Here is a 72,089-nt window from a genome sequence, read left to right as displayed (position 1 = left end):
GCCGACCATGATCCAAGTACCGAGCAACATTCAGGTGCTGAGTTATAAAGGGTGCCGAGTTATAAAGGGTGTCGAGTCATAAAGGATGCCGAGCAACACAGGAGTGTAACAAGTGCCGAGTAACACAGAAACATCATATGAGTTTGTAACTTCACAAACTCAGATGTAAACCATTTTCATGGCTGACATATGACGAATTTTGAAGGATTAAAATGATAAGATCAAATCTTTTGTATTTCCTATGCAATCTACATGCAGCCATTAAGAAAAATGGAGAAGGCATGCAACCAATAGCAAATGTGCAAGGAATGAGCAGGAAAGAAGAGATCCAATATGGATCGTTGATTGATATCTAACCCTAAGTCTTCAAATATCTTTATAAGGAAGACAAAATCACATTTTAAATATAGATGGATGAAGGAGATAACAAAATCATAAGCAGAGCTCTGAGTAAAGATTTGAAAGACTTAGAGAAAGAAATCAGCAATTAAATATCCAATTAATCAAGAAAAAAGCAGGTGACACAAACGAATATCAGATCTCAGAGGATCAAGATCAGAAGAGACCAGATCAAGTGCCTGTATTCAACAATCAAGGATTGTAAACTATCAGGTTTATCATACCTAATACTCTCTAGCAATTATATTAGAAAGGAAATCCTATTATGATAGGTTAGCTTAATAGCTATCTTGTAGATCTTTTAAATAGGTGATTAAATCCTTTGACAGGGTAACACTTCATGTAAAGTGTTTTCAAATCCTTTAACACTTCATGTAAAGTGTTTTGAAACTTTAGTTGCTAAAATATTTATTAAGTTAAATAAATATTATCACATTCAAACTTTAAAATTATAACTTTTATCTTCAAATTTAATTATTTTATTTAATTAATTTCCTAATTAATTAAATAAAATAAATATCATAATAATTTTCCATTGAATTAAATCATTAATTAAATCTTTTAATTAGGCTTAATTAATAGAAAATATACTAAAGACTCACAAGGTAAAAATATGAAAACCCATCATAGCCAAAATATATACAAAATCAAACCAAGGGTTAATATCACGAATTATGTCATCCGACATATTCGGAGGGTACTCAACTCAGATACTTGTCCTAATTTCCAATTAGGACAAATGGCTTAAAGGGTTGGGATTTGGACTTGAGAATTTATCTCCCCTCTCTTACCATTGAGATAATGTGATAGGGTATGCTCATCCTGGCAATTCAAGGAAGTCGATACCCAATACCTGTAACCTGCATAAAAACTATGCATGTACAAGCACAATATATACTAAGCTAAACAGGCAATGGCAGGAAGTGGTGTATCATGTAGATCCTGACTAGCAGGTGACTCTGACTCCCTTCCTTAACCACATCAGAAATGCCATACATAAGAGAAAACACACACACCATACACATGCAAGTATGGGGTAAGTATCCATAAGAAAACACATGTGATAATAAACCATCTAACTAATCAATAACTAAAAGCAATGTAATAATCATCATGCATACATGAAATGTAGAGTCTTAAGTAATCTCATCACATATCAATTGAATCCATAGCACAATATCTGATAGTCTTAAAACAATGCTGCTAACCATCAACATAAAACTAGTCTAACATAGTCTGACCATGATAGCAAAAATGTGACCTAGGGGCAGGCACTACATCCACCCCCCCTAGAATTAGGCTTACTCCTAGAAGCTTGCAAGAATGAAAAGCTAAGATACTCTCTATGCGGGCCCCATTGAACCCTTTCCCTCTGTAAGAGGATATGATTCCACTAAGAACACTACAACACACACTTAGAGCAATATGATTCTGGTTTAATGATAAATTGAAAATCATATTGATCCAACATTCATTCTTTTAACAACTACTAAAATAGATCCCTTAATACCTTCTAAACAAGAGCAACTTAATGCTTGCATAGACAATCAAAGGCATACTTCCTTACAACATAGATAAAAGATACATGTTTTGCAACTAGAATGAGTTTTCAATTTTTAATTTTGCCCTCGTTTAGGTTTAAGTAGAATTTTCAATTTTTAAAACTAAGTGTTGAAGTATGAAAAATATGCAAGTAACAATTTTAAGTTCTATTTTAGTTCACCTAGTTTCAAGTTTTCAGTTTGAAAGAGATACACATGATCATTCAAAGTTTTCGTTTTGTTCAACTAGTTGACAACTAGTGGCATTCCAATATACCCAGAGCTCCCAATGTTGAAACTCAGGCTCTAATACCAAATGTAATGCCCTACCAAGGGATCCAAAGAACTAACCTAAAATTTCACTAAGTTTACCTAACTTTTTTTTTTAAAAGCATGAAAGTAAATACCACTTATAACTTATACACAATAACGGAAGCAATAGCAATGTCCATCTAAAAGTAAATATAACATACATAACAGGTTACATTCTTTAAAGATCCCTTAACGTTGAATTACATCTAAATCAACTAACATTATTGAATCCATCTAATACAACAACCACATGAAATAATAATGATAAGTCCAATGTTTATACATTACATTTTTAAATGCTCAATCATCCACTATACATGTCACAGGGTATGAAAGGCTTGAAAGAATAAACATCCATACAAATAAAGTACATCATCATCCAATATTAATCCATGATGTAATTAAAGTAAATGAAACCACACATCAAACATGATACATCATCATAGAAGATATAAACATCCATCATAAAAGATAGCCATGATCATAAAACATGAATAACTAAGTGCACGGTTCCTCCCAACCGTAAATAGCATCATTAGACCATCATGGGTCCTAGCCATCCCTCTGTGCATGACATTCCAAATCACTGAAGAGATCATCAGTATTAACATAGTAGGAATGTCACTCCTAAATCATACTACATCATACGCAGAAAGTAATCTAACATGCAAAGTAAAGCATCATCTGACATATGCAAATCACTAATGTGAGGATACATGTCCACCATCATAATCCATGAAGATAGAATGATGATAGATACCAATAAAGAATGTTCCAGCCACGGTGTCTCAGACGGATCTGAAATGATAAGAGTGGAAATACACTACCACCCAACTGTGTGGAACCTAAGTGGTCCACTCCCACTGTGCTGAGGAGATAATCTCAAGTCTCAAATAGGCTATCAACAATCACATAGCAAAGATACTTTCTAAGTCCTAAAAGTATACTAACTCAAAGGTTCCAATCACAAAACCGATATCTAATCCTAGAGGCACACAATGACATGTAGGAACCTACTATGTAAGTGGGAAAGTGTCATCGCATATATCATATAGAAGTTACCTTGGTAGTTAGGTAAACTCCACAGGTCCCTACTGATCCTCATGCGGCCACTAGTATCCTCTCATACTGACGAGGCATACTGTGGAATGCAAGGTCGCAACCATGCGTTCTCTCTACTCCCATCCTAGTCTGTACTAGCACTCAAGGCATGAGCAAGAACAAAACAATTATGTTTTTAGGTTCATTTAATCCCCATTTAGTGTGTAAATGTTCACTTATTAACACAACTTACAATGAGTTACCTTGGCAACCACTTAGGGCCCCCCATTGCAAGCCACTTCCCGACACTAAAAGTAGATAACCTACCCTAAGCTCATGGAATCATAAAATCACCCCAATCCTATACAAGCGACTGGAAAAATACCGAAAGATAATCCACAATAAGAATCATCAAATATCCATAATAAAAGCATCAAATCTCCATGAGCATTTGAAAAGCATCCATAAAAAATCATGACCACAACAGTTCTCTATTGGAAACTAAAGGTATCACTGATAATCAAAAATATCCATTGGTTCTCAATAACCAAAATATATCTCAAAATCATACTGATCAAAGACTCCAAAATGGTTGTGTCAGACATGTCACAACATGACACCATAAATCAACGTTTTAGTCCCATCATGGAGACTAGAAAGCAATCCAAGGATAACTGGTCGATGACCCAAAAATGGTTAAGTCAAGTGTTTCAAATACATATGACTCAGCTTCACTCAATAAGACTGATGAGCAATAACAATTAGAGAATACAAACATCTCATAGAGCATATGATCACATAACCATGGTTGGGTTTATAAAGATCGAGACCAAATAAGATCAACATGCCATCACATCTCATAACCCCCGAGCCTCTGGTAACAACCTAAGACTGGTCAACACTAGTCAACCCAAAAACCCAAAACAAGAAGCATAGAGAAGACACAATGCAGACACATGTTTTGGTTTACTAAAATCACATAGTTGAATAATGTGTGGAGTTTTCAGTTTCTATTTACCAGTATACTTCAAGTGTATAGGATTTATCATTTGACCTACAAGTCAACCCATTTGTTCCCCGATAGCATTATCCTTCCATTATTTAAAATTACATTCTAAGAAAAACATAAGGATAAATATCTACTCATTAAACTAATCATCATTGACCTTTAATTAAATTGTTCTCTTTATTTAACTAAGATCCATATTCTAATTGATTAACTCTTCTTTAATTTTACTTCAACTTTTCAACATAACCTAAGAATCATTATTCGTTAAATTATAAGAGAGCCAATTATAAATCTTTAAATAAGAAGATAACAACAAGACTAACTAGCCTTACTTAAATACTTAACTTCGATGTAAATACTTAACAACTTCACTAAAAGAATCGATATTAGCATATCAATTAAAACTTTATTACATATCTTAATTATTAATTAAATTTAATTAACTCTAATTAATTAATTTAATTAATAATTATATAACCATACCAACATCCCAATGAAAATCAGTTGACTAATAACTAACAATAGTTTGTACGTAAAAAAAAGTCAACTACAATCCAATACACAAATATTCATATTCATAGTTCGATAATAATAATAACTTGTTAATATTTAATAACAAGCTATGTTGGGAATCTATTAATAAATCTACAATGACCACATTCGTCTTTCTTTAATGAATACTAATATTTCCTTAACAAATTTGTATTAATGATAATCATTACAATTAAGATTCTATCTCATAACTTAATCATCAAATAATTTGCAATTATTTAAAATTATCTAATAATTTCATTACTATATTATTAGCTCAATGAATATTTCAAGCGAGAAGACTCTATCGCATAACTTAATTACTGCATTAACAACTTAATGAATAACCGTCAATTAAAATCAACTCTATTCTGAGGCATTAATATTCCAAATGATCTAAGGATAGCCGTAGTTCAAATCACTCAATATCATTATCCAACAACCAAGATTGATTGATCCAATTAAAAATTATTACATTAAATAATTTGATATATCAACCCTTAATCTTCATCTATTAATTAACCTTAATTTTAATTAAGCTAATTATTAGATTCTAGATATAACACTATGTTAACGTCTCTCCTCCTTTTAATTATAATTAACAAATTGCTTTATTTTAGACATTCTTAATATAATAACATTATTATATAACAATTAATATTCAATACTTATTAATATTAACAAATATATATATATATATATATATATATATATATATATATATATATATATAATATGAAACTATTATTTAAACTTTTAACAATATTATATTGCTCCCAACATTCATTGTATGTGCCCTCGACTGCGAAGTCGCAGACTGTACCATATAACATCTTATAAAAATTTAACTGTGCATTATATAAAAAAGGACAGAAACGTTTTAAAAAGGTTTTAAAGTGATATTTTATCACGATCGTCCCCTTTGTTAAAAAGGTTGTGCGGTGGTTAAAAAGATCCGTCACGGGTACCCTACGGAACGCAAGTACCGTGCGACCAATGTACTTGTTGGCGCATGAAACAGAGTGGGGTACGAGGTGGGTAATTCCGCTCCTCCTCAATTTAAATGATTTTATTATTATTATTTTATAAACATTTTAACAAATGCGTTTTCGGATTTTATTAAAAGGATTCTCCACTGCGTTTTCTTAAACAATTATATCCATATATGTATATGTATATATATGTATTTATATATGTATATACATATATGTATATGTATATGTATATGTATATGTATATGTATATGTATATATATATATATATATATATATATATATATATATATATATATATATATATATATATATATATATATATATATATATATATATATATATATATATATATATATATACGCAGTTCGCTAACAAGAATCATAGTATTTAAATAAACACATATATATATGTATGCAAATATGTATATATAAAAAAGAACATATATAACTAATTTATACAACAAGGGATTTTTATTTAGACAAGTTAAGAATTTCTCCAAAAGGGTAATTAACCCATTAATTCATCTAATAGATTTGACTATAAATTTTGAAATCATTTTCAAATCTATTTCTCAATTCGATTCTAATTCAAACCCAAACCCAATTTGGATCTAATTTCTTCATAAATTGAAACTAGGGTTTTCTATTGTTTTCTTCTCAACCAAATAAAATATCTAGATTCCAATTTCAAAATTGAAGATTCATTCATGGAATATAATTAGACACATATAACAGACACGATGAAGACAGGAAGAGAAATAGTGCAAAGAGATTATGCGAAAATCATGAGTGTACCTGGACACTGATGCTAATTTTCCATCCCTCAGAAGTCCATAAAAAATTATTTCCTTCTCCAACATTCACAATTTCTCCAAGATCCAAGCCAACCGAGACCTCCAGGTGACTAGAAGTGCTAGAAGAAGCACAGAAGCATGTAGAAATATATGAGCATGTAGAAGCATATGAGCATGTAGAATCATATGAGCTTCTCAAATGCATGTAATCTTTGAAGCTTGATTCAAACACACTAGGAGAGCCTCTATTTAAAGGCCTTTAAGATGCATCTAGAATGTCCCTAGAACAACTAAAAGATAAGCATGACAACTAAGCATGAGTCTTCTCCAACCTTCTAGATGAGTCATAAGGTTGTAGACACCATGTGCTCAAATAATATGCTAACTCCTAAGTGTAGACAACTTGTGCATTCTTAGAGTGCAAACTCCTGTGTTGTCTACATGACAACTCTTGAGAATTTGCAGACTCCCATGTGAGCAAACATTAAAATAATGCACATTAATTAATATAATATTTACTTTATTCTTTCCAATTTAATTTATTTACTAACTTTAATAACTCCACTTCTTTAACCTTAATATATTTATATTTGATAATACTGTGATGGTTGCGATGGACGCTCTGGTTTGGTCTGCTACGGCCTGCGTGCCCTAGCCTGACCTGGTTCTCGTTGCCTCTCTTTGGCATTGAGCGTGTGTTCAGCTTGGGTGTAGCGGTTGAGGGGACGTGACTAGTGTATAGGGGGTTTGTGCTGTTCTTGACCACGAGATTAGGGTCTGCTGCGAGGCGTCGAGGTTTTTTGTGGCATCGTGAGTGGCTGCCCACGGCTGTGCGGGATTGAGGGGCCTTTGTTCCTTCTTCCCCTTGTTGATTTTCCAAGCCCAGGCTCAGGGTTTATGGGGGACATCGAGGTCACCTTTTCCTGGCCTTCTGGCGAGGATTTGGTAATGGGTGAGTTAGGTTCAAGGGTGCATGTCAATAGTAAGGGTTTGAAGTGCAATTCCCAATCAATGGAAGGAGAGCCCTCTTTGAATGGAAATTTTTGACTTCAAAAAATTAATGGATGTTTACAGAAAGCTAAGGTACGCCCTATTCTTGTCGTTCAACCTGAATAGGTTTTGGAGGATGTCGAGTATTGGAGCAATCATGCTCTTATATGCAAATTTTTGGGCCTTCAGCTTTCATTGCCGGTGGTGGACTCCTGGGCCCGTAGGATGTGGAATCCAGAAGGAGATATGGAGATTTTGATTGCAACCAATAATTATTTTGTGGTTATATTATCTTGCATGTCATATAGAAATAAGGTGTTTGAAGGTGGCCCTTATTTCTTTAACCAGGTGGGGTTATTTATCAAGCCCTAGCACACGGGCTTTAATTTTGCTGAGGAAATCCCCTCTCGTGTTCTTGTCTAGGTTCACTTGCCGAGACTGCCTCTGGAATTTTGGAGGGAGGATATTCTTCATTCAATTTTGATGCTTCTTGGAAAACCTGTGGGATCGGCTACTCAGACGCAAGATTGTAAGGTAATTTCTTTTGCTCATATTTGTGTTGAAGTTGATTTGAATAACCCATTGCCAGATTCTATGGAGATTTGTATGGGCTCAGTTTCTTGGATTCAGCAGTTGGATTATGAGACTTTCCCATTTAGGTGCAGAATCTTCCATGAGTATGGTCACCTACTGCGTCATTTTCCTAGATATAAGAATCCTTCTTGGGATACCCCAGCTCCCCCTAGGGAGGACAATGGAAAGGCTAGGGCTTCCAATGGACCTATTGACAGTGAGGGTTTTACCTAGGTTAAATATCAGAACAAGGGCAAAGGTAAGAAGAGAGCCTGGATGGACAGGCAGACGGATGACACCTTTAACAGGTTTGATGCTCTCAGTAGCATGGCCCAAGAGGAAGGTATCCCAATTGAGCCCTCTTCTGAGGCCAATATTCAGTAGGAGATTCATGAAGATGTAATGCAGAGAGAGGATTAGCATCATAATACAAGTGACCTACAGGCCGAGCAGGTAGATATGGATGTGCCTCATCCTGCTCAGATTATTGGGGATCTTTGTGGAGCACAGGGATCAGAGGGACCAGCAGGGGTTTCCAATGACTCTCATTGGCCTAAGGGGGCATCTGGCTCTGGTAAAGGCAATAAGGCTCCTCTTGTTTTAGGCATCCATCATAAGCTCTTCAAAAAGGGGCCTCTAGATAAGCCGATAAAAAGTGGTAGAAAGACTAATCAAGAGAAAGTGAAGATAATGGGTGAAAATTTGGTGGAGTCCGACCCATTGATTCACATTTCTCTCACCCCCATAAATGATTGTGATATGATGGAATGTAAGGGGATTGAACATCATCCCCAGGAAAAAGGTTGTTCATAGATTAATTGAATCTCAGTCTCCTAATATGGTTTTTATTCAAGAAACTAAACTTTCTTTGGATGGTTTGGCCAAGTGTGCAGTGTATATCTGACCTCATGGCACTTGGCAGGGGGTGGATGCTTTGAATAGTTCTAGAGGGGTGGCTTGCTTCTAGGACCCAAGGAAAGTCTCCCCATTATGGTGGTTATCCAGTCGGTCTTCCATTTCTTTGATTGGCACTAGCTTTGAGAATGGTGAAAGGTGTTTCTTATCCAACATTTATGCTCCAACGGACTTTGTAGGTAAAGTTCTGTTATGGACCCATATTAGATTCATTCACTCCCTGGAACCTTTTCTTCCATGGATTATGGCAGGAGATTTCAATGCGGTCATTAGCCTTGAGGAAAAAAGAGGCGGGCTTGCTAGGCTGGATCAATCATCTAATCTACTCAGAGAAATGATTGGCTCTTTATTTCTCATTGATGTGAAACCAAATAATGGAGTCTTTACATGGAATAACCGGAGATGTGGTGGTGACGCTATCTCAGAAAGGCTTGATAGATTTATGGTTTCTTGCTACTGGATGGACAACAAGTGGACTACCAGCTCTGAAATTCTTGACTGGAGGGGATTGGATCACTGGCTTGTTAAGCTTTCCATCACTTCATACTGGGTCACCAAGAATCCCTCTTTCAAATTCCAGTTGGTGTGGCTAAGAGACTTGTCTTTACCCGATCTAATGGTCAATTGGTGGTATGATGGGATGCCGGATCATGGTATGGCTATGTATACTTTTAGCAAGAGACTTCAGCATGTGAAGTACAAGCTTAAGGGATGGAACAAACAATGTTTCGGTTATCTACATGTTCAGAAGAAGGTTGCCCAAACCAAGCTAGATAACATCACCCGCTAGATTCGGGACCTTGGGTTGAGTTTTGAGAGGAGTGAAGCTGAGGTTCTTGCCCTTAAGGAGCTAGATGAATGGGAACTTCGTGAGGAGATTTTTTGGAATCAAAAATCTGGTATTAATTGGCTTCAGGAGGGGGATAGGAATACTATTTTTTTCCACAACTCCGTTAAGGCACGACGGCATGGGAATTCTCTATCCTCTCTTGTCTTATCAGATGGATCCCAGATCTTGTCCCGTGATGCTTTCTCTAGGGAGGCAGTCAAGTACTTCTCTGCTCTCTTTTCTAGGGAGGAGCCTAGAGCTAGGCCTGAGGAGCGGGACATCTTGGAGTGTATCCCTCATCTTGTTTCTGTAGATATGAATGAAACCCTTCTAAATCCTATCTTGCTTCCTGAATTGGAGAAAATTGTGTTTAATATGAAGAAAGGTAAGGCCCCTGGTCCAGATGGGTTTTCGATTGAATTTTTCCAAGAATTCTGGGAGATAATAAAGTATGATCTTCTAGATGTGGTCTAGGAATCATACAGGAATAAACAGATGTTGAAGTCTCTGAACTCCACCTTCTTGGCTCTCATACCTAAGAAGGAAGGAGCTGATAGGTTGGATCACTTCAGACCCATAGTATTATGTAATGTGGTATATAAGATCATCACCAAGCTAATTGCAAAAAGGCTCAAGCCATTCCTTGGCTCTTTGATTTCTGCGAAACAAGGTGGCTTTGTAGATAGAAGACAAATTTTGAATGGAGTTGTGATAGCAACAGAGGCAGTCCACTCTATGGCTAATTCTAGGAAGAAAGCTATGTTTATAAAACTTGACATGGCCAAGGCTTATGATCGGGTGAGTTGGGAATTCTTACAAAAAATTCTTTTGACTTTTGGGTTTGCGGCAGAATGGGTTGAATGGGTTCTTAGCTATGTGACCTCGGCCTCTTTCTATGTACTCATTAATGGAGAACCTTCTGAGTTGTTTGGGGCCTCTCGGGGACTTTGGCAAGGTGACCCTTTATCTCCCTACTTATTCATTATTATTGCAGAAGGGCTTGGAAGATTTTTAAAATCTCAGGTTCAACAGGGTACTATCCATGGATGGAGTTGGAGTAATAACCTTCCTTCTTTCTCTCATCTTCAATTTGTTGATGATACTGGTCTTATGGGCATGGCTACAATTAGTGAGGTAGTTAATTTTAGGAAAGCTTTGGATATCTATCTAAAAGCCTCAAGTTAGAAAATTAATGAGGATAAGTCTTCTATTTATTTCTTTAACACTCCTCAGAGTATTCAAAATAGGATTGCTAGAGTTCTTAGATTCCAGATTGGCTCACTCCCCCTGATGTATCTTGGTATCCCTTTGGTCTTGGGTGCTTAGCAAAAGGATTATTGGCAGGTGATTTTGGATAAATTTAGAAGTAAGGTGAGTCATTGGACATATAGATGGTTATCTTCTGCTGAAAGATTGGTTCTGCTTAAGACTGTGGTGTAGTCCCTTCCCATTTACAGGTGTTGTGTCCAGGTTCCTCCGTCTAGTTTTGTGAGCGAATTTGATGTTGTTTCTCGGAAATTCCTCTAGTCTGGTAATCTACTTTCCTCCAAGTGGAGTCTGGTTAAGTGGGAATCGGTGTGTAGGCCAAAGCATGCAGGTGGTCTCGGGCTTCAGTCGATGACTCTTGTTGTCACTGCGTTGGCTACCAAATTATACTGGCATTGGTGTATTAGCCAAGATCAAGAGTGGGCCAAGATTCTTTTCCATAAGTACCTTCCTGGTGTGAACTGCTCCGAGGTACCATGACTTCCTTTGATGAGGAAAGGCTCCTGCATTTGGAATACTCTTAAGAGGGGAGCTCAACTTGTTAAGGAGGGGCTTTTCTGGATTTGTAACAGTGGTTCAAATTATTTGTTTTGGCAGGACTCTTGGGATGGCCATCCTCCTATTCTTTCCAACTTTTCCCAACTTCTTCCTCTTTCCCAATCTTTTCTTGATGCTGGTTGGCTTAAGGTGGAGGATTTTAAGACTGTTAAATGCCTAGGAAATGTTGATATAACTTGTTGGAAGGATCCTTAGGAGTGGCCGATGGGTGGATCTATTGAAGATTGGGCTCTCCTTTCTCGTGTTTTGGAGGACAGGTTGTGTAGCTCACTCAGTGGGAGGGACAACCTAGCTTGGAGTCCAAGTCCAAGGGGTAAATTTACAGTGGCTCAAGGATATGCTATTCTGGATAGGAACCTTCATGGTTTGGCTGAAGTGTACTGGTGGAAGAAAGTTTGGAGCAGCTATTCGTGGTCCAAGTGTAACTTTTTCATATGGTTGTTAGCTCAGAGGAAATTCCTTACTTGGGAGAATTTGCGCAAATGAGGTTTTCAGGGTCCCTCGATTTGTGTTCTTTATTTGCAAGATGAGGAGTGTATCTCACACTTGTTTTTTCTCTGCCCCTTCTCGAGAGAGATATGGCATGGATGGTGGGAGGCTTGGGGTCATGGTTGTATTCATGCTAATTCCCTTATCGATTTATGGGAGAGCTTGGGCTGACCTCCAGCGAAGACTTCTTTCCTACAGGTGGCCTGGTTGGTCGACCCAGTCTTTATTCTATGGAATCTTTGGCTGGAAAGGAATCGTAGAGTTTTCTGTGATGTCAAAACTAGCAACTCCCAATTGTGGAAGTTGATTCTTAATAGGCTCCAGGAGATGATATATGAAAAGTGTGATATGGCAGTTAATATTGATTCTGGGGATCAAGGTATTGTGAGGAATTTGCATCTAAATGATAGCTGGTAGGGAGGCAGTCCAAGCAAAAGATCGAGCCATGGTAAGCAGTGGGTGTGTAGAGATGGGAGATGGTCCCCTCCCCCGATAGGTTTCTTGAAGATCAATACAGATGGGTCTTCTCGGGGGAATCCTGGGCATGCCTGTATTGGTACCATTGGTAGAGGTGATGATGGTGGTGTAGTGTTTCTTTTCTCTCCTTACAAGGGTCAACATTCTAATAATTTGATGGAGGCCCTGGCTATTAAGGTTGCTATTGAGTGTGGTCTCTTGTTAGGATGGCAGAAGATCATTTGTGAGTCTGACTCATAGATTGTTGTGGATATGTTGCACAACCAGAGAGTGGAAGATGTTAGTTGGCAACTTGCCTCTATAGCCAAACAAATTCTGGATCTCTGTCAATCGCTAGAATCTGTTGCCTTCCGTCATATCCCTCGGGAATGGAACAGAGTGGCAAATTTTTTGGCTAAGTGGGCATCTAAGAATGAGGGCAAATGGAATATTAATAGTAGGGAAGTGCTACCCACTGAGTACCGTGAGATCATTGATCAGTTGATCTTGGAGGATAGATGTTTATAGTGCTGTGCTGGGCCGTTTGGCCTTTGCCTTGTATCTTGATTGTGATTGAATAAATTTTTACCCCTCTTTTTCCAAAAAAAATATATTTATATTTTAATCACATGCACACATCATGCAATTTAGAATCTTTTAATAATTTTAATATCTTTTCCACTTTTACATTCATTTTTGAAACTTTAGTTGCTAAAATATTTATTAACTTAAATAAATATTATCACATTCAAACTTTAAAATTATAACTTTATCTTCAAATTTAATTATTTTATTTAATTAATTTCTTAATTAATTAAATAAAATAAATATCATAATAATTTTCCATTTAATTAAACCATTAATTAAATCTTTTAATTAGGCTTAATTAATAGAAAATATACTAAAGACTCACAAGGTAAAAATACGAAAACCCATCATAGCCAAAATACATACAAAATCAAACCAAGGGTTAATATCACGAATTACGTCATCCGACATATTCAGAGGGTACTCAACTCAGATACTTGTCCTAATTTCCAATTAGGACAAATGGCTTAAAGGGTTGGGATTTGGACTTGAGAATTTATCTCCCCTCTCTTACCATTGAGATAATGTGATAGGGTATGCTCATCCTGGCAATTCAGGGAAGTCGATACTCGATACCTGTAACCTGCATAAAAACCATGCATGTACAAGAACAATATATACTAAGCTAAATAGGAAATGGTAGGAAGTGGTGCATCGTGTAGATCTTGACTAGCAAGTGACTATGACTCGCTTCCTTAACCACATCAGAAATGCCATACATAAGAGCAAACACGCACACCATACACATGCAAGTATGGGGTAAGTATCCATAAGAAAACACATGTGATAGTAAACCATCTAACTAATCAATAACTAAAAGCAATGTAATAATCATCATGCATACATGAAATGTAGAGTCTTAAGTAATCTCATCACATATCAACTGAATCCATAGCACAATATCTGATAGTCTCAAAACAATGCTGCTAACCATCAACATAAAACTAGTCTAACATAGTCTGACCATGATAGCAAAAATGTGACCTAGGGGCAGGCACTACATGCTTATTTAAGTACAAGGATGAAATTCTTTAAAAAATTATGGCCTTCCTTAAATATGTGGAGAATGAGTTAGAACACTCCCTTCATAATATTTTCATAGATAATGGGGGGAGTATAACAATGAGGAATTCCAAGAATTCTATCATTCTCGATGTTATCTCCATTAGCACACAATGTCATGTAATCTTCAAAAAAATTGTATTTCCAAGAGGAATAATAGAATCTTATAAATATTTCCAATTTTATGTTTTATTATAGCTCCATGGCTCCAACATTTTGGATAGAGGTTGACAATCATGTTAACTACATTTATAACTATTTACTTCACAAGGAAATGTGTAATATAACTAGGCTCAATCATACCTCAACCCCAAGTTTTCATACTTTAGAGTATTTGGTAGTGATGCATGGGAAACCATTTGAGATGGTAGGTACAAGGAATTAGAGAAGAGTATTTGGGTCATTTTTGTTGGCTATTGTGAGGAGTTTAAGGGTTATTATTTGTTTGACCCTAATATTTGATAGTTACATTTTTATCTTGATTTTAAATTTTACAAAAATTTTACTCTGAAGGGTCCTCCATCATAGGCCTCTCCCTCCCTTCCTCCCAACTCTTCGTTAGAGGATGTTTTTAAGAAGGCCATGAGGATTTTATTAATTTTCATAATGATAATGGTATTGTTCTTGTTGTTAGCAACACTCCATCTTCTCCTACTCTTCCACTTACACCTAGTCATACTTTTTGGGATCATGCAATTCTTAAGGATGTTAGAGTTCTTGTAAGTGGTCCCACAACTAGATAAAATGCAGTTTTTCAAGTACTTTAGGTGTTAGCCTTTTGGTTCATGTTGTCTCTGATGATCCTCAAAAGTTCCTAGATGCTTCAAGTGTCTGATAGTGGAATAGTGTAATATTTAAGAAGTATTATTATTTGATTAAGAACCATATTTGGAAACTTGTTGATCTTCCTTAGGGAAATTATTTGGTTTAGTTCAAATGGTTGCACTATACCATGTTTTCAATTAATTCTTCTATTTATAAGTACAATGCTCATCCTGTGGTCAACATTCTTCTTAGCTTAAGTGCCTTGACTATGGAATACTTTATCTTGTGGACAAAATAAATTTAATTTATTTTTTACTACTTTGTATTGCTACATTTTAAGGTTGGTTAGTGGATTATATGTGTGTAAAGAGATTTTTTCTACATGGTGATATTCAAGAGGAGATATATGGATTAGTCATGGGACCACTTGTTAGAACCTTTGGCATTCATTATATGGTCTCATACGTGCACCTAGGGATTGGTATGAGAAGAGGGATAGTATTTTTCTTTCTTTTAGATTTATTCAATATCACATTGATACTATATTCTACATTCAAATTTAGGCTTGGGAGCCCAAAAAAAGAATGCTACCCCATTCTAGTTTTGTGCAACCTTGTTTCATAGGGCCATTTTTTCAAGAAAATGACTAGGTGTAAAATTTCTTCAATAAGTGGACTCAACTTCATGCATTTACCCATGCATGGAAGGATTTTCTCATTCTTGTAAATTATTTGAATAATCTAATTCTCATATGGAGTTCATATTTCATGATTAAGGATACCTAGAGATATTTGATGTAGCATTCGGATATGACAGATCATGGTTTGCTTCATTACTTCCTTAGTCTTGAGGTTCAACAATATACTACAAGTATTTTTGTCTTTCAATAGAAGTATACTATTTATTTGCTTCAAAGTTTTGAGATAGATAATTGTAACCCTTGTCCTGCTCCATTTCAGTCAATTGGTGTATTGTCTACTAATCATTCTACTTCATTTGTTGATGCTAGTTTGTATCCATGATTTGCTAGCAAGATTTTATACTTGGCACATCTAGTAATCCTAATCTTGTTAATACTTGTTCTTGTTCCTCTTATCTCTTAAGATACTCATGAGAGTCATTGGAAGGAAGTCACACATATATTGTGGTACATTCACACCACTCCATTGTTACTAATGTTGATGATTGAAGATCTATTTCTAACTTTTCTTTCCATGGTTCTAGTCCAATGTCTTGGTCTTTCAAGAAGTTATAAACTACTATTGCATTATCCTCAACAAAGGATGAGCATTGAGGAAGAGTCTTGGATGGTCATGAGGCTCTTTGAATTTGACAGTTGATGGTTTAACAGTTTGGCTTTCTTGCTAATAATCCCAATACTATTTTGTGTGATGATCAAAGTGACATACATATTTCTCACAAGTTGGTGGAGCATTATTACACTAAGAATTTTGAGATAAAAATGCATTTTATTCCACAATTCATTCAAGTTAGTGTTCTCGCTTTGGAGTATTTGCCTATGGAGCAGCATGTTACGAAAATCTTTACTAAAGCTTTGACATCTCTTTGTTGTGTTCAAATTTGATCAGTTTTAGGGGTAAATGAAGTAGTTATTAGGAGCCCTTAAGGATTCCTCCATCCTATCACTTTGTTTTTCAAAATTTTATGTTTTCTTTTTTCAAGAGGAATTTTCTCACATGAGTTCTTCTAATTTTCTCTAATTTTTTAGAGATTTGTTTTCATTGCATTGTAGCTGTACATAGGCACCTATCATGCCGATGTTTCCAAGACCCACAGTGCATCTCATATTAAATTTTTCATTGACTAATTACATCTCTTACATATTTATCCCTATGTTACACTTAAGGGGGGAGTGTTGGTGTAGGAAAACCTGTACCATATGCATATTTAATTAAATTGGCTTAGGTTTAAAATATTTACTATTTAGTTGCATACAATTGTACATTATTTAATTTAATGTTTGTTGCATTTAATTTTCTTTTCGCAAGGTAGTTAGAGGTTGTTGTTCCTATACCTCATTGCCCAACTTTATATTCCATGATTTGTGCATATTATAATATCTCATACAAATTGAAATGCATTTGTTGATTGACTAGTGAATTAGCTTTTTGTTGTTGCTTCTCGTTGTTTTTGCAGAGGTTTGATTTTGGCTTGTAACTTAGGCTCCTCGACAAGTCAACGTTTTCTTCATATCTAAACATGTATACAAATATTTATATTTGAATTTGTCTTAAATGTCATTTTGAATTATTAATTTGTAATATGTATCTTTGGCTTCTAAATTTACATATGGAGATGAAATGACTTAATTTAATAAATATGACATGTGTGTCGTATTTAATTTTTATTTATTCATATCATTTATTTTTCAATGCTCAACCAATTGTAAATTTTTTTGTTATTCAGTTAATATGTATCATTTCTAGATTTGAAACAATCTAAATATATCTCTATGACACACATATAAACACATACATACCTATATGCATATGCATGCATACAAATATTTATATAGTTAAATTTGTGTCTCTATTTTTTTTGTGTTTATATATTTATATCCCCTTTTAGTAATTATCATTTTTATATTTATATAGTTAAATTTGTGTCTCTGTTTTTTTTATGTGTTTATATATATTTATATCGCCTTTTGGTAATTATCATTTTTTCCTTTGTGAAATTTTTCCTTTCTATTTTCCTTATCTTTATATATTATTTTATTTAATAATATTTCTCCATTCTTATTTTTTTCTATTCTTATTTTTTCTTTTAATTCCTATATTTTATATTAACTTGTTTATTATGAACAATTATTCTTTCTTTCTTTCTTATTATTTTCATTATTGTTAATAGACATGGAGATTGAAATATGAAACCAATTAGGGGTTTTCTATAATTCGATGTAATATTGACCTTGACGATTAACATCTTGCAATAAAAAAACCTTAAAGGTAGAAATTCATTTTAGATTAGTAATAAGAATTCTAAGACAACAAATATCTATAAGAGTTCTTAGGTGCTAAGACAAATCTTGTTCATTATTTTGTCTAGCTAGTGTGGTTATATCATAATGATGTGTTGAATCATTATGTTTGATGTAAAATTTATCTCTTGATCTTGTAGAAATTTCTTGGTGTGTATTTATGTTCGGAAACAACGTGGTTTAAAAGAAAGGAAAAATGGAAGCCTATTAAGAATATATGAAGATTAAATAGAGAGAGAGAGAGAGAGAGAGAGAGAGAGAGAGAGAGAGAGAGAGAGAGAGAGAGAGAGAGAGAGAGAGAGAGAGAGAGAGAGAGAGAGAGAGAGAGAGAGAGAGAGAGAGAGAGAGAGTTAATGTCTAATGCCAATTGAATAGAATTTAAGTTGAGTTCTATGTTTATGCTAGCTATGATCTAGAGACAAATTATAAGCAAGGTTCTAACAGTTGAATTGATTTATTTGATACTAATTGATATTGATGTGTGAGATGTAACTTAGAGTCTTCTATGATTTATTTTTATCAAGTTATTGTGTTTGATTATTAAAGTTTCTTAGGGTGATGTTTTGAAATACATCATCTAGATAAAGAAATTGAATCTTGTAGTATGCTTGTCAATGTTTAATGTTCATATTCCTGTCAATGTTTAATGTTCATATTCCTAGATTGTTGGCCTTCAAATTAGGATTTTCGAATTTTTCAAAAAGTATACACGAAAATATTTCACTCATGGTCTCAAATAAGAAGGTATGATGCTCAGAATAAAATTAGTTGTATTGACAAATATATGACACAATGTAAGAGGTTCAAATAAACTCAATAAAAACACCCAAAATGCAAAAACAAATATTAGAATTACAACATCAAGACAACTCCACAAAACAAATATAAGAACTTTAAAATAAAATTGAGAAATATTATATTAAAAGTATATTATCGTCATAAACATGCCTATATCCACAAGAACGATAAGATGAATGATTTCCTGTTTTTGAAACTGGGTTGCTAAAATCTTTTTCAAAGTATTTAATCCCATACATTTTTTTTTCAATATTATGCTCAAACAACGGACTTGGAAAACCATTTATTCACAAACCTGATTTGTTATACATCTACAAAGATGCCTTCACTGCAAACTGAAAAAAAATCTCCATACTTTTGATCCCAATGATGGAAGACATAAAGTAATATGAAACCTCATTCAAAACAAAAACAAAAAGTGTACCCCACAAATCTTTTGGAAGATTTTTATTTGGTTATCACGAATCATGGAAGCTGGACAACTATACTATTTTATAAGCAAGTTATCATTGAAAGGAGACAAACTACTTATATCATCCTTAGCAATATAAAGATCATTCTTTTTATATGTAACCTCCATGCCACCATGCTAGCTCACAACTCACTCATTCTTCTTTGTTTTTGCTTTTGTCTACTTCTGAGGTGGGGCTAATGTGTTATGATGAGGCCATACACTAAAGGAAAATGCCAACTAGTGATGTACCTTCAAGATCTAAAACTTTGACATTAATTGTAAACTAGATTCAACCTCCATAATGGCCTTTTTTATTGGGCCCTTGAGATATCTATTTGGCCAAAATTATGGTTATGTGTTGTAATTTGTGTATATTTATGGATAATAAGTTGTTAATCGCTTATCGTATTATTATATGTTAATAAAAGATAATTATTGAACTAATTTTTTAAAATTTTAAAATATTTTAATTTAAGTGATGGTGGTGATGGTATATTCTCGTGGTCTAAACTTTACAGAAGTATGAGTAACCAAATTCAATATTTTGATCATTTTGATAAATTGAATTCTTTCTTAAGATGCAACTTTATCAAAGGATGAAATTTGGTTTAGATATATGCTCTATTATATAACAACATAAGTGTGTGTGTGTGTGTGTGTGTGTGTGTGATGTTCCTTTTATATAACAATACTACTATATAGTACACATAAACACACAACAAATAATTTAAATGTTCAATGAAAAAATAATATAACCAATAAACAATTAGGTTTGAAGTAATATGAGTTGAGACTAATGCATGTTAAAGAAAGGGTATTTCTTAGCTATTCCAAAGTGACTATTGAAATTTCTCTTGAATCAACAAATGTATTATGAGGAGTGATATAATCTAAGGCTTGATGTTAAAATGATGTCAAATTATGGATTTATATTAAATTTTTTTAGCATCAAAGATGTATATGTATTCACATTCTATTTGCCCCAACATGATAGTGTCCTTCAAGTGTGTTCCTATTCTCAATACCTACCAAATTTGTAAAGTTGTTTGTGTTTTCTTCTATCTATATCAATAATGTAGTGATCTAAATGGATATTGAAAAATGACAATTCAAATACGTGATTTTGAGTTGATAGTCATTTGATAGTGTTGTACATAGAGAGAAAATCATAGAGAATGCACCATGATTCTACAAGTCTCTTAGAAAATATCATACCTACAAAAGTGTCTATTGATATCTATAATATGTCAAGATCTAAAAAAACTATTTATTGTTTCTATCTTATCAAAAAAATATTATTGGGCATAGGTGGTGCAAGAGCACCTAGGGGTTACATGTTTTCAACCCTCAAAATTTGGTTTGTAAGATCCAATGAGGATCATGATGTGAATAAGGGCTAGTCAAGAGTCCTCTAAGTGAAGTTTGAAGGCTTAGAAGTTGTTTATTTGTGTTTTCCAAGGTCAGGAAAATCTTGTCAATATGTTGGCAAAAAGTTGCAATGTAAGCCAAACTTGGCCTAGTGTAGGAAATGGCTCAAAATGGTCTAGAAAGCCATGATTTAGATATAGATAGGTTTGATAGGTGTTGAGACATCATTCTGTATCATTGGAGTGCAAATGTGTTGAAGGAGACAAAAATTTACATTGATAGCAAGAATTTGTCACGATAACTTTTACATTTTGCGATGTTTTCATGACACCATTTGAACAACATTATACATTTCAAAATAAATAGTAATGGGTTTGAACTAATAGTTGGGACATGATGGGATGACATATATAAGGCTTAAAAGGCATTGTATAGAGGTTGGATGACATTTTGAAGTTTGATAAATATAGTTGCAAGCATTCTTTTCTGGAAATTTGGTCATAGTCTCATTGCAATTGGTGTAATTTGTGCCAAATGGATTGAATCCTCAAGTTTTGCATTGTAAATAGCTAGAGTAGGTTGTTTTCTTTTATTGTGTGCTTCGATGTTGGATCTTGTACAATTTTTATTGACTAAATAAAAAATCAAACTCCTGATCATTGTTCATTGGTCAGTTGAGGGTTTGGTCTAGAATAATACCTTAAATCTCCACTGCGAGAATTTCATGGCTATCGGAGGTCTGAAAGTGGGGCCTATGTACATAATGCTCCTTTTTGTTGGAGTCCAAAAAACCATGTTGTCTATTTTTAAGCTCTAGTCTTAGGCGAGCTCTACCACAACCCGACTAGGGCAGAAGAGTAACGAAAGTTAAATACTTGCAAGAGTTGATTGGATTTATCAATCAAATGATGTTATTAGATGTAATAGGTCCTAATGAATCCTTGGTAAAGACTAGTAAGTTGTTTGAATCCATTTGAGGAATTTTTCAACTTCAAGATTGGTTGCTAGTCTATTTCCTTTGCAAATCACCCATATTAGGGTTTGGTGTTGTACAAATAGTCTAAAAATAAAAACTTCAAAAATATCAAAGAGAATAAAAAAAGGGTATCTTGAATGGTAGTTTTTATGTGGTTATTTGGCATGTTTTCAAGCTAGAGGCCAAAAATCTAAAATAGGGGCCTAATTGTTGTCCTAAAAGGGCTAGTTGACCTAAAGAGAAAAACCAAGAGATTGGTAAGGAAAAGGTTGTGGAAGAAAAAAAAAAATGGAGTGTTTCATGTTTGAATTGGTTAATTTGGAAGCCCTAGACTCTTGCAAGGTAGATGTGGAAGGGATAGTAAGTGAAGCTTTAATTTATTATAATGAACTTGAAGAATAAGGGATTGTGTTTTGAATTGATAGAGGAGCTTTGAGAGGGGAGGGAGAAAGTAGGTCAAGCCTCCTAATCTCTAAGGAAAAGTTTGAATTCCAGACAGAGCCATTCTGTATAGAAAGAGTAGTCAGCAGTTGGACAGAGGATCCTCCAGTAGATAAAGGAAAGTTAAAATCTATCATAGTGGTCAGTCACAAGGAGTATCCAAAATCGACAAATGATTTAGATTCCACTAAGAAACAAAAATCTAAAGGGAAAATAAAAACATCAAAAAAACGTAAGGGCTGGAGCAAGAATGGAGATAGAGGAGATCAAGGTCCATAGGAACATCAGATATATAAAGAGAAGGAAAAAGGAACTCTCAGCACTACTACAACCAAGCATAAGAAGGCAAAGGCTACACCTAATGATAAAGACACAGAGTTTAAGATATTTATGCTAGCAAAGATGTCAAACATAGAGAAAAAGTTTAGCAAGCAAAAGCTACATGGGATAATCAAGAGGGCAATATAGAGGAAATTGAGAATTCTTTGATATTTAATTCAATTGGGAAAAATGAAATGCAATTCAATATTTAGAAGGAAATGGGACAAATGAAGCACTATTAGCCTCAGAAGCCTAATAACAAAATGGAAACTCCAATCACAAAAAACAAGTTCTAGCAAACTCCTGGTGCCACAATAAGCTCTCCATTTACACCCATCAATATTCAGCAAAATAGAGGAATGAATACAAAGAGAGCAAATAAGGTGCTGATAAAGGAATTTTATGACTTCTTGAACAAGGATAGTACATTGGATACTATAGTGGAAAATTTGAGTGTTTCAAATCAGAAGAAGCTAGCCTGAACAATCTAACTAATGAATTGATCCAAGTGTTTTATTTTGAAAATATTGATAAAAGCACTAACGTTCAAAAGGAAGAATTAATGTAGAGAATCCTCAAGTTAGTTGGGAACAATTATACTTATGAAGATCTAAGAAAAGATTTATTAAACATTGCAAGTGAAGACAATAAATTGAGCCAACCCTAGATGATAGAGCTTGGTACAGCTACGGAGCAAGAGGGCAATGATATTGTTGGTCTGATTTTTCACAGTATAGAAAAATTCTAAAAATTTGGGTGAAAAATCATTTAAGTCTTTGAATTAAGCAGATTAGGGTTTTCATTCCTCATATTTTCAAATTTTTAAGTTACCCTAGTTGTGCTATATTTCATTTGTTGTCTTTTCCTTTTAAATTCTCAAGGTTTGTCTCTCAGCTTAGTCATTAAAATACCCTAAGTGTGAAAAACCCTAGGTCTCTTTTTAAATTTTTGAAAAGATTTGTAGAGCGCTTAAAATTTTCCTTTTACGGTCTTTTGGTGTAGGGTTGAGTAGGTGAGCACAAAGGGTTTGAAAAGGCATTCTTGGGCATATGCTTAAGGTGATTTGCGAGTAAGCGTAAGGGTTTTAAAGGAAGACGTTATATTGCTTTATGGGGATATGAGTAAACAGTTGAATGAAAGGGCAGAGAGGTATTGAGTTATGATTTATGCATATACATTTCAATGGATAGTGTAAGGGCGTAATACCCCGACATGGCGTAAAGCATGATCTAAAAGGGTGCATGAAAGGTTTTACGGTTCTACGAGTAAAAGGATTCCATAAGAACAAAAGTAAAGTTCAAATGTGATTACGTGCATACATTTTTTGAGCTCGTGGACAATCGTAAAGCCATGTTTTAGTAATAAAAGTGTCGAGTGGGACCTGTCGAATTGTTAGATGGGCCTTGGTGCAAGCGAATCAGATGAAGACACGACATCCATGTCAGATGGGTCCAGCCCGTGTGGCATACAACTTAAGGTCTAAATTTTGTATGTGCACAAAATCAACTGCGATGTTATTTTTTAATTTTTTGAGATCAAATCTAGGTCGTAGATACTTGAAAAGGGCAATTTTATCATTATGCCATTACGCTTGCAAGCTAAGTGTCTCCGTGGTTACGAGTTGAGTTTCAGCATATAAGTGTTGTATGCATGAATATTTGGCCTCTTCTAACACACACACTTCAACATGGTCATTGTATGCGGATTCATCCCGAAATGAACATTAGATTGTTCATCAAAAAATCAGCCTGCAAAGCGACCTATTGCCTTCTATCTAAAGAGATTTTGCCTATTAATATCCTCAGAATCAAGGTGCAGGCAACCAGACCCTGTAAGAATGAAGGATTTGAATGCAATTTAAGCTATATGAATATGCAAGTAATCTAGATGAAGTACAAGCAATTATTCTAAGAAATAAAAGACATTAAACTAAAAATGCATGCATTATTAGGCTAGATGAATCTAAACTAAGAATGCAAGATGTATGTAAAAATATGAGCAAATCTGAGTATGAATTCTAGCAGTAATTCAATGCAAATTCTCCAAATTCATCCTCCAAAATGAAGAGATGAGGGTCTCTTAAATAGACTTTCCTGAAATTCATCAACGGTTGAGATCAATTTGGATCAACGGTCAGGATTGAAGATGAGGTTCAATCATAAAGGGAGATTCCCAAATTAAAGGGAGTTAACAGATTTAATTTGAGTAAAATAAGGAGTTAACTGATTTAATTTGAACAGAAAAAAGAGTTAACTAATTTAACTCATTTTTAATCAATAGTGAACTGGAAATTTTCCTTTTTGAACTAAAGAGAGATTTTATTGAGATATTTAAATTAATAAAATGAGATATGCTCTCATAATTACTTTTTCTATTTAATTAAATAATCTTTAATTAATTAGAGACACTTTTCTTATTTAATTAAATAACTTCATTTACTTAATTAGGAATGGCTTCCCATTTAATTAAATAACTTTGTTTAATTAATTAGAAGTAAGTACTCCATTTAATTAAATAATTTTGTTTAATTAATTAGAAATACTTTTCCCATTTAATTAAATAATTACATTTAATTAATCAAGATAGATGTATTTATTAAATTAAATAAATTTAATTCCATAGTAAATTAGCCTTAGGATATAATTTAATTTAATTTAAGTATAAATACTTAATAATTAAATTATAATTAAATCAAGTAGGTTTAATGCAACTAATATGAGTATGTACTATAGGAATTAAATAAGAAATATGATGAATGTAGATTAGGGTTTTTCTGCATCTGACAATTAAGTCAAGTAGCGAATAGCAGAATGAGAATTGCCTATTAGAATAGGACTTAGAAATTATCAATTCAAATGGACCAGAATTGGTATAATGGCAATGAGCCAATTTTGGGGTATTACATTTTGCCCCTCTTTGAATGAATGTGCAAGCAACACGTTCAATTCAAAGATAATCAAAAAGTATGATGCGAACATGAGATTGGTTCCGAAGGTGATGATACAGAGACCAATTGATAAGCTTTTAAGGACTATCTCTAGAACAAAGTTTAATCCTAAGGAATCCAAGTAGAGCACTTAGATACCTAATATTGATAGTATTTTAAAGATTATCTCCAGAACGAAGCGTAATCTTTAAGGATCTAGACAAAACATCTAGATACCTAAAATTCATAAGGATTTAAAAGGTTTCTTTAGAAAAAAGTTTAACCTTTAAGGATCTAGATAGAACATCTAGATACCTGAAAATAATAGCATTTAGAAGACTATCTCCAGAATAGAGCATAATCTTCACGGATCTAGATAGAACACCTAGATACCTGAGATTGAAAGCATTTATAAGACTATCTCCAGAACGGAGCTTAACCTTCAAGGATCCAGATAGAACACCTAGATACCCAAGAGCTTGAAAAAAAGATAACAAGGTCCAATCATGAGTCATAGAATCATCCCCAGAACGAGGCTTGATCCTCAGGAGTCAAGGTTTAGACTATCCCAATATCCGTCTATCGAACTTTGAGAAGAGTTGCTATAAGGTTGATCAATTGATGAAAAGATAAGATACATGGCAAAGATGCCAGATAGAAGGGAACAAAATGCCCCGAGTGATGAGATGCCCCAAGTGATAAGGACATAAGATGGGAACCAGATGCCCCAAGCAATAGGTATTCAATGATGTAATCATCCTCCCTCCTCAGGAGCGAAATTGAAAGATGACACACCAAAAATAGATGTGAAGCAATATATCATGAGATATAGAAGAAATTTGAGATTCAACAAAATGTAGAAGAGATCAAAACGATCTGAAAAATAAAGAAGAGATCAGAACGATCAGAAGAAATATGAAGAGATCAGAATGATCTAAAGAAATATGAAGAGATCAGAATGATTTGAAGAAATATAAAGAGATCAGAATGATCTGAAGAAATATAAAGAGATCAGAATGATTTGAAGAAATATGAAGAGATCAGAAGTGATTTTGAGATCCAAAGGACCAAGTTTGAGTTGAAAAGATTCCAAGAATTGCAAAGTATCAGAAAGATTTGGATTGCACAAAAAAAAATTAAAATGCATTTTGAGCCACTTCAGTGTGTCATATTTTGAATTCGATCCCAAAAAATGGGTTCAGAGAAACCAAAGTAGCCGAGAGGGTGATTAATCAATCATTGTGTAGTTTGTGAAAGAATATGATACTTTGAAGAGATCAGCAATCCCTCATCAGAGAAGGTGAAAGTAGATTTGCAATTGAATCGCATGCTTATGCAAGTGAAGTATGTAATGCAAGACTATGTTAAATGCAACCCTAGGTCTGGTTACTGCGCCTCGATGATTTATCATCATTAGATATAAAAGAAAGCTTGTATGTTATACAATCCCCACTGACATTGCAATCATGAAAATATGAATATAACATAGGTTATTGGGGTGTCGGGATTAAATGTAAGCATTCGAGGCACAAGAAGCTAGAATGACCAGAACATTTGTCCCTTTTAATGTAGCAAGTTAACATAAGCATCAGAGCATAAACGATAGGATGACCTGAATGTTGCTTGCATGACAGGCACACCAAACACATGGGAGATTCCTCTTATGCTAAGTATTCAGTATTCATTCTGTTTGCAATGACCCTTGCATTCGTAACCTGAGACAGAAGTGTGCTAGATATACTTGCAGTGACCCGTACGTTCACTTAATAGGACGAGTATCAGTATGTACTATAGCATGAAGAGTTCACCCCAACGAACAAGAAGAAGAACCAATGTCATTGATGTATCTGTATAAAAAGAGTCGAGGTAAACATGACCATCTAATACAAGATGGAGTCTCTTATAGTGGACACCCCTCTTATAGGAATAGATCAACTTATTGGAACTAAATCGCAAACAGAAAGCAAAGAAAAAGATCATGCCACCAGTCATTAGTTGTCTAGTCAAAGATGACATCATCGAGTTGCTTGAGGAGATATGATAAAAAAAAACAAAGCAAACAAAGAAAATTCTCAGCATATCCAAACAAGTATATCATTTTTTTTGAGTTCAATGTTTTCGGGATTGATGTCAAGTGCTAATGTCCAGAACATGTAAGAAAGAAATCCCTTCAGTAGGGTGACAACAGTAGGCAGACGCAGTCAAAATGACTGGTGACTGAGGTCAAAGAGGAATCTTTACGATGAAGAACCTAAGAAGGACTAAGCGACAGTAGATAGACACAGCCAGGATGACTGGTGACTGACGCAAGAGATTTTCCATAAAGGAATCTGGAGACATGACTTAGAAACAGTAGATAGATACAGCTGAAACAACTAGTGACCGTTGTGAAAGAGATTATATGAGGAGAATCTCAAAAAGAGTGACACCTGTGACAATAGGCAGACGCAGTGAGAACCACTAGTGACTATCACGAAGGAGATTCTATGAGGAGAATCTCAAAAATAGTGACACTTGTGATAGTAGGCAGACGCAGTGAGGACCACTGGTGACTATCACGAAGGAGATTCTATGAGGAAAATCTTGAAAATAGTGACACTTGTGATAGTAGGCAGATGCAGTGAGGACCACTAGTGGCTGTCACGAAGGAGATTCTATGAGAATCTCAAAAATAGTGACACTAAGGGGGAATGCCCCCGAGCTGTGACAAGACTCAATCCATGGATACATGAGCAGGAAGCAGGAAAGAAAAAGCATGAAAGCGACTATATAGAATAGCCAAAAGATGTGCTGCAAGATGGAGCATTGGGAACAAGAGGTGCCTATTTACCAGGTTTTCACCTTCTTGGCAAAGTGTTTTTTTTTTTTTTTGTTTCCTAGGACTTTTTCTGATTTTTAGATTTTTTTCAGAGATTACTAGCTCTCAAGAAGGATTACCTTGATTTTTTTCCAGTGTCTAGCAAGGTGCAAGACAATATGTAGGATGAGATGTAGTAACAAGCTGGTGGATAAGTGGAGATGGATAGGCAAGGAGTATGAAGCAGTGAATGTTACCCTCAAGGAAAGCCTTCACAAGATTACCCAAGCTAGGGAAAAGGATATAACAATATAAGCTCATGGTGTAATGAAAGGTGTCACATAAGTAATCCAAGAAAATGACCATGTCAAGAGATTGCTAAGAACTGAGTTTTCTTCTTTCTTTCATTGATCAAGACCAAAGGGTTAACTGAATAGGACAACAAAGTTTGTTATGGAGTTTATGAGTGAATGACTTCAGGAATGAGGACATCTGAAGGATAAGAAAGATCATGATAGGATGTCATGGATGGAAGAATTACGCATGATGCTTGTTTACCAAGTTTTCATCATGGTACTTATCTAAGGTGCCACAAGAAGTGGTTTTCACCATGGGATGGATTTATTTTTCTTTACTTTTGCTACCAAGGTGCCTGTTTCCAGGTTTTCACCAAGGCACTTCTTTTTTTTTGTTTTTCTTTTTTTTTGGGATTTTCAAAGTTTTTGGAAAGAATTCAAGCCTTCTTCAATTTGAATAGTGCTCCTATAAGAAAGATAAGGTATGATAAGCCAAGGCCATAGCAAGGTACACTCAAAGATGTTGATAAGGTAATGGAAGGGAAATGAAAGGAAAATGAGAGGTAGATGGAGGATAAGGTTGTTGGTTTTGGAAGACTGAAACAAGCAAGGATGGCAAGCAGGCATAAGATTTAGAGAATCTCATGAGGGTGGATGAGATATTAGGCAAGATAAGCATTGACACACACCTTGAAGGGTAGTGGAATGATGGAGGAAATATGGATGAAATAGATTGAGGCTTAGATATATGAGGTAGCAAAGCCATTTTGGAGAGGGGTGGAATAGAAGGTTTTGAAACCTTTTTAGGAAGATGTTGGAAAGGAGATGGAGTGGAAGCCTTTGGAAGCTTAAATGTCAACTTTGATTTATTTTCAATATTCAAGTCCTTCAAAAGAGACTTGGGAATCCATATAGCTTTTTATTTTTCATTAGATGCTTTGGAACGCATTTCTTCAATAACAGATTTAAGAACCCATACTTTCTTTGGTTGAGCTCTTTGAATAGTGGACCCTTGTGGTCTCTTTTGTGTATTTTCCTTCTTAACATTCACATGTCTATTAGAGGAGAAATAGTAAAATTTTGAGGATGGATTAATGCACTTGTGTTTGAGTTGATCATCCAAATTGCTTCCAAAGGACTTGGGGCTTGTGGATGAGTGAGGCCAATATGACTGGTTTAGATGAAAAGGTGAATGTGAAGAGTTCAAGTATGTGTATCTTTGTTGATCTTGAGGAAGGGTAGGCCGAACATGTAATGAGCTAGTAGTGGCAATAGGAGATAGAGGAACATAAGGTCCCAATATGGATGGAAGACTTGAAGGTTTTAGCTTAGAAGGGTAGGGACCAAGGATAGATTTAGAAGATGTGAATGGACCATGAGTATGGATATCAACATCTTTAGAGTGAGCAATATGACCAAAGCCATCAATAGATTTATGAGTAACTGTTATAGGAACAATACCTTTGATAGGAGTATTTAAAGCTTGAGCATAGTTTGGAAGTGAATGTAGCGAGGTAGAATAAGAGAGAGAGGGAACACTTTTCTCTTCAAAAGGAATTTTAGGTAACATAGGAAAAGTATCCTTCTCTTGGTCTTTTATAATCTCCTTAAGGATGGTGGAAGGAATATCTTGATCTTGCTTAGTAGAGGTGCATGACATGGGAGATGGAGGACTATGTGGCTCTTGAGATGGAGGCACGAGATCTTGGAAGACTTTAAAGGGGATGAAGGAATCTTGGTCTTGATCAACACTTGTTTCTTCATCATTTAAGTGGTCCTCTTGACATGAAACCAAATCCAAGGATGAGGGAGTATCTGAATCTGTATTCAAATATATTTCTAGAGTCTCCATAATAGGCTCTTGAAGGGACAATGGAGGAATAGTTGGATTGGGGATAATAGGAGGAGCAACACATGGAGGTTTTGGATCTTTGCTTTGTGTAGTATGGGAGAGGTTTACAGCTAAGTCAAGATTAGCTTGAGTTTCCTTTAAAGGTAGTCCTTAAGGGTACACATAGTCAACTGGGAGAGTAGTGAATTCTTTTGGTGAATATGTGTTGGAAAGATTGGACAATTCAGAAGGTGGATGTATGTTGGAGGAAGTAGAAGTTGTGTTTGAACTATTACTAGACATGGTTTTATGAGTTTGATCCTTCTCGAGAGTAGAACTTAGATTTTTGAATTATGCCACTGTCAAAGAGATCTTGGATCTTATTTTTCAGCTCCTTACAATGGGAAGTTTTATGTAAATTATGTCTATGATAGGCACAATAGTTACTCATAAGGGAAACTCCCGCCAAAGTGAGCTTAGGTAAAGTAATGAGTTTTTCTTCAAGAAGTTCTTCCAAGGTTAATTCATAAGATTTTCCCAAAGGTGTGAAATCATGCTTTGGTTTAGGTTCCCAAGGTTTGTTTTCAAAGATATTCCTAGATTTCTTGGGCGTATGTGAGGTGTTCTCAGATATCTTGGATTCAAGATCACAAGAATGTGATTTTTGGTTGTCATAGGAGAAAGGGAAAATTTCTCTCAAGGAGAATTTGTTCGATGATGTGTTTTCCTCTTCTTTTAGTCTTTGAAGTTGAGCACTTATCGTTTCAATTTGTTTCTTCATGTTTGTAATTAGAATCCCTTCTTCCTCATTAGGAATATTGGATTTAGCACATTTCTTGTTAGCCATTTTGATGTACTATGTTTCAAGCAGTGATAGCCAAGTTTTAGAACATAAGTCAAGTTGCCACAGTCATAGACAATGATAAAAAGTAAAAGCTTAGACAAGGACCACACTAGAACTTAGTCTCAATGGGACAAGATAAGAGTGTTGTATACTAAGGCATGAATAGTCTGATTTGAAGGCTAGAACAGCCAAATATTATGACTATCATAACATGGAGTACAACAAGCACTAAAGGACAAGAGCAAGATAACTGAGAGAGAAGACTAGTTAAAGTATGGATCACAAGTCATTAGCTAAGTGGGATGCCACTATTTGAGACTATTTTTAGATAGAGAAGCAGTAAATTGATACAAGAAACAAACGTGGTATAGAGCACAGATAGCTCTAATAGACTAACTTGATAGTTTAGACTCAAGATCTCATGTGAAGATCCTCTAAAAGGCACATGAGAAAGTACACAGAGCCATGCAAAGACTTAGGATAGCATAAATATTTCACACGAGGATGTGTTGTAGGCCACGCAAAGTAGTGCAAGGTTAACTTGGATAGCATAAAGATCTCGCATGGAGATGTGCAACTGTTTGCATGAGAACTTGGACAAAATTGCGTGAAGAAGTGGTAGGACAACAAGTATTCGTGCAAAAGTTCACAAACTGTGTGTGAAAATGGAAACTAGACTGACAAATGAACTGTATTTTGAAAAGACTTTGAAGATTTCAGACAATTTTGGATAGATTGTTGATTCGTTTCAGTAACCAGGCAGATAAACAGGCACGTAGAATAGAAAGCAGGTGATTTCAAGCACATCTGAAAACAATGAGCAAGGGCAAAAGCAACCTTGCACATGAAAAATCAAGTGACTTAGTTTGTGCTAATCCCTAGGAGAGCTATTTGTGTATGTTTTCAAAGAGTTTTGCAATCATTACACACATCCTAGAAAATAAAAGTTGGCTTCTCTAAGGTTTTTAGTAATGGTTTGACTCTGCAACTTTTATGACTCACAGGGGTGACCTCCAATCCTGACACACTGAGGTTTTGACATAGTCTGAGAACTTAATCTTCAAGAGCTACTGGGGAGATCTAACAACCCACAATGAACCACACCCATGGAGATTTCTTCCACAAGGACATTTATATAGTGGTTGTCACTACCATGGCGAAAATGGCTATTATAGCTTGAGGTTCCATCAATGCAGTTCGCCTTGTAGAGGGATTGTCTGCTACGGTTAACCCTCTCTAAAGGTGACCGACTCACAATAGTGTATCACAAGGGGACTTAGCTTCCAAATTCAAGGTTTTGACACATTTTCACTTTTAGCCCAATCAAAGTAGACAGATTAATCCGACACGCTAAACTAAGAGTATCTCTTAAAGATCTATGATATCAACTCCCAGTGATCTATCAACCTCTCCAGAGAAAGGATACCTTAATCAACAAGTTGAAGATGCTCAAAGTATCCTCCCTGCCTACAAGGAATCCATCTTAGAGAGGAGTTTCACTAGGAACCCACTCCCTCAAGATCCACGAATAGTGTTCATGGGGGCTTAATTACTATGTGTGTACATATGTTAATTCCTAAAAACAAATCTATTCAAAAGCAATCAAAAAGCACAAGGTGGTACACTTAATGCTTTAACTAATGTGAGGTGAGTCTAAAGATGTGTAACATTTAACCTCTCACACAAGCCAAAACGAGTCCACAACTCAGAAATTAGTGAGTTCTAGAAAGCACAAAAGGGTTGCCTTGTGGAGCCTTTAACGCTTATGTCCTGTAGAACCCTCCCCTATTTAACGTGGTGCTGAGCTTGCAACCGTAGGGTGGAACGAGGGGCCAATGGATTGGCGAGTCCAATAACCCAAGATAGCTAATTAGATCTATCACTAAAGACTAAGCCTGCTAGATGAAACTAATAGAGATCACAATCGAGTATCAAATTATGCATGTGTTGTAAAATGAGAACATGAAAGAAAATACACACACAAACTTGACACAAGAGATGTTCATTTTAGCTCCAAATGAAGTGTCATCAATCAAAAATAATTTCTTGGTAATCCTCGCAATGTGCTTAGTAGATGTTTACCTATTTCTGGCAACTTTAGCATGCTTTTCCCATTGTCCCGCAAACCGTTGTTATGCTATTCCAAAAAAAATCAGAAAACACAGAAACACGAGAAACTGCGAACAGTCAGCAGAAAAACCAGAAAACACAAAAAATAATGCAAAAAATTGTCTCTGTCAGTAGAGTTTCGCACGAAATTCCTGACAATCCACATGAAGAAGTTTTACGGCCCGTGCAAAATTAAATTCGGCTCACACAAAATTATATTTGGCTTGCGCGAAGAAACAGGTTTTGCGTGCCAAAGAACTTTCTCGCGTGATGCGAAAATAATCTTCGCGCGAAGATTCTTGATTCTTGCGCCAAAATGTACAGTCTCGTGCGAAGATTCTTGAATCTGTATGGAACAGTATGGACAAAGAACAAAAAATGATTTAAAAAATACAGAAAGAGGCCAGAAAAACTAATTTTTGGGCCCCACGATGGGCGCCAGAAATGTATGCGTGAATATGTGGCCTCTTCTAACACACACACTTCAACATGGTCATTGTATGCGGATTCATCCCAAAATGAACATTGGATTGTTCATCTGAAAATTAGCCTACAAAGTGACCTGTTGCCTTCTGTCTAAAGGGATTTTGCCTGTTAATATGCTCAGAATCAAGGTGCAGGCAACCAGACCCTATAAGAACGAAGGATTTGAATGCAATTTAAGCTGTATGAATATGCAAGTAATCTAGATGAGGTACAAGCAATTATTCTAAGAAATAAAAGATGTTAAACTAAAAACGCATGCATTATTAGGCTAGATAAATCTAAACTAAGAATCCAAGATGTATGTAAAAATATGAGCAAATGTGAGTATGAATTCCAGCAGCAATCCGATGCAAATTCTCCAAATTCGTCTTCCAAAATGAAGAGATGAGGGTCTCTTAAATAGACTTTCCTGAAATCCATCAATGGTTGAGATCAATTCGGATCAACGGTCAGGATTGAAGATGAGGTTCAATCATAAAGGGAGATTCCCAAATTAAAGGGAGTTAACAGATTTAATTTGAGTAAAATAAGGAGTTAACTGATTTAATTTGAGTAGAAAAAGGAGTTAACTGATTTAACTCATTTTTTATCAATAGTGAACTAGAAATTTCCCTTTTTGAACTGAAGAGAGATTTTGTTGAGATATTTAAATTAATAAAATGAGATATGCTCTCATAATTACTTTTTCTATTTAATTAAATAATCTTTAATTAATTAGAGACACTTTTCTTATTTAATTAAATAACTTCATTTAATTAATTAGGAATGGCTTCCCATTTAATTAAATAACTTTGTTTAATTAATTATAAGTAAGTACTCAATTTAATTAAATAATTTTGTTTAATTAATTAGAAATACCTTTCCCATTTAATTAAATAATTACATTTAATTAATCGAGATAGGCGTATTTATTAAATTAAATAAATTTAATTCCATAGTACATTAGCCTTAGGATATAATTTAATTTAATTAAAGAATAAACACTTAATAATTAAATTATAATTAAATCAAGTAGGTTTAATGCAACTAATATGAGTATGTACTATAGGAATTAAATAAGAAATATGATGAATGCAGATTAGGGTTTTTCTGCATCTGACAATTAAGTCAAGTAGCGAATAGCAGAATGAGAATTGCCTATTAGAATAGGACTTAGAAATTATCAGAAATAGACCAGAATTGGTATAATGGCAATGAGCCAATTTTGGGGTATTACAAGCGTAAAAGGGTAGATAAAGGAGATGAAGAGAAGGCTTTACACTTCTACGAGAAAGGGTAAACGTAAGAGCAGGATATCATCTGAGAAGGCTCTTCAAGGTTACGAGGTAAAGGCAACTTGTAAGGGCGTAAAGGAGAAATAAAAAGGGTAAAAGGAAAGCCTTAGCAAGGGTTTTATGCTCATACAAGGAATAGTTGAATCTTGAGATCAAAGGTGTCAGTAAATAGGTTTTTGATGTTGCGGTGTAAAGGGTTGCATATAGGCGTAAAGGGTGAAGAAGGCTATGATAAGGGTTTTATGCTTATACGATGAAAGTCTAAATCATAAGAATGAAAGTATCAAGTGAAAAGGTTTGAGGTCATACAGGGTAAAGGTCATCATAAGAATGTAAAAGGGATTTTCAATATAGTGCCAAGACATCATTACGTTCTTACGATTAGGGTATGTTGAAGCGTCTTTGAGTGAATGTAGAAATTCATCAGGGGTATCTCCCGTGTTACGAAGATTGAAGTTTGACTAAGCGTAAGAATGGGAGACCATAATTTGAAAGAAAGCAGCTGATGTTTCATGCCAGGTAAGCAGAAAAGACAAAATCGCCATAGCTAAGTAAAATAGAGCTTTGAAAAGTACATCAGAATCAAATTTCATAGCTGATATACCTTGATGACAACTTGCATGAATAGTTTTAAAGCTCGTGCATGCCAAATTTATTAACAAAGCTAGTAGTTGCATGATTAAAACATCAAGGGTTTAATTAAATAACAAAATATTTGTGACTTCGAAGAATTTTTTTTCTGTTCCATTCTAAAATCTACCAGTTGCAGAATTTTGTGTATCCTACGTAAAGAGTCGCGAGCATACTTATAGAGAAGATGGCAGACAAGGAAGTTGAAGAAATGCATGAAGAAGTAGTCAAAGTTGAAGACGAGGGTGACGATGTTGTAGAGGTCACACCTGAAGGAAAAAGGAAGAAATCTACTGCTAAGACTAAGAAGAAGACAAGGGTCAGGAAACCAAATAAGCATGCTGAGGATTGGCTAAAAATTCTCCCAGGATCATCAAATGAGATTTCAAAAAATGATCATGTTTTCCAAGACCCATATTTTTTTTTTGGAGATGCTAAATGCCCTAGAGTGACTAGTTATGATATTTGTATGTACTACTATTAGAATAGAATAGAAAATGTGCCAGTGTGTAACCCATGAAATAGAAGTATGGAAAAATTGATATTTCCAGAAGTGTTCATTGATGTTGATTTGTTGAAAGCCCTAATGAATTCCTACAATCCAATAACCAGAACATTCCATAAGCATAATGGGAGTATACTATGCACGTTGGACAAAACTTCTTTTGTTGAGGCCTTTGGATTAATGGGACAAATGGATGTACCTATTGACATTGCATATTTGTAGGGAAAGTTTGACAAGAATAAAACATACTTTGTGAACAATGTTATGCTGCCACATATTCCTTACAAGGTAAAAAAGGCAGGGTTACTTCCAAAAAAGGTGGGCGATTTTCTACCTTTGAGTAGATTTAAGAATTATTTCAAAAACACAGTGTATGGGTTGCACAAAGTGATGGGAAGTGATGGTGCAGAAGATTGTGTGTATGGTTCCATTTTTCTGATGGCATGTGATATACAAGACCCTTTCCACCACAAGGAGTATGATTATGTAGCCTTCATCATTAATAGTATGCATATGCAGATTTGTAATGCAAAGAAGGGAGAGATGAAAGACTTCAAGTTCCACCATTATTCACTGCTGATGCACCTTATCTTATATAACAACATTGGATACATCAGCGGGGACTTCATTGATCAAATTTCTGATGAATTTGGTGAGTTACCTATGCAACTCTGGACTCATATTTGGCATAAGGATTTCTATTATTCAAATGCCCTTGTGTTCTTTAATTTTTTTAGTTCTATTATTATGAGGATGGTAGACCATACCTTTTTCAAAGCACCAAATGTTTTAAGACCTTTGCTTAGACCTACTTTCCTAGATGAGAAAAATAGGATAGATCATAATTGGGGGGACATCTTTTTGTTTAAGGAGTACACATCATTTAGGGTATATGCATGTCCATAGCATCCTCACATTTTACCCAAATATTTACCCCCCAGATTGGCCATTATTGAATTCTTTTGGCAATTTCTATTGATGAACAAGGAAATGATCCCCCCTACCTTACACAAGCATGCATTTGTTTGTAGAACTTTTAAAATAGGGGATTTTGAAATTGGGAAAAATGCATATGAGTAATTGAGTGAGTATTTCAGCCAATATAAATTTGCTACTGGGCCATATAGGATGTCTGACCCTAAAAATTATATTACCAATGAGGTTAAGGCCATTAGGGGATATGTCCAGCCTCCAAGCAAACCTACTGTTGAGGATTTGATTGCAAATATAGTAGCAACAGGGGAGGCTAATGAGCTACTTGAAAAGTATGGTGAAATTAGGAAGGTAGAAGAGGCTTTGAGGAGAACAAATCCTGATTTTAAGGGTTTTTACACATAAGTGCCCTATCCTAAAAATTTAAAGAAAATGGTGGAGAATTTTGACTACATAATATCCCAAATGCCACATGAACTAGAAGGAGAAGAGCCCACTGTAAATAGGGAATCACCGAAACCAGATGTGTAGCTGAAGGATGAGTTAGAAGAAGAACAACCATCAACCTCAACATGGGTCCCTAAGGGAAATAAATGACAAAAAACAATGCATATCCTGGAGAAGGTAGTGAGTAGAGCTTTGCAGGTAATCCTAGGAAATGACAAGTATTTTTCTAAAATTAGGCAAAATTATCTATATCAACGAGCTACTGAAGTAGGAAAGGCTTCCACTAATTTACAAATTGCAACTTCAAGATTGGATGACAGGCTCATCCAATTTGAAAAATTATAGAAGATGGTGATTTTATTAAATCATCAGAGTTTAAAAGTTTCTTGTATAAAATAAAACAAAATGAGCACACTTTGAGCCTTATACTAGGAGAAGACCCTGAGAAGAATAAAGAACTGGTGGACAAACTGCTTGCATATGATCGTGAGACTAAAACAATGACCCTTGTAGAGGCTAGGGAGTGGTATGATTCTTATACCACATTGGGATATTGAAAGGGCATTTGTTTTGGATCAAATGAGAAGACAAGACAAAGCTATCAGTTATGAAGCCTCTAGCAGTGAGGGTTTTAAAAGAGGGCCAAGGTTTAATATAGACAGAAAAACCCTAGCAGTGTGGACTGTGGCCCCTAACACTAAAAAGCCCAAAGTGATGGATATAGAGGAAACTCCACAAGGCAACATGATTGTGTGGACCTAGGAGAACACTACTGGGAAAGAAATCTCTAGCTTAGTCAAACACTTTGCTCTCATGAATGAAGTAAAGGTGGAAAAAATTGAAGACAAGCTAGCTTCATTGTATAATGAATGTTTAGATATAAGGAAGTTGTATGAAGAAGAGCTCATGATGAGCCATGTGCAAAAACAAAAGATAGAAGAGTTGGAGCGGAAGATATAGAATTTAGAAGCAGAAATAGTATCCCTCAAGGAACAACTCAAGGTAGCTTTAGAAGTAGAACATGCACCAAGGCAGGAAATAGAAGAAAGGCACACTGTAGAAGCAGAGGCCCAAACAAAGGAGATATCTATAGGGGTAATAGTGCCAGTGCCTATGATTAGTGTGAAGATAGGAGCTTCCCAATCTGACAGTGCCACCAAGAAAAATGCTTTGATAAATGTATTAAATCATAGAATAAGCACTCTGAAAAGAATATCTCAAGATGCTTATAATGCATTCATCAATCTACAATTTGCAGAACAAGTATGCAAGGATGCAATTGGATGGCTTGAGCCTATTTTTCAACAATGGGGGCCATATATGCAATCCTTTGATAGGTTGATACCCTTGTTAGCCAAGAAGCTAGATCTCCTAGATAAAGTTATTACTATGAAGGAAGGTATGGATAAACTGAAAGACTTATTGCAAATTTTCACAAGGAAGCTGGCAGTAATTCAAAGCAAAATGAAAGTGCTGACAAATGGTTTTTATTCTTTAATTCTTCTTGTTACTAATTCTAATGACAAAATGAAAGATTTCAATGAATGGTCTAATTCTTTTGACCATATTGTAGACTTGCCACAGGTGGCACCCATTTTTCAAAATGAGATTGATGAGTATGTTTTTAATGAACTAATTGATACCCTATTCAAAGTTGAAACTAAAATGAATAGGTTTGACATAGAAGGAAGGGTAATTACTGATGCCAGGTGGAAGAAAACTATTGATGAACTAACAACAGTCAAGGAATGTAAATGGCCCACCAAAAGAGAACTATTTGTCTAGGAAGCGATTGCAAAAATCAAAGCCATACCAACAGGGAACAGTTAAAGAAAAAGACAAAATTAAAGATCTTATGCTCCAGCTATCATCTGCAACTATTTTTTGTTTCTTTTTGAATTAAGGTGTCCAGATATTTTCGAAAAAGGTTGATGTACTCATTTTTGTAAAAGGACACCTATCAATCACATTTTCCCTTTGCTTATTGCAACTCATGCCTATATAAATGAGTTTTCAAGGCAATGTGAGGGTCCAAAAACTTGTATAATTTTTGTGTTTCTCAAGAAAAGCACAGACAATCAGCCCAATAGTATGTAGTTTTTTTGAGTTTTCTTCCACTTGTACTCTTTGATGACACATTGGAATGACAGAAATAGCAATCTGTTCTAGGCTTTCAATTGATTTCTATTGGTCATTTTATTAGTCATCTGGAAGGATAATACAAAGGGGTATTTACACTATATTTGTGTCATCAATTTCTATCTCCTTTTTATGGGTTTGTCTACTTTGAAGTCATTTTAAATAAAGTTTAAATTGGCTGAATGCAATTTGGATGGGTTGTATGCTGATATCACCGTTGCTTTTAATTCAAAGAATTATAGAAATGCTTTAATGAATCAGCAGGGTTTATGAGTTTATAGAAAGGATACTTCATAAGAATGGAAATGGGTGATTACAATTGATTAATTCATTTACAAGTTTTTTTTGAATTAGATCTCCTGCCAATAGTTAATTTTATGCCTAATGGATAAGGCACTGGTCACATAAGTCAGAAGTGAGCAAGGGTAAATTCTGCTGCTACATATCAAATCATTTAAAAAAAAAAATCAAAACCATTTTATTCCATTTTGTTTAAAGCTACAAATGCTAGTTACCACTAATTTGCATATAGCTTTCTGAGTCTTAGATAGCCACTAATGCTGGGAATACTAGTAAACCATAGGAGATTTATAACAAGATCTACTTATAGGGGATGCCTATAGATTTGAGAAGAATTTTAGAGAAAATTGATAAATTGTGTATGTGCCTAAGGGTAAAAGATTAGAATCAGAATGAAACTAAGATAATTTCATACCAAAGTTTGCATTAGAATCACCCCTAGGCATACTCGCGTTGGTTTAGTGGAGCCTAAAGAGTATAAAACCATTTTTGGTTTTGTTGAAGTTGGGTCAAAGTGGTTTATTCATATAATTGCTATTAGGAATTGGCTATCCTTAGATTGTGTGAGTAATTTCCCTATGATAATAAGCATTTTGTTGCTCAGTAGTTTCAAACACCAACAGATATCAGCAATGACAACAAAGTTGGATTTGATTTAGACTCAGGGAATCATTCTAGTCTCCTAAATTGGACATTTAAAGAATTTGAAAATGAAGAAAATGAAAAGAACGTTGTCGAGAAGATGTCTACTGTTCAAAAGGTGAAATCATGTTTAGATCAGCTTGGGATTCATATGAATCAAGGTCTCAAATCTCCTATTAGTGGAAAAATGAAAGGTAAAAGAGGAAGAAGATCATTAAAAGAGCTCAGGGAAGTAGATGGACACAACAGAGAACAATAAAAGATAGACCAGATTTTCAACAGTGGGAAGCGGAAGTGCCTTCCTGAGGAGGTATGAAGATCACCACATGGAATGCTAAGGGTCTTAATGCCCCTAGCATAAAAAGGTTATTAAAACATAACTTCAAAGCCTTTGAATTTAATATTGTTCTAATTCAAGAAACTAAATTAAATAAGCTAGAAGGAGTTAAACTAGATAAGATGTTAGGTCTTTGGAGTTCTATTTTTCAAGAATCGTTTGGGGCTTCTAGGGGTTTAGGCATCCTTTGGGATCCCATGAAGGTTTGTATAAACACTCTATATAATAGTAACAACTGGATTAGTGGTAGTGTACAAAGTTTAAAATCAAATCTTAGGTTTATTCTCATTAATGTTTATGGTCCTATTAGCAATCTCGATAAAAATTTAGTTTGGGAAGATATTGGCCTATTCATGAATAATCATAAGGGCAGTTTGTTTCTAGTAGGGGGTGACTGCAACACAATTTTAGATATTAGTTAAAAGGTAGGTGGCAATAAACAATTATCACAAGCATATAAAGACTTCAAAGATTGGTGCTTTTTGCATAAGTTGATTGATATTCCAATTAGTAATGGGATTTACACATGGAATAATAGTAGAAAGGACTTCACATACATTGCTGAAAAACTTGATAGGTTCTTGATTAAAGGTAATTTGGATGATAATAATCTAAATATTCAATCTACTATGTTGCCTATTGCTCGGTCAGATCATTTTCAAGTCAGATTTGAATTTTTAGAGCCACATAAATCGGCTAGGAATTCATTTAAATGTGAAAAAATGTGGTTCTTAGATCCAAGTTTCACCAATAATATTAAAGAATGGTGGGCACAAGATAGTTTTGAAGGCTCAAAGATGTTTGTTTTTGTCTCCAAAATGAATATGCTCAAGGAACGAATACTTAAATGGAATAAGGAACATTTCAATAACATCTTTAAAGAAAAACTAGATATAGAGAAGCAACTAAAAGATTTAAATGTGGAAGTAATTAGTAAAGGTACGAACAATGACAACTATCTATTAGAAAAAGATTTATTAGGAAGGCAAGAGGATTTATTAACTAAAGAGGAAATTTTTTGGAGACAAAAATCAAAAGAGAGATGACTAGCTGAAGGGGATCAAAATACAAAATTCTTTTATAACTCCACTTTATATAATAGGTTAAAGACTAGAATAACTTGTGTCAAAAATCACTTGGCCATTCTAACTAATAATCCAAGTGAAATTGAAGATACCTTCATCAAATACTATCAGAATATTTTAAACAATCACGAAGGTTCAAACAAAATAGTACAAGCTAATCTTCTTAAAGTAATCCCAAAAATTGTTACAACTGAAGTTAATAAGATTTTAAACAAATCTATAACATTGGAAGAAGTCAGGAAGGTAATCTTTGATATGAATCTAGATAAATCCCAAGGCCCAAATGGTTTTCAGGCCTTCTTTTTCCAATCATGCTGGGATATTATAGGTTCATATCTATGGAAGGCAATTGAAGCCTCTAGGAATGGGGGTGCTCTTTTATGAGAAATCAATCATTGTTTTCTCACTTTGATCCCTAAAAAGGCTAAAATTGAGACCCCAGGTGATTTTAAATCGATCACACTTTGCAATACTGTGTACAAAGTTTTTTCCAAGATCCTAGCTAATAGGCTTAAAGGTATCCTTCCTAAACTAATATCAGAGGAACAACCTGACTTTACACCAGGAAGATCTATTCTTGATGGAATTATTACCATTCAAGAGACTATTCATTCAGTGTGTAAGAACAAAGAGGCATGCATGTTCATGAAATTGGACATTCAAAAAGCTTATGATATGGTTGATTAGAGGTTCTTATGTAAGGTTTTGGATGCCTTTGGGTTTTCCCATCAATGGATCAACTTCATTTTTAAATTTATATCCACCCCCAAAATCTTAATCCTCATAAATTGAATGCCGAAAGGTTTTTTTGATATATCAAGGGGCATTAGACAAGGAAATCCACTATCTCCCTCTCTTTACATCATCATGGTAGAAGCATTTGGGAGAGCAGTGACTGATGCACATAAAAAGAAAAGGATTTCAAGTATTACTGTTACTAGAAATATGCCTATCATTACCACCAACAATATGCGGATGATACCATCTTGCTCGAAAAAAATACAGTCAAAGAGGCGCTTGGCTAAAAACCATCATAAAAATATATATGGAAGCCTCCAGACAAAAAGTCAATGAGCTTAAATCCGAATTTTTCTTTATCAATACGAGACTAGATATAGAGAAACAAATATGCAAGATCATGGGATATAAAAAAGGTTTATTTCCCTGCAAGTATCTCGAAATTGCCTTAGAGAAAGGATTGAAATCGAGTAAGGTATGGTGTAACACCTTGGAAAAAATGGATTGTAAGCTTGGCTATTGGGAGGATAAATGGCTTACAAAGGCTGAGAAAAGCACCAAGATTAGATATGTGTTGTCAACCATTCCAACCTTCCCGTTATTTTGTCTTCCTATATCCAAATGACACCTCCTCAAATTCAAATCCAAATTGCAAAATTTTCTTTGGAAGGATTGTGAAGAGGACAAAAAATTGGCGTTGATCAAAAGGGAGAACATTTGTAAACCTAAGGATTTGGGTGGGCTAGGGATCAAGAATCTCCTATGGCAAAATGAAGCCCTAGGGGCGAAACTTATCTGGTATCTCTATAAGGAAAGAGAGCACAAATGGGCAAAAATCTACACAATAAATATCTTAATGTAGAGGACTCGCTTTCGATTTTTAGAATGAAAAATCCTCCTACAAGATCAGAAAGTTGGAACTTTATGTTAAAATGCCACCACTTAATCTATAACTTTTTAACCTGGGATTTTGGTAAGGGTGATGAGGCCTTTTTTTGGGAAGATTCTTCGGATGGACATCCACCCCTATATCAGAGCTATATCCCAAGGGATCTCAAAGATACACTTATTAATCTGTGGGGCAACAAAGTCTGTGATTACAAGACTATGGTTTATGTTGATGGTAGTCCTAAATGGGTGTGGAAATCTTTGGAGGGCATGGGTATGGATAGTGAGTCAGTTAAAGTTTGCCAAAAATTATTATGAGATAGGAGGACTAAGCAATCAGAAAAGAAAGATGAACTTACTTGGGTAGCCTCTAATGATGGGAAGTATTGCATTAAAAATGGATATAGGGCCTTATTAGATTTCCAAAATTGGGACAAAGTGGATATCCTGCTACATCTGTGTTGGGATTCTTCATGCCTTCCAAAAGCAGGATTCTTTTTATGCTTGGCTTTCCAAAATAGAATTCTAACCATGGACAAGCTTTGTAAACTCAATTTTCAGGGTCCTTCTAGATGTGTTCTCTACAAAAAAGACAACAAAGATGCTGATCACATTCTTTTTAATTGTTCTTTCTCCCAAAGTTGTTGGGAATGGCTCAGGCACATGCTAGGATGGTCCACCCCTTTCCTGAAATCACTATGTGATATTCTTAAGGGATGGCCCACGAATTTAGTCAAAGGTGTATATAATAAGCTTTGGAATATTTGTCCCTCCATTTTGGTATGGGAAATTTGGAAGGAAAGGAACCATCGTATATTCCTTAACTTAGAAATGAAACTTGAAGAATTAATTATAAAATTGGAAGCTAGCATTGTTGAGACTACTAACTTGCATCTTAGAAACTCTTTGAAAGATGAAGGATTCTTCTCCAGTTGGGATGAGCAGATGAAGAAGCACTCGTCAAACTTGATTAATCCACCTCTGTTCTATTTAACGAATAGTAAGGAGGCAAGAGAAAACTGTAGATGGGCTCCTCCACCAAATGGTTGGGCTAAACTGAACTTTGATGGTGCCACTCGAGGTAATCTAGGTGCAACTAGTATTAGATGCATCATTAATGATGACACTAGTCACTGGGTAGCAAAAAAAGTTATGTCTATCGAACCAACCTCTAATAATCTAGTGGAATTGGAGGCTCTAAACCGAGGTCTTCATTTATGCCATATGTTAAAACTATCTAAAGTTGTCATAGAAGGTGACTCACAAATTTTCTTAAATGCAATTAGAAAACAATCTACGCCTAATTGGGTACTCAATTCACAGTTAGAAGAAGTCTTAGTGCAGTTTGACAAGCTTGAAGATAGTAGGATATGCCATATTTTTAGGGAAGGTAACTAGATTTTAGTTCACTTAGTAAATTTGGGGGCAGATGGGATCAACTCCTTGATCTTCAAAAATAGATCATCCTCTTCATGATTATCTAGATTGTAAAGCATATTTGATGATCAATTCCGATCTTCTTTCTTTTATCACTCCTCTTACATTATATATGTTTTATTACTAACTATATATATATATATATATATATATATATATTCTCACTGTCATTTGTTTTATTCTTTATTTGTATTTATCCTATTTCCTATTTTGTCATATCACAATAGTCTCATATTCTATATATATGACAGCCTACCTTAGTGGCGATTCTTAGTTATTCTTTATGCAATTGTTCTCATCATGAAATGGGATGATCTTATAATTGTCCCTGTATTCTCGGTTGGCAGTAGCCTTTATTCTATGATAATATCATTATTTAGTGGCTAGGGCCAGTTCATAATGGATGACATCATCTCATAGCATCATACTGGTCTATTTCTAGGAGCTTCTTTTCCCTTTTTAACTAGGTGTCAGATCTTGTCTCCATCATCTGTCATTTTCTGTCCCTAAATATGGATTCAAATATCTTTGTGTTTCATGCAACTAAAAATTGAACTATGGCATTCTATGGAAATGTAAAACCAGAGAGATGGAACAGAATTCTCAATCTGGTTGATGATATGACTCAGATTGTCATCAATAGGGTTATTCGGGAAGGGGTCTTTGACTACTAGTTTACATGAAGGACTAACAACGAAATTATTGAGTCTTTCATTGGATGCTTGGCTAGAGCAAAAGTTGAGGTAGGGGACATAATCAGATTTTGATGTGACCTATTTGTTCCAACATGGATAAAGGGATTGGAAAAAGCAGTACACAACATAGATGATAAACTGCGAATCCCTTTGCCAGAACAATATATGAAGCTTCCTTTGGGGTCTCCTGGTTTAGTAACTACATATCGATGTCCATTATTGGTAATCCATGAGAGCCTTGCCTTTTATTGGGAGTGGCCTAAAATGGAGGTGAGCATCCATTTTTTTGCTTCATTGGAGAGGGATTATTGCGGATGAGAGAAAAGACTGGTTAATTAATTATCTACATCTATCCAATGCCTACATTCAACTGGGAGTGGTGTTTGATAACCTTGACACCCTGAATTTCTACACATTGAACTCCAAAAAAATGAGTAGGGCCAAAGTCGACTTTGAATTCCTGCCTAACTATTATGAGGAGTATCTAATGATATTCCTAAAGTGATTATAGTGTACTAGAAGTAAGGTGATGACGGATGGTTTTTTAGAATTTTGCGTTTGTTTTAGTACTCTGGTAGCAGATAGGTAACTTGTTCAATATTGTTTTTTGCTGGACTTTAGGACTGATCAATCTATTATGTTATCAATACGTATGAACTCTGTTTACTATTAAGAAGCTTAGAGACTTTATTGAATGTATCTATTGATTGCGATCTATATCTTGTATATATATTATTTAGAATATATGAAGTTTATTAGATTACTGTTTCTTTGTGTTGATTAATACATGAATATCTATGGGTTTTTAGTTTTGAGGTTATTTGATTCTTGATTTTAGGGCTTGTTTCTGCACTCATGCTAGGTTACAATTCGAGATTAGATATTAGGGTTTCTTAAATTGTGGCTTCAATATTCTTGTCTTGTTTTTTTTTACTAATGTATGCTCGTTTTAATTTCTCATACGACTGAGATAGGATAACTTAGCTATCTGTTGTTCCAATTAATTAATGCTCTGTATCTAGGACACTATATGATAAAGCATTTTTCACATCATAACCATGTCTGGAATAATCTCTTCAGGATGCTATATTTTGCATAAGTAGTTTTTATCAGTATTTCCTAATTCTGATTGCATTATCCAGGGTGTTTTGATTCAATTATTATTAGAGTTTGATTCAATTGTCACAAAGGGTAATTGTTTGTATTCTGGACAAGTAATTCTGATGAGAGTTTATTTATGGTAGGATTGGTTTCTGAAGCATCTGATGAGTTGTTATAGGGGAGTATAGTTCATCTGCGTGCTTTGGAACCCTTTTAATGGGCTAATTCAGAATTAGGCTTTAGGATGATATTCTATGTTCTATTACCTGTAGTGAGAACATAGGTTAGTAGGGTGTCAGTTTTGTTTGGATAATCTTCGAATCTTAAGAGATTTGATTTGGTTGATTGGTGCTTTTGATTTAGTATATGGACTCTCTATTCGAATCTATATCTCTTAGTTTAAGGCTTGATTGGTTTTTCTTTATAAGTTATCTTTCATTAGTTTTATGACTTTGTTCATTGTTTAGTGTTGTTGTAGTAGTTTAAATATCTTGTTAGGTTTATAGAGTAGTCTAGTTTATCCTTGATATGGTGTTATATAATGCTACTTTAGATGGTTTTATATTTACTTCGTATCAGATGGCGCCACTGCCTAAAGTAGTGTGCAATATTATATGATTAACCTCTTTTGATTGGCAAGATGGTTAGACAGGTAAGCTCGTTTTTGGCACCTATGCAAGAGTGTAAAGTATGAGATGGAATTTCGTTAAGGAATTTGTAATACTTCAAAGAGTGTATGCTCCAAGTTTCTATGTAATTTGATTGTTATAACATATGGGACATAATTTATTGGATTGGGGTATGCCCTTTTTATGTTGTAATAATATAGGACTTTGGTCCCACGCTAGACTGGAGGTTTTCTTTCCCCATTCTTTCCTGCTAGTGATCATTTGAACAGTGGAATGCTATTGTATTTGTATATTTATTCTTATAATAATCAATTATCATGACCATTGGCCATTTACCGATAATTTTTTAAAAAAATTTAAATAAATTATAAAAAATAATTTAAAAATTAATAATTATAAATATATGTTAAGTATTGTACAATTAAATTATTAATTATACAAATAAATTGATAGAAATTAAAGAATGAAATGAATATTTATGTATATGTATAATTAAAATTTGATAAAATTAACAAATCTTATAAATAATAATAATAATTTAAATTTTTGAGTGTATAAATATTTGAACTTTCTTTCTTATTCCTCGCATAAGATAGGGACTCACATAAGACACGGACTCCAGGTCAACAAGAACTCTTGTTTACTTCACATTTAGATTGTGTAACAACGTCAAGTCTTGATGGAGGAAGAGGATGACGCCAGGAGGGAGGCAGCGATGGCTGCTACTGATCTTCTTTAGACTAATTTTCAATCCAGTTCAATCTCACACACCCAGCTATGCAAGCTCAAGGTACGTCCAACCTTAAAGTCTTCATTTCAAATAAATTTCACTATAAACTTTTGTTTTTGGCAAATCGTTGAGATTATTTGCTGTGCAGTAAGTGTTTGAAAATATTCTTAAGATTTATAAACATATGTCACACTCAAATGCATCACAGGATTGTCTGATGACAACCTTACTAAATGTTCTCCAACTTGGGGATTTTTACAATTTGGGGGAATTTGCATCATCTAAGTAATTTAAATTGATGGACACGGCTTTAGGTCATGCGAATTACCCCGAATTGTAAAAATCCCTAAGTTGGAGAACATTTGGAAGTTTCTGTGAATTTTTTATTACTGCTTCTTTCTAACTATTAGATTATGTCAGATAACTATTTCAAGTGCATTTCTTTTAAGCATCGAATTAGGAAGGCAATTGTATTGTAGATTTCCTCGCCATGATGCCATTGAACATCTCTCGTTTACGGCGGAGGTTAGATCCCGCCCGCCTTACCACCCTTTGTGCTGCCCACTGTCTCCATCCACTGGTGCACTCAGGAAGCTCTTGAAGCTATGACGGTGCAGATGCAGGCCCTACCTAATCTTCGATGCATAAGTGAAAAAATTGGCATACTTTGGAATGAATGGAGAGGGAGAGTGGCAGTTTCCACTGGCTATTCAAGGCTTGACATATAAGAACTTATAGCCAGCATGAATGCACTCATGCCTTCTTTTTTCAGCTCATCGAGCACTCTCTGGTAATGCATTCATGGCTTCTTGGTATGTTTTTTTTTACTGTGTGTTTGCAGGCTATGGATTGAGATGGAATTCAAAAGATCCATGCTATAGTGCTTTGACTGTGGGAGGGATTCCCTTTGGCATTGCTGTTTTGGATTTCGGGTGATGTACTCGGCACACATGACCTTCCATTTGGGGAAGACTTTTAATCTAAGTTGAGCAATTGAATTTAACTATCTTCAGAAATTCAATGGATTCTACTAATGAGGTGATTTGTTCTGGTCCTCAAAATTTTTTAGTCTTTCTAGATGTCAATTCTACCCCCTGGTTGTAGTAACAGACTGAAATGAATCCTCTCTTCCTATGGGTGGCGTCGGAAGAACTAAATTGTCCTTCTCCTTGGAATTTGTATTTCAAATTGACCCCAGTTTTGTGTCTGAATTAGGATTGTTATTTGGTTTGTCTGATGTTTTTGTGGGTCAGTTTTTTGTTGTTTCCTCCTTTTGGATGATGTGATCAGTATCTCTGTTTTAATATTTTGTTGTTTTCTTGTATCTTTGCGGAAGATGGTGTAGAACCTACTTTTGTTCACCCTTGTAATGCTTTTATTCCAAGGGATCGCAAGAAAAGACTCCACCAATAAGAGATGCTAAGTATGCATTATCCTTGATTTAGACCACAGCATGTCACAGAATTCTATCTTTGCCTCCAATATAGAAGCACGTGTTTCCTTGTGCACAACCTCTTTACTCCAGCTTGTCCCTTTACCTGCAATATAAGGAATACCTCTACATTCAACTATTCATTTTACTTTCTACTTCCAAGGAGCTGATTTTATAGTTTTGTAAAGAGGTTGTATGCGGCAAACTTGGCATCCAAACATGACTCTTTATTCTAATCTCAACCTTGATTTGCTTCCTACGAATATCATAATATGTAGGATATAGGTTTTGGCTCCAAAAATTTCCCTTTAACCTAAGCAACCAAACATGGAAATGAAACATCATATGGCATGTAACAAATGAAGGAATATGAAGAGATACTTGTTGCCTCTTTCCAAATGTCCACTTGGAGAAGCCCATAGTCACTCTTTTGTACTTGTCACTTGTCTTTTACCATCGCATTTGAGGCATCTCATATGGAAACAACATTAATTAAATATTTATGTACATGAGTCACCTTTACCATTGCTACTGGAACCCTTCGTCCTTTATAAATATATTATAAACAATGGTGAGAATACATATTATAATTTTTTTTCATATACACCCAAGTGCAGAAGGATACTATCCAATGATGTTATAATAATGCATTGTTACATAGGATTTTTAAGGTAGATGATATCTTAATCCTAACATTCTCCCACTTGATATTATACATTGCAAATACACCTATAGTAATCACCAATAAGGGAGAAACATCCCTTCAAGCAAAAAAATCCTCACATCATGTCACCATGATTAAACAAGGAACATGCCAAAGTGTAGCATGCCAATTGTCATTGAAATCTGCACCAATATTTAGATGAGTACAAGTGTCAAATTCAAATCATAACAAATGGCTCTGAGTAATTGCCTTACTCATAGTAGTTGGACTTGGAATAGCAACTACAACAATTTGCAACTCATCAAGCTAACCATACTTCAATCTATGGTATTCAAAACATCATAGGAAGAACTCCATGTTATAAACATATCAACCCACAATCAGCCAAAAAGTCCTTGTATGTGACCACAAATAAGGCTATGTAAGGTCTGCATTAGTGCTGAATCAATCTTGTGGGTACAGACAATTCACATTCGAACCATCCTTCTCTAATAAATAGTCTATACACACCTACAGATTTCATATTTCATGTATCCAAAATAAATACAACGAGAAAACTCATCATCACATTAGTATCTTGCAAACCAAAGTAACAAGGATAACCTACCTATGAACAAACAACATATCCCAAAACTCCTGCATGGGTAATGTCAAATCTGAAAACATGATCAAACCATTACACAAGTCTGCCTCTTGTAGAGTTCATAGAGGATGTGGCTAATCCCTCAATCACATAGTGCAACGATAATCTCTAACCAGTAGTCTTCATAGCTCTCCCAAGTTCTCCACACAAAGAGATCAAATAACCTCTATGTTGCCACCCAAGAATAATGAACAAGTCATGACCACAAACATACTGATTACCATGGCTTCCCATAAATATCAAATCCAATGTAATGTGAATACAAACATCGGCGAAGAAGAACAAGATTAAAGAAAGAACCTGGAAATCAAACCATATCCTTATACCGCACTAACATGTGCCAAGCTATGTGAAGTAAGATATCTTTAACATCCAAACATGAAAGAATATCAACTGAAGTAAGATATTCTTTAACATCCAAACATGAAAGAATATCAACATGTAACATTCAGATTATGATGAAAACATGGCAGCAATAGATGTAAGTTCCCGATATTGAAGGTAGATCAAAGAAGCCAAACATTCCCACATTATAGAGAATATGCCCAAAGCAACATACCATTTCTTGTACCTCTCCAAATAAGTCATTAGATATAGATCCATAGCTCAAGATTAGGAAATAAGGAGAACGAAAATTCATTAAACCGTGTATCTTCTTCTTAACAAGTCTTTAGAAATTTGATATTCAAGACTGACCCATATGAGAAGACAATGGTATAAATTGAAGACTGCATTTGATGTTCAAGTGGGCAATACCTCTTAGATCATTGACTCCTTGAGTAGACCAGAAGGGTGCCACAAGATTGTCTTACGCGTACACTAGCAAGCAATTGAAGCTTTATAACAAATGCCAATATTTTCTTCAAGTTCATAATGCATTATCTTATGCATACACCACCAAGGAATTAAAGCTTATGACAAATGCTAGTTTTCTCTTTAAGATAAGATTAGATAAGATAATATTATTAATGTCCAACAAAAGGCCACAAAGGGTCTGTGGGACTGAGAGCTTACAACAAGATAGTTGATAGAAGTAGGAGCACCAAATGGTGCCCGGAAAAGAAAACAATAAACAAGATACAAGAAGAGAAGAGAAGTGCCAAGGCAAGGACTAGGAGTCCTTTGTTGACAAAAAGAAATCGGTCACAGAAGGATATGATTGTGGGTGATCATGAGCCCTGAGTTGTCTATGTGAGCTACTAGAGGAGTGTCGCTATTGAAAGAAATTGCTACGGAGTCTGACAGACCTGGAGTGACTGGTGGTACTGGATGACCTTTTCACATCCCGAGATGAAGATAAGGGTGAGAAAAAGGCAGTAATGAGCTGAGAAAAGGTATGTAGGGAAGGAAGTAGTGACTGTAAAGTACTATCGTGGAGTAGAGTAGCCTCTTGAAGCTAAAGTGCAAGACACTGCTGGTCAATGTAACTGAAGAAAGCTGAAAGAGAAAAACACTCATGGAAGAGACAATGAAATCTCCCCTTGATCTCATAGAAGATAGAGCAACAAAAAATATAGTGAGTCTTTGTCTTGACGTCTGCTAGAGTACACAACTGACAGATCCGGTCTTTGCTATCCATATGACAGTCAGTCTGGGCCCGAAGACGGTGAGAACCAACTTTGAAGGAGCCCAGAGAGATATGTAAGGCATTACAATGTCAAGATAGGTGGCTAGGACGAACAATAATCGCATCACGGATCTCTAGAAAGTGCTCAACATAGAAGGCCATCCTCAGACGTAAACCTCTAGGAGGGTTAGTGATAGTGGATTGTCTATAGGTATCAAGTTTGACATGCTCATTCAACTCCTAACAGGGAGGGGTGGAGATGAGTAGGGGCATCCAACGAGAACTGATATGGAGGGAGGCGGTCAATATCAATCCTAATCAAACTTAGTAGAGAGGTTGCTTGAACATACTAACATTGATCTCAAGAGTTAGTATTAGAACTCGCAGTCATACCAGAAGAGTAGTAGGCCAGGTAGGAGCATATATATCAATCTCTAGTCAAATCTGTAGTAGGCTAGGTAGGAGTATCTATATCTATGTTTTATTATCATGATGGATTCACGTCCCTAACTAGGTGTAGGCTCTTTGGTCTTTTTGTTAAAATACTCATAGCAAGTAACATTTCAGCACACATCTCTATGCAGAAGAGATACTAGCTATTGATCTCCAAGTCATGTTGCCTATCAGTGTCAAATATTTAGTCATTTCCTAGGCAAAGTTGGTCAATCATTACTGGGACCGAGCCACCTAATGAAGGCCCAATGATGCATTTGAACTTGTTCTCATTTTAGTTTGAGTCGAGCAAGTCTTCGATTGTTGAGCACCCCAATATGTACTGAGTATTCACGTGCCGAGTAAACTAGTTTTGGTATATGTGTTTGGAAAGGCACGAACACTTATGTAAACCATTTTGGCTGAATTCTATACACGATTTAATGATTATTGAGACAGTTAAGGAGTTGTTTATGCATTTTTTCAGAGCTCATTAGTCCCTATGAAGGCAGTGTAACCAATCAAAAAAATGGAAGGATTAAGCGACAAATGGGAGAAATCTGGATCATTGATTATGATCCAAAACCCTCTCTAGTTGGTTATTTAAGGAGAATACAAACCCTAAATTAGAAGAGAGAGCGAATGAGTGAGTGAAGGAGAGAAGTGTGTATGTGAAAGGGGCTATGTTTGAATGTTAGAATCAAGAACCAGGTAGAGAAACCAAGCAATGAAGTACATAACAGAGTTTATCAGATCAAAGAAAGGATAAGGAATTGGAAAGAGGAGATCTGTAATCAAGCATCAGAGTGCTAACTGAAGGATCAGGTACTAATACATTCTAGCAAGTGAATTAGGGTAATTCTCTTAACAGAGTGGTCCTAAGAGACCTGTACACTTAGTTGTAAGTTTAAATCCTTTAATCAACGTAGACTGAATAAGTCTTGTAAGCTCTTAGCAGGGCAGACCCCTTACCGGGTAGATCATTAGAAGTGATCAAACACTGTAGCCTTATCAGACACACTTTATTGCTGCAATAGTGAAGATTTGTGAGTGTCATCCCCACCCCAGTTTTACCTTCACCTTGGAGGATTTCTAGGTAACCAAATCTTTTGTGTTATGTGTTTACATTTACTTTCATGTTTATGGATGTAATGAATAATTAGATCTATTTCAGTTTATGGTTATATGATTCATGATGCTGATATGAGATGGGTTAATGGTGAATGCATTTGATTTGTTTGAAGAAGATAAAAGTTTTATAGATCTTGATTCACCCACCCCTTAGTATCTTACTAGTTTCACCTAAATCTCACTAGTCTCCATGAGTATCTACCAATCATTCCATGCAAAGGCAACTTGCAAATCTTGAAGCTCAAAGAAAAACAATTAATACCAAAGGAAGATGATGGCAGATCTGGAAGGTAAACTTGGAGAGGGACCCCTGTAGATCACAAAAGGCAAAGGGGAAGATGAGGAGACTGAGGAAGATGAAGAAGATGAATCAGAAGGAAAGGAATTAGTAGTTGCCAAGCCCTAGGCACCAAAACGAAAGACTGTTGTAATTGTAGATCCAAAGGTCAAGAGGAATCTAAAGAAAGGGGTTACACCTCCCTCCTCTACAACTCAAAGGAGAGTAACCAGGCAAGGATCTAATGCAACATCTCTTGTAGCTATCGAGCCAAAGAAAGGGACTGTAAAGATTACAAAGTTAGTTAAGGGAAAGTCCCCAACAAAGAGGAAACCAATAGCTAAAGGGACTGAGCAAGGTCAGAAGAAGAGACTGAGGAGGAAACTAATAGTAAAGCATGACGATGAAGACGAAAATGAAGGAGAAAGAACCGAATTCGATGACATGAGAAAATTTTAGATTGTTTCCAGGCAACCTCCTTAGGAATCACAACAAAGTGTATTTACCACTAATGTCAAAGGAGGAGATTGTTGATCTCCAAGTCATGTTGCCTACCAGTGTCAAATAGTTAGTCATTTCTTAGGAAGAGTTGGTCAGTCATCACTGCAACCAAGCCATCCATTGAAGGCTAAATGATGCATTTGGACTTGTTCACATTTCAGTTTGAGTTGAGCAAGTCTTTGGTTATCGAGCACCCCAATATGTACTGAGTGATAGTTTATGTTGAGTAAGTTAGAAGTTAGTAGACACCGAGCTAAACAAAGATATTTCATGCCAAGTTAAACAGTTAGTGCAGAGTAGTCAAAAGTCGAGTGACAACATGAGTATTAGTCATGACTGAGCATTAGAATATTCATGTGCTGAGAAAATAAGTTTTGGTATATGTGTTTGGAAAGGCACAAACACTTATGTAAACCGTTTTGACCAACTTCTATACATGATTTAATGATTGTTGAGACAGATAAGGAGTTGTTTACGCTTTTTGTCAGAGATCATTAATCCCTATGAAGAAAATGTAACCAATTAGAAAAATGGAAGGATTAAGCGACAAAAGGGAGAAATCTGGATCGTTGATTATGATCTATAGCCTTCTCCAGTTGGTTATTTAAGGAGGATCTAAACCCTAAATCAGAAGAGAGAGTGAAGGAGTGAGTGAAGGAGAGAAGTGTGTATGCGAAAGGGACTATGTTTGGATGCTACAAAACAAAGTTTATCAGATCAGAGAATGGACTAGGAATTGGAAAGAGGAGATCCATAATCAAGCATCAGAGTGCTAACCAAAGGATTAGGTACTGATACATTCTAGCAAGTGAATTAAGGTAAATCTCTTAACAGAGTGGTCCTAACAGACCTATACAAATCTCCTAACAGAGTGCTTACTGAGTTGTAAGTTTAATTGCTTTAATTAAAGTAGATTGAGTAAGTCTTGTAAGCTCTTAATAGGGTAGACCCCTCACTGGGTAGATCACTAGAAGTGATCAAACATTGTAGGCTTAACATGCACACTTTATTGTTGCAGTAGTGAAGATTTGTGGGTGTTATCCTCACCCCAGTTTTACTTTCACTTTGGAGGGTTTTTGGGTAATCAAATCTTTTGTGTTATGTGTTTACATTTACTTTCATGTTTAGGATGTGATGAATAGTTGATCTATTTTAGTTTATGGTTATATGATTCATGATGCTGATATGAGATGGGTTAGTGGTGAATGCATTTGATTTATTTAAAGAAGATAAAAAATTTATAGATCTTGATTCACCCCCCTCTTAGTATCTTACTAGCTTCACCGAAATCTCACTAGTCTCCATGAGTACCTACCAATCATTTCATGCCAACTTCAAATGCAACCTGCAAATCTTGAAGCTCGAAGAAAAATGATTAATACCAAAGGAAGATCATAAAAATGACAACTTAAACAAAATCTCCAAGTCCTTCATGGAAAACCAAGATGTCAGCCACTTCCTGGAATGAGCTCTGATCAAGAATGCAAATATGAATAATCTAGATTATTCTAGAAACTTGAAAGAGATTGAATCCAAGCAATAAGATATAACTGATATGCAATACTGTACTACAATGAGGAGTTTACTGATATTGATTCTAGACTGTAATAACTAGCACACGACAACACACTCACAGCTGGGTGTTAAAGTTATAAGTTAACACGACCAAACACCACATTGTCACAGATATAAGAAAATGTGCACACATCAAGAATTCTAACTTCACTACAGCCGCTCAATGATCATAGGAAAACAAATGTATCCAATTTGTAAAGTACTAGGCAGGATGAAATACATGATAGCCTGGGGTGTGGTCCACCCTCAGAACTTGGTCCAACCATGGAAAATGGCTCCTTATCTAATCAAAAATCTAGCAACTGCAAAAAACTTCTTCAGAATGAAATCGTTGGTCAATCTCATGTTTCAGTCCTCCGCCCATCATGCTTGGCTCACCCATAGCACCATCTTGCTAGAACTCCGACCCTGTGAATATGCCTCCAGTTCAAGCATCCAATGCTGAAGATAATCCATGTCTCAGTTCCTAAACAGTTGCGATCATGTGCAATTCATCCAATGTTAATGCCCCATGAATGCATAACCATAAAATTGATTGGAAAAAGAATTGAATCCAAACAGGTGCTATGTCCTATTCATAGTTCAGAGCAAAGATTGCCCCTCAGAGAAATGTTAATTCACCTTAGTGAGAAATCTGTTCTTCACGCAAAAAGTGACTCCCTCCATGCTTCCCATCCTCAAGAAATGCTCGGCCCACTCCATCAAATGCAAGAATGGTTGTTATGCTGGGTGCAACATGCAGCTCCAGACGTTACAAAGTCCATGACAGAAGGTGGCTACAGTGGTAGTCAGAAGGAAGGGAGTTGGCAGTCAAGTGCCATATCAGATAGGGGACCACCACTACTATAGAATGAATAGAAACAACTTAGATACAGTGGAAGGTGGGTAACATTTGATATTACTAATTTTCCACCTCCACACCACGACACCTCTAGTTTATAACTTAGGCCTATCGGGGTGCAGAAATAGGCTAAGTTTAAAACCATAGGCTACTGAGTGGGAGGGGAGATGACATCTCCAATCACTTGAACCTAACCATCCTTTTTCAATAGTATCAACAATGTCAATGAACTTTCACATAATAAGGACTCTTAATGACCCCAATAGGGACTCTTAATGACACAAAAAATCATAGTGAAAGATAACCCATCTCTTAATCAAAGATACCAATAGAACAAGATGACCAAGAATAGTGAATGAAACAGAAACTTAATTATGAAGTCCACATAAAAAATAGATTTAACATCTCATAGTAATATGGATATTAAAAACAACCAGAGATCACAGGGAGGTTCCAAGACTTAAACAATAGATTATTGCTAGAATCAATTTGGCTAGCCAATCTGCAAATAAAGTGAACATAGTTTTAGGGACCTAGGTAGGAAACCATGCAAACCTGTAACTGTCTTCATCTAGAACACACTAAATTTTGACTTAACGTAAATCTACATACCATAGATTCTGGTTAATATGTAAAACTGTAGAACTATCTTTGTAAATCTATGTAATACTTGTTGTTTTGTAAAAATATGCAAATTTACAATTTTATACTCTTTGAACCTATTGTGTTTCTTTCTTGACTTTTATTAGCTGGCGAACTTGTTTCAAATTGTATCCTTTCCAAATGTGAACTTGGGCATGAACCTTGTAATGTAGCATACAATAATGTACCTTTGTGGAAATGTGATATTGTGCCTCAGTCTAAATTGATGTCATCAATAATTGATGCAAATTGGCTTGAATATTGTGATATTGTTGGGATTTTGATAACTGTCTACCTATGAAAGGAGGCTAGCTTCATAATTAAACCACATTTTTAATTGCATTTTCATCAGGGGTGTTTATTAACTTTTCTCTTTGCTTGTGAGTGATGGGAAATGTACGTCATCTTTCTGATTGCTTGTTTTATCTCCTTTGTTCAAGAGTTACGTAGGAGACATTTACAAATTAAGAAGAATTCTTCATATTTTAAAAAGATGAAAGGTATAGCTGCAAACAAGTTAGCAGTTATCTAGAACCATCCACAAATTAGGCTAATTGCATAATGTATTTCTTTCAGAATATTGTTTTCATTTCTAGGTTGCAATCTATATGACTTGTAACAATAATTCTGAAGGAAAGACAAATGGAGAGAGGACCAATGTGGTGGGTGAAATTGGTGGGAAGAAGGATATTATCCAAACAAAGTTTCAACAAAGTGTTGTGCTAGAGGAATCATTTCCATGTGCTAGGAATGAGTGTCGCAATACAGAAAGCATGGTTAATAACTGAAGATCCACAAACATCACATTTGAAAATATTTGTTAGAGATAAATTTGAGTGTAAATCAGAGAGATTTAATTAAAAAAAGAAGATTACTTACTTTTTCATCTTTACTTGTTTTACTTACCTGTTGTAATCTTTTATTTAATCACAGAAAGAGAATGCATCATTGCCACGGAAGAAGCAACAGAAGCTACACTGGGGGTATGCTTATTCCATTGCTTGATATAGCTAGGATTCAGGAATATATTACAAAATGAAAAATGTTTCTTGATAAATCGTAAATACTAGGTATATTGATATTTGATAAGAGTTGCAAAAACTACTAAAAGCATTAGTGAGAAAAAGTTTTAATTATAAAGAGTCCTTATAGGATATTCAATATAACGGGGGCTAAAGGCAAGAGATGGAACCAAAGAAACACCTGACCAGTGCACATCTTATAGAAAGGAACTTGGAGGGTATCCCTGTGCCTTACAAAAGTGGTGGAAATATAGACTAGATCCATATGAAAGTTAGAATTCAAATGTCTAGTGGAAAACATGTTACTGCCATCTAAGAAGATTGTTACTCTTTCAGTGGCTTGTGGAAATTTTTAAGATAATCCATTAAAATTGGGGAATTGGGTGGCACCAGCATTCAACAAGCCTGTAAGATTTAGGCATTTCACTATTGGTATTGTAGAGGGTTGTATTCACAAAGCTAGATAATGTGCCTGATGTGGTTACTGTGAGTGTAGGCTGTTTGAATACTGCGGTCAGTGTGCTAGGTGATCCTTATCATATTGAATCACTTTTGTCTTTAGCTGGATGAGGCTTATCCAGACTTCGGATGAACTACACCTCGGCAACTTCTTCTGCACTCTTCTTTAACACCACTTTTTGAAGTGACTTGTGGTCATGTTTATTATAATTCAGTCTATTGCATAATACCATATCTAAGCAACAGGGCTAAATTGAAGTTATGGAGAGGAATGTTGTGAAAGAAAAGCCAATATTTGTTTGGATGTTTGACACGTTATTGTTATCACATTGAATGAGTTTTATGTCTTTAGCTAGATGATACTTATCTAGCATTTTTGTCAAAAGCAATGGTTGCTTTAGATGAAAGACACCTCAGCAAATTCTTCCCAACTATACTTGCTTGTAAAACTGCATTTTGTAGTGGCTTGTGGTCATGTTCATTAGAGTTCATTATTGCATAATAGTTGGGGGCAAGCCTCTGAACCCCTGTCATCATTAATTAGTAGTAACCTTATATTAATGCAAGGTTGAGACACCATTTTCCTAGCAAATGAGAGAATCATTTCTTCCAACAAAGGTGTTTCACATCCCTTTCTTTAATTTGTATTCTTTATTGTTTTAAATAATAGTGCTTAGCATGTGGCACCACACATTCATTCACAAGATTCTGTCATTACAAAGCCTTCTTCAAAATTTGTTTTTGTCCCCTAAAAAACTCAATTATATATGGGATCTCATTCTCTTTAAAGGTTGGTTCATTTCTCCCAAAACTTACCTCTAAAATGCTCCTTTTAGGACTGAATTTTTATCTAGTATGGTGTTATTTTTAACCTTTGTCCACAATTATGTAAAATCTAGTTTTAAATCTGCATTGTCCCTACTAAAATTCAAGAAGAGGTATTTTACATTCCTCTATTTAATCTGCAAACTAGTCATCTTTGCTAAGTGTTCACACTCATAATGCCTAGCCAATTTAAAATAATCAATTTAGAACTTTGGATGTGTGTATCCGGTGCCAAAAAAATCAAAATTTTAAGTAACTTTCACCAGGAGCTTGAAAACATCTTAAAATTGGTGAATATGTGAGAATATATCCATGTTGACTGCTACGAAGATGGGAAACTTCTAAAGCAATCATCTAGGGGAGACAAGTTAGAGAGACCTTATTTGGTGCTATCTGAACGATGCAGTAATAGAGTTGCTATCAAGGGGAAACACTTCTAGCAAAGCCATTTGCCATATTCTAGACAAATCTATGAAATTTAAATTTTTCATAAAACTGTTTTTAGTAGTTACAATCAAAGAAAATTAATTTCTTGAAAACTGTGAGAAGGAATTATGTCTTGAATTCTTTAGGACATTTTTTGAAATTCCTTTATTTAAATTCCCCTCAAAGAATTTTTCTGTAGCCTTCACCAATTCTGAAAATCAAATTTTTTTTTAAAACAACCTATAGTGAGTGAAATCTGCCTGAAGTAGAAAACTCTAATTTCACAAATTTGTTTTTGGAAAATGCATGATTACCTGCAGACCCGGATGCTCTTGCATCATTTTCTCCTAGTTATGTGAAATTTTCATGAGAAGGTGTGCTCCAATGATACAATGAGGTCTGAGTTGGTGCTGGAATGTACTATGAGTCTATGTGCAACTTCATGAGTAGTTCCTAATGCAAAGAACAAGCTATGTTTAAAAGCCTGCCTTTCGAGAAAAATCTGTCTGAAAGTCCTTAGCTTATTCATAATGGGCAAGTGCTCGAAACTGTTGGGAAAGACCTTATTACTAAGGTTTGTGATGCTTGCAAGGTTAAGAGGGAACTTAGTATTACGATTGGAGAGTCCTTTATGAGTTTTCTCCTCTGAACAATGAAAGAAAATTCTACTCATGTCTTGCCTTTCTATAGAGGCCTTTGATAAAGTTTTGTTTCATGCCACCTTGACTGACTAGTTTCTAGCTTGCTATTCGGCAGCTACTCACAGTCATGCTCTTCTGCTGGTTCTGATGTTCTATGCTGGTCTCTGTCTCATTCCTTTCTTCACACCATCTGTACTAATTCCCCAGTCAAGGAAGACAATCATCCCATGTCAATAAACATGCTGTATCTTGAATCCTTTTCATATGATGTTATTACATTTCCCATGTCATACATCTCAGCTACCATTTCCACTTATTTAATATACCTTTATTTAGCTTCATTGTAGCTGTTCAATGCATATCCCCATCTGGTAATGCTGGGCACCATTATGTATGATCAACTGTGATGAAGTTCCTTCCAGTACACCCTATATGCTGAAAGAAATAAATTATGACAAGAAAAACATAATGTGAAAGACCTGTGTCTCCTTACATGAAAACTCTCTTTACTGAAGCTTTGATCAAATTTAATTTTACCAAAGGCCTTTGACCTTCCATTCTATGCATAGGCATAGTTAACCAGTTACATTGTAACTGAAGATATGCTGTCTTCACAATGAACTAGTTTCATTGCAACTGAAGATATATTGTCTTCATAGTTAACTAGTTTCATTGTAGCTGAAGATATACTATCTTTACATTCTAATATCTAAGATTCATCATTTGAATATTATTAGTCCTGATAGCGCGCTAATAGTTGACTATCTAAGATCAATGTGAGTTGTCAAAATAAAATTGCTATCTTGCAACTCACACATTCCTCCATATGATCCATGTCCATAATGAGTATTAAAGGAATCATTTCCAAATCTCTTAATAGCTCGCAGAGTCCTATGTTACCCTTGACAGTCCCAAATATGATAACAATGCCCTAATCCCTTTTTGTTTGGTGTTATTTTTGTGAGTTGTAATAATTCTCAATTAAGAGATTGCCTTGAGTACTTGTCAATGTATTACCAATAGTTGATCTGTTAAATCTTGCGCCCACAGGTCAATGATAAAGAGCAATAAGAAAATAGTCAAAACTGAAACAATAAAACACTAGAAATAACCTGGGAAAACCCTTCTAGAATGAAGGGAAAAACTCAGCCACACAATAAAAGATCTTCTTTATTGATAATAAAATATTCAAGTGTACAATCCTTTCACTTGCAGCAAAATATATAACCAATAAAGAGATCACTCAGATAACAATCAAAAGTCTCTTCAATTTCTCATGACTCCTATAATTAATTACAACTCTTCAAATATTGGTGCCTCAACACATATGAATGACACATGTCATTTACAGTTAATATTACAATAAATGTCATTTTTAGCTGAAGGTGACCATAATGGTAATGACAACCAGATTTTGAGAGATAAGGATCTCTATTTCATGTACAATCTTTAACACTCCCTCTAAGCAATAGAGAGGTCTTTAGTTGAATAGTCACACAAAGCTGCAACCAAAATATCAATCATGAAATCTAATTACATAGATCCTATACAATTCATGGAATCACTCAACATGAAAACCTATAACAATTACTCATTCATGGAATCACTCAACATTAAACTTGACAAAAATCATAATAAACTATCATCACATATTCACTCAACGTGATGCTGTCATGGTATCTTTCAACATGACATGTTAGTAAGGTTTACAATCAACATTTTATCGTGGACTCTCTCAACGTGATCTGTCATGGAATCTCTCAACATGACATCCAACTCCCATCACGGATTCACTCCACGTGATGTCATCATGGATTCTCTCCACATGATGATCACTCCTAGAGTGGAAGAGTTATCAAATTGTCTTTACTAACAAATTATGAATAAGAACTTATAATCAGCAAGACATGCAATCACAATTTAGACTCATTTCCATTAAGAGTCTTAAAACCAAAATATTATAATGTAATTTTTTTTATAGTGATTCCATAAATTCTCCTTCTTAATCAAGAATTATTTTGAGCACAACAATAAGCAAGAGAATGTAACCTTCTTATGAGGTTGTACATCTCCTTCTGAAGCACAAGCTCCCTTTGAATCTCATATGCAAATTAATCCAATTTAGTAAGCAACATCCTCATCTCATCTTGTTGCATCCTACAAACAAGAGAGATTAATAAAATCAATCTATCATAAATTATATATACATTAATGCAAAAAATCATGCATTATTTTCCATGATATGATTACCAACTAATTATTCAGGGATAAAGGAAATCTTATCTCATGTTTATCTTTTCTAGATTTTGATCTTTATAAAATGGTAGGATACTATGCCATTGCCCAGTATTCCAACTTTGCATGCTTCTTTAATCCATCCAGTTTTGCTTGAAATTCCAGAATTTGCCGGTATCCTTCACATCTCCCTTCAACTTGTTGTACGATGTTATTCAATGATAAATTTGAATTCTCCACAAAGCTTTGAAGATTGCTTTTCTCTACGTGAATGAAGAAATGTCGCTAGATGTTGGATGTATTAAAGCCTTTAGTAAAATTGCTGAATTTTTCCCTTTTCAAACTTTCCCATCATTTCATACACAAAAATTTTAACACCAGATTGAAGGCTTTTTCCTTGACTTTGAAATAGTCCCTTACAAGAGCCTGATACAAAAATAGTAGAAAAAACACTACTCCTGATTAAGCATAGGTCTCCAAAAGATTTATGAACAAGCATCCAACTTAGAATGTATAGAAAACATAAGCTTTACTCGATACACACTCAAACATATAGCTCAAGAATAAACCAAAATATAATAATCATTAGATGAGAATTGTTGCTAGAAACAAAACATGGTATTATCTCGAAACCATTGATCAACAAGAGAGAGATGCGAGTCACAGAACAAGAAATGTGCAAAAGAAATTACCTTGCAGTTGATGTTAAGGTAAAATGGGAGCAAAACCATCTTACTATACCATCTTAAATTGGAAGCACTCTAATTTAATGAAGGTTTAGCACCTATTTAATGTGAGATCATCATTTTCCCCTTCTCTTTCATTTCTTTTTCCCTTTTCCATCATTTCTCCTAGGTGGAATTGGGGTAAAACCTAATAGATCCTCTTTAAAGCTCATATTTTCATGGTGACAAGCTCGAGATAGGATCTATTTCCCCTAGGTCCTTCCTTTCCATCCACCTTTCCACTTGGAATCTACTCCTTGCACCAAAATAGAGTTTCCTTAGAATTTGAACTTGATTTCTGGGTTACGACACCTGTTTTGGGGTCCCTAGATTGTTCCCAAGGTTTGTGCAGTTGAAAATCAAGGGCACATTGCACTCCTGATGCATCAGGGGCGCACTACACCCCTGATGGGCTAGTCAGGGGCGCACTGTACCCTTGATGAGGCCCTATTTTGGCCCTTTTGTCTAGGTTTCATGTTTCAGATAATCGAGTGTTAACTTCTATGACAGTCGGCTTGAGGGAGTTAGTTAATTCCGATCTCTATATAAACCCCTCCATTTGCTCCATTTTTCATAGTAATTTAATCATCAAGCGATCAAACATCCTAGCATTCAAGCTCTTGAGCGTTCAAGTTTCAAGCTTTCAAGCATCCATTCAAGCATTCCACCATTGAAGATCAAGGATTCAAGCATTCAAGTAATTGAAGGAGTTTATCTTCAAGATCTTTTTTAATATATTCAAGATTCTTTGGCACATCTTCTACATCCATCTATGTTCATCTTCTTGGTCTAAATCTGTTGGTGAAGTCAAACACATTGCATTCAATTCAAGAGATTCGCCTTTGTAAGGTGAATTCATACATTACTTTACATTCATGCTATTTCAATTATTCCTAAATTGGGGTTTGACCAAGGCAAACCCCCCATGAATAACAAAAACCTCTTTTTATTGCAGGTTGCAGATATCAAACTGATGAATAGGTTGCTGATTAGAGTACCGTTTTCGGCTTTCTTTGAAAATTTGAAAACAAAATCAATATTGGACATAGTCAATTAGGGTCGCATTGCACCCTTGATGCACTAGTTCGCCCATGATGTACCAATTTTCCCTTGACAGATCGTTGAAAGATTTCTGGGTTTTGTCTGTCGCACAATTTCAGGCCCAAATTTGAAGATTTCCTCCCATTTTGATCACTACAAGGAGCACAAAACAAATTTCAAAAGGAAATTTCCCTTTCCTTTCTTTGTCAATTCAACACATCTATATCTAGCACATATACACATATTAAGGGTCCTTAAAGATTTTAGATATCTTTCCCCTATTCTTCCTAGATCCAATTTGCATTAGTGCTCCTTATTTGTTCTTTTAGCACTAATCTCTCTAGACCTAGTCCTCTAGAATTGGGATTGAAAGGTATCTTGATGCAGAGGTACACCTTATAAACATCTTTTTTGGGGTTACTACTCAAGAGGCTTCAACAATGCATTCTTACACATTAATTAAGGAACTTTTACCAATTTATTCATCTAGGATAGAATATAAACTCTCCAAAGAACCATTAATAACTTTCACAAATGAAGATATCAAACCAATTCCTTTTATGAGAGTATATATATCAGTTAAACACGTTTTTCCAAAGTTATACTTCAAAATTATAACTAGAATAAAAGTTATATGTCTTCTAAAATTGCTTACACAAAAAATCAGGTTCAGACCAGTCTACACTCAAATGCTCATAACTTCTTCCAATTACAATGAAATTCAACCAAACCAAAACCAAAAGAAAGATAACTCAAACAACTTTCCAGAAATATAATTTTTAGGTCTGTATCTTTTCATATGAATTTTTACCAATAGAAACAACAGTCAGGTTCCTGGAAAATTACACAGAAAATTAACATAAAACTTGCAAGACAAAACCTTATTTCATTTTTATTCAACTCAAAAAGTTATCCAACCATTCAAATCTGTAAATCATGACCATTACATGATATTTTAATTTCCTTTAAATTTATCTAACCTATTGGATGTAAAGTTTCTACAAATTTTGAACAACCAAATCTGATATGAAGCCTTTGGACTTTGTTGAAGATGATCTTTATCAACACCAACCGGTATAAACAGTATCCTTTATCTGATGTATAATTCTGCAACTATATATTTATATCTGCTATAATTTGTAAGAGGCAATGAATGCTAAAGGAGCAGACTTAGTATTTCTTGTGTGTCCTTTATCCACATTCACTCCCTATTTAAATATAGTAACCAAGGGGCATGTCCTTAGAAAGGACACGTCCCTTCCAAAATTGGCCTTAATTGCTCTCTTAAAATCAACGACTTTACAAGGAGACATATTGTTAATATATAAAGTAACCAAGACGATTAGTTAGTCTTTAACTATGTTGGCCAAAGGAGATGTTGATATCTAGTAAGGAGAAGACAATTATTTATAGGACTAACTTACTAAGGGATTCTATGCAAGAACAAATCTGTACGATCTCTAATTAGACCAGTATGATATACTAGTGTTACAAAATTAATGTTTCCTCTTAATTTGATAATTATACTGAGAGATAACATATCTAGCAACATCAATTAAGATGAATAAGCATATATTGATACTCCATATCTATCTGAATCTTCTAAGCATGTGGTATCATTGAACACATGATACAATATCATATTACTATACCTATGATATGACTTATCACTTATACTAGTGATAACAATATTGCATGGAATGCAACATATAGGATAAAATCTAGAGAATGATTAATGTCTTCTTTTATCCAAGTTGTGACTCATAGGTACTAGCAGGCCTATATCACAGTATGACCTTGAGTTAAGATCTACCAGTTCACAGGATAAAATTTGGAGAATGATTAAATTCATCCTTTATCCAAGTTGTGACTCATAGGCATAAAAATGTCTATATCACAATATGATCTTGACCTCATCCAGATCTGACAGTAGTTCTCTACTGTTCAATACATTATCTAAGAGATCGTCATCTCTCATATTGTCTTTTATACAAGTGTTTATTATCTCAGAGATCGTCACCTCTTAAATAATGAATACAAGTGGTGGAGCCCATAATAGTCAATAGCCCGACAATAATAATTTTAACTCAAAATTATTTCATTAATAATTGAAGAATACAAATGTATCATAATTCAACCATATCAAGTCTTTTCTTAAAGTGATTCATCTTCACTCAAGAGAGAGGTTTGGTAAGAATATGTACTATCTGATCTGCAGTGCAAATGTATTCTAATTTTACAATATTCCTATCTACCATATCTCTTACATAATGGTAAGGAATCTCAATATGCTTGGACCTGTTATGGAAAATTGGATTTACATAAAGCTTGATGGAACTCTGATTATCACAGTGAATAATAGTAGGATTCATGGCTTGACCAAATAATCCCACAATTAACTTTCTAAGCCAAACTGCCTCCCAAGAGGCCATTGTTGGGGCAATGTATTCAGCTTCTGTAGAACTCTGTGCTACTGATGCTTGCTTTTTTCATATCCAAGCTATCGTCACTGAGCCTAAACTGAAACAACATCCCAAAGTGCTTTTCCTATAAGTAACACTTCTGGCCCAATCTAAGTCTGTGTACCGATGTATGTCCAAGTCAACTTTCTCATACTTGAGCCCAAGGTTAAGAGTGCCTTGTAAGTATCTCATAATGTGTTTGATTGCAACTAGGTGAATCTTCCTAGATTCACACATAAACTGACTTGAAGCATTAAAATCATAGCAAATATCAGGGTTTTCATTTACCACGTACATAAGAGACCCAATCATCTGTCTATAAAGATTAGAATCTATGGAGGGTGATTTTGCAATTGCTTTCTTAAGTTTGTGTAGATTAGTCTCTGTTGGAGAAGACATAGGTCTACAATTCCACATTCCAAATCTCTTCAAGATGTCTAATGTATACTTTCCTTGATTAAGTATGATGCTGTCAGAATTCTACCATACTTCCAGTCCTAGGAAGTAATGAAGGAGTCCTAAATCGTTCATTTCAAATTCTTTGATTAGATCTTTCTTCCATTAATCTATAAGATGATCATCACCTATAATTAATAATCATCAACATATAGTATCAAAATTATCATATCATCTTTATCCTTTTTATAATAGAGATTTGGATCAACTTCATTCTTGGAGAATCCTAAACTGGAGAGATACTTATCAATTCTTTCTTACCATGCCTTTGGAGAGCTTTCTTGAGCCTGCAAATGAAGACTTTAGGGTTATGAGTTTCAAATCCTTCATGCTGTTCCAAATATACCTCTTCTGTAATCTTTCCATTCAGAAATGTTGTTTTCACATCCATCCGATGTACTTTCCATCCCTTCGATGTTGCAATAGCTAGAACTGCTCTTACAGAGGTGTATCTGGCAATTGGAGCAAAGGCCTCTTCATAATCAATTCCATTTTTTTAAGAGAATCCCCTAATAATGAATTTGGCTTTATATTTTTCAATGCTACTTTCAGTAGCATGCTTGATTTTAAATATCCACTTAGAAGAAACAACAAATTTTCCTTCAGGCCTTGGAACAATTTCCTAAACATTATTTTCAATAATGGATTGATATTCTTTTGTCATAACATCTTTCCAAGCTGTATGTTTAATAGCATTTGAAACATTGGTTGGTTCTCATTTAGAAAAATCACTCATGTTTTCTGCATAACTAGAAAATCTTTTGGGTCTTTTGCTTTCTCTGAAGTTTCCAGATGGTGTAGTGAAGTCTTGTGCTTCCTCTATAGTCTTAATAGTCCAAAGTGGTCTTTTCTTAGGATTTTGAGTTTCTTCAAGATTAAGATTTTGAATTTCATCTTCAATTTCTTCAATGTTCTCCCTCTGAAACTCAGATTCATGCTTTTCTTTAGAACTAGGTAAATGTGTGGGATCTTCCGAACTAAGGGCTCTTTTGAATGCTAAATCTTTTTCAAATATTACATCCATACTAAGTTCAATGTTTTTTTGACCAGGTATGAAAATTATGTATGCTTTAGCTGTTTCACTATACTTGACAAAAATACCTTTCCTCCCGGAGGGTTCTAACTTAGTTCTCTTTTCTTTTGGAATGTGAATGTATACCGGGTACCCAAATATCCTAAGATGGCTTATATTAGGTTTAACCTTAGTAAAGACTTCTTCAGGAGTTTTATCTCTAAGGTGAGGGTGAGGACTTTTGTTTTGAATATAGACAACAGTACAAGAGGCTTCTACCGAAAGATAATATTCTAAGTTTTGATCAAATATCATAGCTCTTGCTGCTTCTATAATTGTTTTGTTCTTCCTTTCTGCTACCCCATTTTGCTATGGTCTATAAGGAACAATGTACTCCCTCTTAATTCCTGCTTCTTTACAAATATTTTTAAACAAATTTGAAGTATATTCCCCTCCATTATCAGTCCTAAGAGTTTTAATTTTGTTTCTTGATAAGTTTTCAGTTAAGGTTTTGAATTCTTTAAATCTCTTAAGGATTTCTTCTGATTCTTTACATTTTAAGAAGTAAATCCAAGTTTTCCTAGATAAGTCATCTATAAAATGTATATAGTACTAGAATCCTCTAAGAGAAGGAATAGACATAGGTCTACATAAATCCGAGTGGACTAATTCCAAAACATTGTTAATTTTTCTAGTGCTATCATGAAATGGACTTTGGGTGTTCGTACCTAGAGCGCATCCTTTGCATATGCTTGAATTATCTTTATTCAACTTAGGTAAACCAGTAACCATCTTTTCCATAGTCGATAATGCTTTGAAATTTAGATGTCCTAACCTTCTGTGCCATATTTCATTTATATCAGCAACTTCATGAATTAAGGCTTGAATAGGTTGACTAGGTTCTATATTTAGTTCATACAAGAATCCCTTTCTTTGACCAACAACTTTGATTTCTTAAATGAAGAGTTCTTAGACTAGGTCATTACTTTATCATCCATGAATGCAACATTATGTCCATCATCTTCAAGTACTGTAACAGAGATTAGGTTCCTCTTTATTCTTGTTACTTAGAGTGTTTAAAAAGTAGAAGAATACCTGACTTTAGTTTCAATATGTAGTTCCCAATTTCTTTGACTGAATGAGAGGAATTATCACCTATGGTAACTTCACCATCAACTTCTTTTAATATTGAGTTTAGTAATTCTTTGTATCTTGTAATGTGTTGAGATGATCCACTATCAATTACCCATGCTTTCTTGATGCTTCACTTGATAGTGTAGAATACAATACACGATTCTCAGGATCATAGTTTTCTTCTTTGCTAGTAACATTTGTACTGTTTACTTGCTTCTTTGTATTCTCAGGGCAATTAGATCTTTAGTGTCCAAATTTTGCATATTTGAAGCATTTTATTTTGGATAAATCTTTCGTAGGTTTGTCTTTTCTTTGATTACCCGTCTTCTTCTTGAAGTGCTTCTTCTTACGTTTATAGGAATTTGTGTTGAGAACATGAAGTTATTCATCTTTAGTTTTCAATTTTCCTCCCTTCTTAAGTTTCCTAGATTCTTCTTGAAGGCAATCTCCTTTAAGTCTATTGAAGTCTGGGAGATTGTCTCTAGCACTTACTCCTTGTGAGAATGTTTCCCATGATTTCGGTAACCCATCTATACGCATAAGTATTAGCTCTTTGTCTTCAATTATGGTCCCTATACTTGCAAGTTCATCTCTTTGACTAGCCACCCTAAGGAAGTAAGAATTCATAGATTCTCCCTTCTTTATTTGTATATGATTTAGTTGCCTCTTTAGGTGCAAGGGTTCTAGTCGCATTATCAACCTCATACATTTAATAATGCATTCATCATATTAAATGTTGTCTGATGTTTCGTTAGCATAGGTACTGTTTCATTTTTAACCCCATCTAATATGGTTTGCATGGCTTTCCTGTTTTGTTTAATCCATGTAGTTTTATGAGGATTAGCATCATGTCTCTTGGATTCTTTATCAACAAACTGTATTACATCATTGTCTTAAAAAATCATCATAATTCTAAATTTCCAAGCAACGAAGTGTTCTTTTCCACCAAACCTATCTTCGGGTCTAATTGTGCTAGCCATTTAAGGTAGAAGGGCTTGCTAGATATTTTTAATCTGATTGTCAATTTGCAGAGCTTAGGTTCGACTACCAGAGCTCTGATACCATGTAAAGTTTCTACAAATTTTGAACAATCAAATCTGATATGAAGCCTTTGTACTTTGCTGAAGATGGTCTTTATCAACACCAACTGGTATATACAATATCCTTTATTTGATGTATAATTCTGTAACTATATATTTATATCTGCTATAATTTGTAAGAGGCAATGAATGCTAAAGGAGCAGACTTAGTATTTCTTGTGTGTCCTTTATCCACATTCACATTGGATACCTCCTATGACCTTTCACCTTCTCCCTTATATCATCTTTTTCATATTATCACATTTTATAACAATATTTACTTACATATTTGACATTTTTTGTATTTTCCTACAAATGAATTATAAAACTTATAAAACACCTAATAACATATCAAATATGACACTCTATGACATTTTCCCTTTCCATGGGTTTATTTACATAATTTGACCATACTAGACAAATTGGACAATCTATTATAGATGACTTTATTTAGCTTTACACATTGACTCAAATGGATTCAAAATACATTTGAAAGATCATGATGAGTAATTAAATGTCTTCTATACTCATGGAGCCTCCTATTGTGCCTTTGTTTTATGGGTGTTACTGCACCATACTCCCAAGGACAAAAGAATC

Source organism: Cupressus sempervirens, chromosome 7, assembly GCF_028749045.1.
Source record: "Cupressus sempervirens isolate cs-2001-9-10 chromosome 7, ASM2874904v1, whole genome shotgun sequence".
Lineage (NCBI taxonomy): Eukaryota > Viridiplantae > Streptophyta > Pinopsida > Cupressales > Cupressaceae > Cupressus > Cupressus sempervirens.
Note: the sequence above shows the minus strand (reverse complement) of the source record.